Source organism: Nansenia antarctica (genome assembly GCF_963989245.1).
Source record: "Nansenia antarctica genome assembly, chromosome: 12".
Lineage (NCBI taxonomy): Eukaryota > Metazoa > Chordata > Actinopteri > Argentiniformes > Microstomatidae > Nansenia > Nansenia antarctica.
This window is the reverse complement of record NC_137682.1, coordinates 11,422,717-11,494,805: the sequence shown is the minus strand read 5'-3', so window position 1 is coordinate 11,494,805 and position 72,089 is coordinate 11,422,717. Positions and strand designations below refer to the sequence as shown.

General features: G+C 42.6%; 2 protein-coding genes across 3 annotated transcripts; both read left to right on the top strand.

Annotated features, from left to right (window-relative positions):
* The first annotated feature begins 33,140 nt into the window (after positions 1–33,140).
* pdcd6 (programmed cell death 6) lies at positions 33,141–44,621 on the top strand. Of its 2 annotated transcripts, none has more exons than XM_080542825.1 (6): positions 33,141–33,316; positions 35,697–35,758; positions 39,684–39,728; positions 41,224–41,382; positions 42,577–42,686; positions 43,911–44,621. In XM_080542825.1, exons 1-6 carry the CDS (start codon positions 33,204–33,206, stop codon positions 44,007–44,009), a joined length of 588 nt encoding a protein of 195 aa, XP_080398951.1. In that variant the 5' UTR covers positions 33,141–33,203; the 3' UTR covers positions 44,010–44,621. The 2 variants fall into 2 exon arrangements, with proteins under 2 accessions (XP_080398951.1, XP_080398950.1); XM_080542824.1 differs by having other exon boundaries at positions 41,224–41,394.
* A 1,812-nt stretch (positions 44,622–46,433) lies between these two features.
* Positions 46,434–70,983, top strand: LOC308168852 (enoyl-CoA hydratase EchA19; the record flags this gene model as incomplete). The annotated part of the gene is given in 12 exon segments (XM_080543496.1): positions 46,434–46,437; positions 47,937–48,043; positions 48,046–48,112; positions 59,397–59,538; positions 60,770–60,867; positions 63,725–63,738; positions 69,331–69,416; positions 69,418–69,440; positions 70,769–70,820; positions 70,822–70,906; positions 70,908–70,949; positions 70,951–70,983. Coding segments are annotated over 12 exon segments (753 nt in total).
* Positions 70,984–72,089: the final 1,106 nt, after the last annotated feature.

Here is a 72,089-nt window from a genome sequence, read left to right as displayed (position 1 = left end):
TTGGGACCCCAGGGGGGGTCCGTACTTTAGCCTTGTGAGAGGAAGGGGAATTAGCTCAAACACACAAAACGAGCGGCTCTTCAGATTTGCGATGACCCAACACTCGTTGTTGGTCAGTGGTCCACTGAACGAATACTACTGTGTATTTCCACCGTATTTCATATTTAGTAACATGTAAGTAAAAAACAAAGTTGTCAGAAGCAGGATTTGAACCCATGACTCCAGATGAGATTGCAACCTGAACCCAGTAACTAATATAGAGTTCTGTATATACCGTGGTAATATGATTAATTCGCGTATTATAATTATAATTTTTTACCGCGTAAAGGTTTGCCAAATTAACCGCGATCGTTAACGAATAAACTAATATTTCCCTTTTTAGCTTTGAGAACTTCTGAGAAGTACGGCTAAAACAAACCCTTTACTCTGAGTGTGTTGAGGGGAGACGATGGTAAATGCCTACTCTGGGGCAGGTGTGTGGGTGACATTGTGTATGTGTGTGTGTAAGCGTGCATGTATGATGTGTGTCCCCTGACCTGTCAGGCTCAGGCAAGTCGATGCTTATGTGTATCTTGGAGCGCAGCAGGCGCTCGATGGTCTGCTGAATCTCATCTGGAAAAGAGCAGGGAAGTTACTACAGTATATCATGAGGTCAAGGTACTGTGTGACATCACATTCATTTTACAGGCTGCACAGTTACCGTGGTGATTCTGCGTGGGTGACCTGGAAGATGATGTGATTCTGCATCTACAGTACCATCACAACTAACTTTGCTGAAGTGTTTATGGTTTATGCTGCATTCTGCGGTGGAGGAGGTCATAAATCTAACAGTTTGGCTGGTAACGAAAGATAAACTACTACTACGAATTAATTCTGCTAAATGGTAATAAAATAAAAGGTATTATTGTGTACCAGAGTGTTTTGAAGAGACGGTAAGCCTCATCCTTTAGTGAGTTGTATCTACCTCTAATGACAATGTGCTGCATGTGCTGTGTTTTATCAATGAGTGTGTATGGAGGTGAGTGCGTGTAGTAGTAGGTCCTGTGGCTTTGGTGGTTTGTATTTCAGATCAACCAGTGCCCTTCACTGTGCAGCTGTCAGACCTGATGTATTACTTTACCTTACTCTCATTTCTGTGTGTATCGACAGCAGTTCTTTCCACAATGACATTTGTTATGCCCTTCATTTCAGGGCATAAAATGCCCTGCCTTCCCCCAGCCCCACTCCCTCCCTCCCTCCCTCTCTCACCCAGAAGAAAAGCACACTGGCGGTGGTAGACGATGACTACGCCGTACTGGAGCTGGGAAGACAGGTAGAGGGAGAAGCGGGGCCGGGGGAGGCCTGGTTGGAGGGGAGGCACCCGCACCATCACATAGTCCATGATGTCATCACTAGGATCAACGTGACACATATCAGACACACACCCATCAAAGATTCTGATCTAAAGCACCAGTGTGTGACCTTCAGACCTGGGTCAAATACTATTTGAAATCCTTTCAAATACTTGAGCGTTTACTTGAGCCTGTCTGGAGTCCCTGAATGGCATGATTTGCACTTTTGGGGATTATTCAACAATGGTTCAATTGCTCCAGGCGCCATCAGCCAAGCACAGATATTTGAAATATAACATGTGTTATTTAAACCTATGTCTGGTGGCCTCATGCTGTACTGTAAAGTCTGACACACAATGTACATCATTAAGCATTTAGCAGATGCCTTTATCCAAAGCGACTTACACAAATACATTTGTCTGAAGTAAGTGAATCATCTATGCATCAGTCATTACAAGAAAGTAATCTATGCTATGACCAGGGGCCATTGGCAGTTACAATGCCTGACAGGTAAGATGTAGTCTGAAGAGATCAGAAAGGTCTGTACAAGAATTAGTACTGCTGTGACAGAAGTTTCAATAAAACCATAATGCTAAATCAATACCTCGTATTCCCTCAGACAGTGGAGGGGATGGGGGGGGGGGGGGTTTACATACCATGTTTTCCCAACATTGACCTTCAGAAGCTCCCTGCGTGTTATTCTGGTTCCTTTCGTGGCTGCCAACCTAAAACCACCCAGATCAGGCATGAAAATGGGTCGGGGTGAAAAAGGTGAGAAGGATACGAGACCCGGAACCTGCTAGGCGGTCCCGGCGGAAAGTTTTTTTTGTGGAATAATTAGCTTCCATGTGCTCATATCTGATTTCTTTTAGATTTACTCTAGTGGTGGTCACATGCAGAATTACAAGATAAAAAAAAAAAAAAATATGGATGTCTATTATGGATTCAAAACGGCGAATTTCGCCGAAAGGTGAGCGATTATCATGCCTGTATATTACATTACCTCAGAATACCACCAACAACATCACATTAACTATGTTACATTACCTCAGAATACACCAGGAACATCACATTAACTATATTACATTACCTCAGAATACACCAGGAACATCACATTAACTATGTTACATTACCTCAGAATACACTAGAAACATCACATTAACTATGTTACATTACCTCAGAATACCACCAACAACATCACATTAACTATGTTACATTACCTCAGAATACCACCAACAACATCACATTAACTATATTACATTACCTCAGAATACACCAACAACATCACATTAACTATGTTACATTACCTCAGAATACACCAGGAACATCACATTAACTATATTACATTACCTCAGAATACACCAGGAACATCACATTAACTATGTTACATTACCTCAGAATACACCAGGAACATCACATTAACTATGTTACATTACCTCAGAATACACCAGGAACATCACATTAACTATATTACATTACCTCAGAATACCACCAACAACATCACATTAACTATATTACATTACCTCAGAATACACCAACAACATCACATTAACTATGTTACATTACCTCAGAATACCACCAACAACATCACATTAACTATATTACATTACCTCAGAATACACCAACAACATCACATTAACTATATTACATTACCTCAGAATACACCAACAACCTCACATTAACTATGTTACATTACCTCAGAATACCACCAACAACATCACATTAACTATATTACATGACCTCAGAATACACCAGGAACATCACATTAACTATGTTACATTACCTCAGAATACACCAGGAACATCACATTAACTATGTTACATTACCTCAGAATACCACCAACAACAACATCACATTAACTATATTACATTACCTCAGAATACACCAAGAACATCACATTAACTATGTTACATTACCTCAGAATACACCAGGAACATCACATTAACTATGTTACATTACCTCAGAATACCACCAGGAACATCACATTAACTATATTACATTACCTCAGAATACCACCAACAACATCACATTAACTATGTTACATTACCTCAGAATACCACCAACAACATCACATTAACTATGTTACATTACCTCAGAATACACCAGGAACATCACATTAACTATATTACATTACCTCAGAATACACTAGAAACATCACATTAACTATGTTACATTACCTCAGAATACACCAACAACATCACATTAACTATATTACATTACCTCAGAATACACCAGGAACATCACATTAACTATGTTACATTACCTCAGAATACCACCAACAACCTCACATTAACTATGTTACATTACCTCAGAATACACCAGGAACATCACATTAACTATGTTACATTACCTCAGAATACACCAGGAACATCACATTAACTATGTTACATTACCTCAGAATACACTAGAAACATCACATTAACTATGTTACATTACCTCAGAATACACCAGGAACATCACATTAACTATGTTACATTACCTCCGAATACACCATGAACATCACATTAACTATGTTACATTACCTCAGAATACACTAGAAACATCACATTAACTATGTTACATTACCTCAGAATACACCAGGAACATCACATTAACTATGTTACATTACCTCCGAATACACCAACAACCTCACATTAACTATGTTACATTACCTCAGAATACACTAGAAACATCACATTAACTATGTTACATTACCTCAGAATACACCAGGAACATCACATTAACTAGATGGAACAGCCAACAGCATTGTAACATCAGGGTTCTTCCCAAAGAATGAAAGCGGTATTACATACAAATACATATCCAGCTATTCCTCACAGGTTGAACTGAAAAGGTGCAGGCTTTAGTTTCCAGTTGAGTTATATGAGCTAGATCCCTTTCAGTGAGGTTTTTATCAGAAGCTAGCTACAGAGGTAACTTGTTAGCATCAAGCTAAACTCTTAGCTAGCTACATGTTGTCATGGACTTACCAAATGGTGGAAAAGCAGCCACTGCGACGTCGAAGAACATTAGGATAATAAAACATTTCCTCACTCTCACAAAAGTGCCAACGTTGCAAAGGAAACGGGGTTGGTCGGTAGCTATCTCGGAATGAATTATTCGGGTTTCAAACTATGTGATGACTCTCCTAAATCCCCTCAGGAAAGTCCGCGAGTGAGGAGATTCCCGCTGGTGACAAAGACTGAATTACTACTGGTTATTACTGGTCCAATCAGCGATGAGATTACCTTCTGGTCCAATCAGATGTGGGATTACCTGTTTTGACCAATCGCCTTTCTCTACTTGCCTTAGATACAACAATCTGAATTACTACTGGTTATTACTGGTCCAATCAGCGATGAGATTACCTTCTGGTCCAATCAGATGTGAGATTACCTGTTTTGACCAATCGCCTTTCTCTACTTGCCTTAGATACAGCAATCTAAATATCTGTGACTGTAACCAAAGTGATAATAATATATACAACAGTTAGTTCCGACCAAGTGATTTGATTGGACAAGAGGCATTCCATGAGTTACGATATACAGTATAACAGCACTGGGACTTTTAACTATATGTTATGTAAAAAGGGTGACAACTGTGAAAGGGTGAAGAACTGTCCGTGTAGCTACAGTTCACAACATTTTTTTAAAGCATTCTTTAATTCATTATAATTATGCCACCTGTTCTAACAGCCACTGTGTGTGTGTGTGTGTGTGTGTGTGTGTGTGTGTGTGTGTGTGTGTGTGTGTGTGTGTGTGTGTGTGTGTGTGTGTGTGTGTGTGTGTGTGTGTGTGTGTGTGTGTGTGTGTGTGTGTGTGTGTGTGTGTGTGTGTGTGTGTGTGTGTGTGTGGGGGGGCACTTGATGCACTTAATCATTTTGAAAACGCGGCTGAAGAACCTCCGAACTCCTCCCTTCTTCTTCTTCGTCTTCAGTTTGGTGGCTTTATCCTCTGTGAAGGAAGGACAAGATACTTGAGTGTTCTTCCATTTATTAAATGATTAATGCAACTGTTACTTTAGACACAATGATTGGTGTGAGGGTTTTTGTTTTATGATGTTAACTCGTTGCGATTTTAGAAAATTAACAGTAAAAGTAACGTACCACTGGAATCAATAGCCATGAGCTCTGAGGGCTGTAAACAAACAGAGGAGAGCAGTCTAAGAGTAGGAACAGCAACACATTATTTCCTGTAGTGTCTTACACAGGAAAACATTAATGTTATTGTGATCGTGGCTCATTTGTAATACACTTAACTTTAATGCATCATCTCGTCACTGCAAAGGGCACTGATTTTATATTTTCATAACATAATTTTGTTGTCTTAATTATTTTGGGCCATGGCCTTGGTGATGGCAGAGAGAACATAATTTTTAGGCACTTCCTCTCCAGACTGGGAGAGAAAAGAGGCAGTTGCATTCTCCATCAGCCCACTGATGTCCCTGGCAGCAGCAGCCCATTTCTGTCTTCTCCATGGTGGAGGTCTTCAGTTTGGCCTCTGACCTGTTCTCTGTTAAGGATTTAGGGTTAGGGTTAGGGTTAGGTCACTTCTATAAAATAAAAATAAAATATCTATAATAAATAATATTTAATAATATAATATATGCCTGTATGTTGTTATCTAAAATCCTAACTGCAGTAATGTGATGCCTTGTTCTGTGATGCCATTCTTAAGTGAAATAAGATTTTACAGTATGGGGCGGCTGTGGCTCAGGAAGTAGAGCCGGCGTCTAATGATCGCAAAGTTGCCGGTTCAGAGATTCAATCTCTGATTGGCCACGTGTCGAGGTGTCCTTGGGCAAGACACTGAACCCCAAATCGCTCCCAGTGAGTGGGCCAGCGCCTTGCATGGTACCTTGCCGCCATTGGTGTGTGAATGTGTGTGTGAATGGGTGAATGAGAGGCCATTGTAAAGCGTTTTGGAATATGGCACTGTATAAGTGCAGTCCATTTACAGTAGGCATGATGCTTCTGTATTACCTAGCCAGGAGATGTTCAAAGGCCATCTCTACGATCTCTGGGGAGAGATCTCCAACCAATCGAAATACCCTGGAGAGAGTGACCTCCTTCAGGAGTGAGGCGAGGACAGGAAGGAGGATCTTCTTGACCGCCTCCTCCGCAGCCGGTCGGGTCTTGCACAGGAACAGGTCCATCCCCTCCATGGTTACCTTCATGTGACAGACAGAGAGTTGACTCAAGCAAGCACTTTGAGGTTTGTCTCCAGGAAATAGCAGTGTGTTGTGTTGTCATACCGTTCTGCCCATCAGCAGTGAGAGGCGGTGCTCATCCTGGATCTCCCTGCGGACTTCCTCCTCCATCTTCTCCATTCCGAGGAGCGGCTCTCCAGAGCTGTGCACAACATTCCACATTATTTCTTGCAGGAGAGTCAGGGCACTAATATGTTAATAAAATGAATTTACTGCCTGTTATTGCTGGGTATGTCAGTAAACATGTTCATGTGTTGTCCTAGTAGGCTACTTACAAGTTCAAGGAGATGGAGCTGTAAGTTGGGCTCTTTCTCTGCCATGTCATCATACCTTCATGTGAATAAAATAATGTATCAGACTGCTATCCATAGAATATATCAACCTATCTATACAGTTTGATAAAATCTCTCACTCATCTTTGATTATGCAGAGGTGGATCTTAGACTTCATAGACATAGCCAGCAGGTTTATGGGAATTTTATATTTGTACTTGAATTTTGTCATTGTATTTCTCTCCTGAGTTTAAGTTTTTGTTACCACTCCCTTGTATTATTCCCTGAAATAATAATAAAAAATGTATCACAAAAAAAGAAATCACTCACTCATCCAGCAGGAAGGGCCTCTCCGTTAACAGCCAGTTCCTCATGTCCTTAGCTGTTATATAGGAGGGGACCTCCACCGGATGTTTCAGCAACATGAACGCCTTCATGAGCTTTTTCTGCAAAAGAGGGAGACACACATTAAAGTTTTAACAGTTTATCTCCTGTGCATTTGTGCCTGACTATTGTTTCAACTTACCTCCCCGTGGAATAGGGCTTCATAATCATAACCACCCTCCATATTAACTGTGGCCATGGTAACATAAGGGAGGGAGAAACATGAAAAACCAACGAGTTAAAACAGCAAGTAACTATAAAATATAGACACACATCAAAAATATTATACTGAACATGTAATTTCTGATGCATTGGAGGAATAAATACCTAATGAAGAACAATCAATAATGGTTATTGATCGTGAATACTTGTGAATACTAATAAAACGCAGTGACAAACGGATTTCGCTAGAGAGTCGAGTATATTCTGGCAGGTCAAAACTTCTGTGAGTGAACTTGACTATGTGCGGAATGTTAAAACATTGTGACTACAAGATTATGTTACTACACCTCCATCTATGATACATTATTGCGTGGGTCGCTGAGAGATTTATTATCATTGTAGGGTGACAGCGCCACTCAGTTGTAGAAGAAGGTTACTACACCCTAACTGGACTGAGATGCCTGATCTGTTTGAGGGGGATAATAATGACCATGACTCTTGGTTCTTTTATTTCCTGTCAGGTTTTCTTCATTGAGTCGCATCTTGTGAGAAATGCGCTATACAAATAAAACTTGATTTGATAGCAGAGGGTCTGAATACTTACGTACATATCAGTATTTATGTATTTCAATTTTAATAAATCTACTGACATTTAAAAAACCGTCTTTCACGTGTGCATTGTTATCACGTGTTCCGTTGCGCAGAACTGTTGCGCAGAATTTCACTGCGTGAAATGTATTTTTGTTAGCCTTTCTGTCAGACTTTGCCTCCATTGTAGTCAGTATAGATAGCACCGTTTTATTAATGACCCCCCAGGTGCGCTGAACAATTCTGGCATTGAAAATAGCACTGATATTTCAGACATCACCCCCCAACGCCACCCCCAGCGCCTGCATTTGAGCCAAGATTGGTTTTTACGCTATTAAATTAAAGCCAGATGTGTCTTAACCCTGTCTTGACTGCTTGGCCTTGGTCAGGCCTGAAACTCTGGGTCTGATGGAAATTGTTGTTTTTGGTGACAAAATACATCATGACCTTGAGTGATGCCCAATTAGCTTCGGTGTGCAAGTGGTTGAAAGGCTGCTGATGCAAAAGGTCATAAAACTGTACAGTATGACTCATCTCTCCTCTGCTTTCTCTCCTATCCTCCTCTCCTCTCCACCTGTCTCCTCTCCTCTCATCTCTCCTGTCGTCCCCTCCTCTCCTCTTCCCTCCTCTCCTGTCGTCCCTCCTCTCCTCTCCTCTCCTCTCCTTCACCTCCCCTCTCCTGTCCAACTGTCATCTCGTGTTCTCAGAGACTGTGCTGTGTGTTCAAGAGCTGGCGGTGATGAGGACACCGCTCTGAAACTCTGGGCCCTCAGCTCCCATCTGCTGGGCATCCACTGGAGATGAACATACACACACACACACACACACACACACACAGGCACGCATGCACGCACACACGCGCGAGCGCACGCACGCACACACACACACACACACACACACACACACACACACACACACACACACACACACACACACACACACACACAGATGTGCATGGACAGATTCACACCAGTACTAAACTATACATATACCATGCTGCTTCCTTCTGTCTGTTGCAATACTATGAATACTTAAGATAATGATATAAAAGTACCTACATTTAAAAGTGTGCACGATCCAGACTATAGTTTATCATTTATGGTTATTTAACTTAAACCCACGATAATGACGCACCCCACCACCACCACCACCACCACCACCACCACCACCAAAACATGTTTATGACGTAATCCGTTGAACCCATTTGACCTCTACCACATTGTGCTTTTTTACTGGTTACACGTACATGCTACATCTATGCCACTGTGAGCAAAAACCTCTACTCTCTTTCCAGACCATAGCCGCTTTGTGGTCAGGTATACAACTTTTATTGACGACATAGAATCTACAGACTACACTGTAGTCAGTCATGTCAGTGAATGTTTTGTATTGTATGCCCTCTACTGGTGGATGTGAGAATGACAGGAATTCATTATGCTGCTGATGTGTTTGTTGAAAGGGAGGTATTTGTCTGACAAAACTATGAAAAAAACAGAACACAATACATTTTAATAACTTTTTTAATTGCACACAATATCTCAGATACACGCTCAAACTACAAAGGTCCTTGCCAAATCATGTCTGCATAGGCTACAGATAATCATAACACAACAATACAAAAAAAAAAAAATCATGTAACATGTAAAGTTGAGGAAGCTAAAGGAAACAGACAATCTAGTAAGTTAGACATCAATATTGTCAGGTTGTGCCAGCATGAAGTAAGTACTGTACAAGCCTGAAGTGATTTTAACGTCACTCAAGTGACTAAACAGCTGGGGGGTATTCCACGAAGCTCGATAAAGTTCTAAGCCTCGATAAAGTTCTAAGCCTCGAAAATGTTAGCTTGCGTTCGGTGCCATCAATGTGGTTCAAATAATTCGCTGCTTGGTTGAGCTCCTTCTGAGTCAGATATAATTAGCCTGGTCGCGACCAGGCTAAAACACAGGCTATGGTAAGACGCGCGTCAAAAAAGGCTCACAGGCGGAAACTACATCCCGAACGACAGTTCCTCTTTTAGGAAATTATTAGTTCCCACTTCACACGAGATAGATAGATGGATAGGTTGACTGTGTGAAAGATAGATAATTTGATATTTTGAAAGTGTGATCGATCGATAGATAGTTTGATTGTGTGATAGATAACTTGATATTTTGAAAGTGTGATAGATAGATCGATAGATCAATAAAGAAAAGAGTGTAAAAAAAAAGAAGTAATTGTCTCAACTTGCATTGCTGTCATCACAGCGGTCTGGCTGGCGTAGTGGTTAAATGTAAATAATAGAGCTAATGTATGTATGTATGTATGAATGTTATGGAAGTGTATTGTCTGTATTTAAGTGTTTAAGATGAACAATTGTTTGAAAGTATGGTATGAGGACCCCAGGAAGAATAGCTACTGCATATTTGCTGTATCTAATAGTGGATCCAAATAACCAAACCAAACCAAACCCCTCCTCCCCCTTACCTCCGATGGTGGTCTCCTGGAACTCGTCGAACTAGCCCTTGACGAAGCGCAGAACCAAGCTGGACTTGCCCACAGCCATGTCCCCCAGAAGCACGAGTTTGAACTGGCAGATCTTGGTCTGGGGCAGCGTGCCGTTGGGGCGACTGCTTCCTCTGGTGGTCATGATGGAGGAGGGCAGGTGGGGGGGGGGGGGGGGGGGGTGCCACCCGGGGAGGGGGGGGGAGCTCAGACAGACGGGACTCTGGGAACGGGTACTCTCTCTCTCTGCCTCTCTCTCCCTCTGGTCTCCTTTCGTCTCCTGTTCTAACTAGCTAGCTCAGAGGTGATTAGATGAGCTAGTCTGCTGCACACTTGCCAGCTAAAGAGCTAACTGGATGCACTTTATTATTTTACTTAAAGTAGATATACAATCTTTCTTATTCTGCTAGAATTGGGTTTCATGGTAATACCATAATGGCATATTTACAGTACATGGACAGTGGATTGAAGCATTGGAAATGTCTGTTTTTTATAGATGGACATACGATTTTTTTTCAGGTGAGAGTAAAGTCAAAATGACATTATCTGACTGCATTGCCCACAGCAATCCAATATTCAATTATAATAATGTTATAAATTGATATGGATCAAACCAAACCAATATGATATGATTGATATGATTGATATGGATCAATTTATACCTCTTATTAGATTATAAATACTCTGGTTCTTATGTTGGGGGCCACCCGCTGTGCCGATGGACCACGATGCCGACAGTTTATTAGCGGATTTCTGCGAGAGCTGACAAGACGGTACATGTGGGAAAACTAGGGTTAGGGTTAGGTGCAAGGGTGCTACGGTTAAGGTTAGGGTTAGGGTTAGGTGCTAGGGTGCTACGGTTAAGGTTAGGGTTGGGGTTGGGGTTAGGGTTAGGGGTAGGGTTGGGGTTACGGGTAGGGTTAGGGTTAGGGATAGGATTAGGGTTAGGGTTAGACATGCCAGCATGTACCAAGTCGACGTAGCACCTAACCCTAACCCTAGTTTTCCCACATGTACCGTAACAGAGAAGCGGAGAGCATTCACATGCAGGGAGGGCTGTCGGCACAACGGTCCGTCGGCATTGATTGATTGAATTGATTGAAAACCTTTATTGTCCCCAATGGGGAAATTTTGTTGTCAAACAGCTCAGTTAGGGCAGAAAACATTCAATACAGAAAACAGAAAACATTCAATAAAATACATAAAACAGTGCAGGCTCAATAAGTAAAAAGTTCCAAAAGTTCCAGCTCCAGGAAAGTGGACAGGTAGTCAAGACCACATAAGTAGCCTTGTGAACCGATGGTTCTCGAGCCTAATGGCCCATAGGGCAGGATTTTCCTGTTTCTGTAGCGTGAGGCGGCTTGATGTACAAGTACACCCCCTGGACATGACGCTGGTATGTCGCAGGGTCTTACCCCCAACCAACCCTTAATGCTGAGTTATCATCACCGAGGGGGGGGGTTCCATGCCACAGTCCATGCCACCCCCCCAGGGCAGCAAACCTAGGGGAAACACTGAGAGCAGATAGATGAACTGTTCAGTGTCAATCCTGTAGAGATGGAGATGGAGGTTAAATCTCCAGAATAATGTCCAGCTACAATCGCAACAACATTCACAACATTTCTGGAGCCTGGTAGACCCAGACAACTATAAGAATATTCACCAAGCAGCCCTGAAAGTATTTGCTTTATTTGTCTACATACGTTTGCGAATCAGCTTTTTCTGATATGAATGTAATGAAATCTACATTCTGAACAAGCCTGACAGATGACCATTTAAATGACTCTATAAGAGTGAACCTAAGTGGATACACTCCAGCATACACAACTGTAGTAGACTCCATGCAGTGACAGTCATCTCACTAAGGGTAGGAATGAGTCAACACACTTATTACACACATGCACAATATTTTTTGAAAGAGACAAAAAGACAAAATAATTCGTTATGTGAATGAATGTAAGTAATAAGATATGAGTAGCTCTCGGCCACTTACATTTTTTCAAAGTAGCTCTCAGATGAAAAAAGGTTGTAGACCCCTGCTTTATGCTGATACATGCCTGCCATCTAGTGGACATTTAAGGGTACGACCAGGTAGGGGGATATTGCTTGTAACACAATCCTCATTCCTTCTCTCTCTAGTCTAACCTAATCCCATAGTAACCTTCATAATTCAGTTCTAGATATGTATTTTCTTTATGTGGCTAACACAACTCCAATTAAACTGCTTCATAAAGTTAAAGTTAATACATGTATAGTAATAAACACTTTAATAGTAATTACTTTGTTGTTTAGTATCAGGGAGGGAGGGAGAATGGATGACCATCTTTCTTCAGTAGGCCTACCATTTCTAGCTCATGTATATTTCTAATGATTCATTATATGTCTTGTACATGATTCTTGTTATGATTCTTGTATATGATTCTTGTATATGATTCTTGTTATGATTACATTTCTATTGGGATATTGCCTCAAGCATAGCTGTAAACATGCTTAGCTACTATATTTGTTGCTGTAATCGCAGTTGCTTCTAGCTATGATATTTAAGATCACTTATCTAGTTACACAATCTTCAGCATAACAAGTTCATAAGATATGAAAAATGCACAAGCAAAAGGAATGCAATCCAAATTATTTTTTATTCACGGTGGGCAGCAGCTCCGGCCAAGGCTGTTTGCAGTTGTGAGCGTCCTCTGGAGGACGGGCGCTAGAGACAGGAGAGAGAGTTCATATGAGCTTCACCAGGCCTATAGCTACAGAATAGAATACTTTATTAGTTTAGTTAGTATGTCCTTGGTCTATGTGTTCTATGTGTTGACTTACCTCTGCTGTGTCCATCGTCGTGAAGACGGTTACTGGGGGGACGGAGGCCGTCTGCCTGGACCGCAGCTCAGCAGCCCAAGGCTCTTCACAGATGTGAGCATCCTCTGGAGGCGGGAACGCTTCTGTTTCTTTGAAGCTCCGCTCTCCTCACAAGGCGGCGTCTCAGCTGTCACTGGGCTGGCCGCTAGAGAGAGGAGAGAGAGTTCATATGAGCTTCACCAGGCCTATAGCTACAGAATAGAATACTTCATTCGTTTGGTTAGTATGTCCTAGGTCTATGTGTTCTACATGTTGACTTACTTCTGCTGTGTCCATCGTCGTGGGCAACCTCGATGCCCTCCTGTCCTGGGGCTGGAGGCTGGACACCATCATTGATGTCCTCCGGTCCTGGGGCTGGAGGCTGGACACCAACCTGGTTGGTCCTCTTGCACTATATCAGTTGTTACAGAAGAAGAATCAATGACAGAACATATCTCTTAAAACCCCATTATTCCTACAACAACAATGCATAGCTTGTCTGCTGTTTTATGATAAACTGGTAAGACTTTACCTTTACATTACACTTCCTTAATGTGAAATTATGTGGAATGTGGCGCATAGAGAAGCAAAGAGGCGGGTTTGTTATTATCAAACTAGTAACTAAATTAGAAACGTTATGCTAGTTATTAATTAACGTTAATTTCGCAATGTGTTTCGCAATGTGTTTTTTCTCCAGCTGACGTTATGTTAGACTCTAGAATCATGGGCATCATTTATTTTGTAAATTGTTTTTGTCAAACGTAGCTTATTATTGCCTATTAATTCTTGTACCTTACTCAATATCATTTTTGTTATATTTTTTAATTCTCACTGATTATTTTGGTGAAAGTTGTCAATTATTATGACAGAAATTGGCAGACCTCCTGCAGTACCTCTGCGGACCCCCGGTTGAAGACCACTGCTGTAGAGGATACAGGCCTGGAAGAGCTTTGAGGTTTGCTCTTCATCGATTTCGGAGGACTGCCGTCTATTTTCTTGGAGCCCTGAATGTTGAGAAAAGGTGCAAATGGAAATGCCATACCTGTTGCAGCTTATCAATCCCAATAAAGCAATGCAATTATACAAACTAAAATACTACACATATGAATATAAATGTGTAATTCTGTATCAATTAGTTAAAGACAAGGCAGTGTTATCAATTAACATTTTGAAAGATATAGATTCAGTATGTGTAATATACCTTCCAGCGAGAGAATAGTTTTCCCTTCTTTCCTTTCTTGGCTGCCTGTGCTGCACCACACGCACCAAGAAGCTCCGTCGTCAATGACGTCTCCAAAACATTGACAATTGCTGGATATTTGGACTCAGCCGCCATCTTGAGGCCTTCCTCACCACCGAACTGTTGCACAAGCTCCTTGTGAACATCCATGTAGATCTTGTAGATGTCCAGACCCCGAGGGTATTCCTGAGTCCGTGGGATGCGTGACGCTGCGCAGAAGTCTGAGAGGACCGACTCTGTGACGCGTATGCTCTTCTCATTCAGGTCTCTCGCAGATATGGCGGGAAATATATTCACCAGCAGTTTGGTGCAGATCCCTCGCACCAAGAGGCCATAATCCTCCTTGCCAAAGTTTGGCAAGACATGTGATACCCTCATATCTGGTGTCACATAGGCAAGGCGAGGTGAGTTTATTTGTAGCACATTTCATACAATAGAGGCAATTCAAAGTGCTTTACATACAGCATTGAACAATACCAAGAGGAGGATAGTAAGAAAATATATATATATGTGTTACGGTACATGTGGGAATACGGTACATGTGGGAAAACTAGGGTTAGGGTTAGGTGCTAGGGTGACTTGGTACATGCTGGCATGTCGAACCCTAATTCTAACCCTAACCCTACCCCTAACCCTAATCCTAACCTTAACCCTAGCACCCTAGCACCTAACCCTAACCCTAGTTTTCCCACATGTACCGTATTCCCACATGTACCGTAACATATGTTTTAAATTACAAGAATAGATATATATGGATAAACATTTAACAAGATAATTAATAAGATAATAGATAATGGATGAAAAGACATAGATCGAAGTGTTAGTGTTTAACCATTACTGTTGCAAAACATTTTTTTAGCTTAGATTTAAATATTTTTAGGGGCCTGTTTGATTTCTTCAGGGAGTTCCAGGAGCATGCGGCAGAGTGACTAAAAGCTGCTGCACCGTGTTTTGTTTTCACTCTTGGAATGATTAGCTGATTAGTCTACCAAGACCATTTTGTGATTTGTATACAATTGGGAGTACTTTGAATTCAATTCTCTGATAGGGCTTTCACACCGGCAAAGAACCGTGCCGGTTCGCGTTCGCATTCGGAAACCTCCGAACGTTGGCGCTGTCCGGCGAACGATACACTGGTATGAACGCGGGCTCGTTCGCCAGACAGCGCCAATGTTCGGCAATCTCAGGATTGGTGCAGTGTGTTCAAACTTCTTCGTTATATAGAGGGGTGAAACTAGATAGGGTTGGGCAATGCCTGTACCATTTGGGTCCTGCACTGAGTCCTCCTGAATAACCGTCCTTATAATAGGACATCCAGGATCAGGCGTCTGGTTAGTATGTCCTAGGTCTATGTGTTCTACATGTTGACTTACCTCTGCTTTGTCCATCGTCGTGGGCAACCTCGATGTCCTCCTGTCCTGGGGCTGGAGGCTGGACACCAGCCTGGTTGGTCCTCTTGCACTATATCAGTTGTTACAGAAGAAGAATCAATGACAGAACATATCTCTTAAAACCCCAGTATTCCTACAACAACAATGCATAGCTTGTCTGTTGTTTTACGATAAACTGGTAAGACTTTACCTTTACATTACATTTCCTTAATGTGAAATTATGTGGAATGTGGCTCTCTTATAAATTCACTGTATATTTCTGTTTTACCTTGCGCTTCACCATTGAACAGAATTTCCTGAATTTCCCTTTCTTCTTCTTCCCACTAGCATCCCTCTGAGGCTGTGTGACCGAGGCTGTGGAGGTGACCCCGGCCAGGCTCCCCTCAGTCTCTCGCTGGGCAGCGAGGGCCTGGCTCCTCTCCTTCTCCAGGTCGGAGTTGTCACAGACAAGACTCCTCTTCTCCTGCTCCATAACATGGACTTTTCTTTTGAGGTCTCTCTCTCTCTGTCTGCTTTCCTCCACCTCCCTGTCAAGCACCTGAGCCTTCTCAGCTGCCGCCAGCTTGTCCTCCAGGGCCTCTTTCTGCAGGGCCTTGATGTGGTCCTCTGCCTCCCTGGTGGCGTTGGCGGTCTCCAGGAGGGTCGCCTTGACCCCGGCCAGGCTCCCCGAAGTCTCTCGCTGGGCAGCGAGGGCCTGGCTCATCTCCTTCAAGACTCCTCTTCTGCTCAAGACAAGACTCCTATTCTCCTGCTCCATAACATGGACTTTTCTTTTGAGGTCTCTCCCTCTCTGTCTGCTTTTCTCCACCTCCCTGTCAAGCACCTGAGCCTTCTCAGCTGCCGCCAGCTTGTCCTCCAGGGCCTCTTTCTGCAGGGCCTTGATGTGGTCCTCTGCCTCCCTGGTGGCGTTGGCGGTCTCCAGGAGGGTCGCCTTGACCCCGGCCAGGCTCCCCGAAGTCTCTCGCTGGGCAGCGAGGGCCTGGCTCCTCTCCTTCTCCAGGTCGGAGTTGTCACAGACGAGGCTCCTCTTTTCTTGCTCCATATCGTGGAGCTTTTGGAGGAGGCCTTTCTCTCTCTGTCGGCCCTCCTCCACCTCCTCCCTCGCTCTCTCCAACTCCGCCTTTGCCAGAGCGCTGCTGGCCTTCTCCGCCTCCAGCTCAGAGTCCTTGGCCTCCAGCTCAGAGTCCTTGGCCTCCAGCTCAGAGTCCTTGGCCACGGCCCTCCACTTGGCCTCCACCACGGCCCTCCATTTCTCCCTCTTCTCCTCCAGCTTCCTCTGAGTGCTCCTGGCCTTCTCCGCCTCCAGCTCAGAGTCCTTGGCCTCCAGCTCAGAGTCCTCGGCCTCCAGCTCAGAGTCCTTGGCCACGGCCCTCCACTTGGTCTCCACCACGGCCCTCCATTTCTCCCTCTTCTCCTCCAGCTTCCTCTGAGTGCTCCTGCTCATGACTACGATATAAGAAACGGAAGGAAGAGAATATGAAATTACGTATTTTATATTTATATATTATTATTATAGAATGACTTGTCCCCTATGAGTTCATGGATGACTGTGAGGCTGTTTGAACTTCAAAAGTGACTGACGTATAGATATTGCGCGACATTGTGATCGAAGCATTAGTTGTAAGTAAGTAAGTAAGTAAGTAAGTAAGTAACGTGCCAACGTGCCAAAAATCTGTATCCTTTCCTTGTTGTATTTCTACCTTCCTAAATGATGGCTAGGACGTCGGGTTATAAAGCAAAAGCTTCTTTATATTAAAAAATCTGTTGGCATACACTTTCAGCACTTTCAAACAATAAACGAGTTATTGGATGTTCACTTTAATTCTGGACGTTACAATTTGCATTTCTCAAAAACCAACAAACTAAACTGTCAACTTCTATGACGTCTTGCCGCAAGGCCTTCTGGGACCAATTAAAGTGAATAATTTAACCTAAAAAGTTAAAACACTCTATTAATACAGGCGGGCCGTCAAGCCCATAGACTTTTACTTGTCAAGGCACATTTTTAAAGCGCAAATCTGTAATTCAAGACTCTCCGGTAATTTACACACAAGACTCACGTTGATTTCTACTCAGCGCGCGCACGCACACGCACACGCACACGCACACGCACACGCACACGCACACGCACACACACACACACACACACACACACACACACACACACACACACACACACACACACACACACACACACACACACACACACACACCTCTGGGTTCTGCTCTGTGGGCCAGAGATTCGGTTAAGGTGATGTCGTCATCGGGAAACTCCTTTTCAAGCTGCCAAGCAGACTGGACATTGAAGTCATCTCCCTGGTTCTTCTTCTTATTTGGCATTTCTATAACTTTCTACAAACATCTGAACAAGGAAGAGAATGTGAAATGACGTATTTTATATTTATATATAATTATTATAGAATGACTTGTCCCCTATGAGTTCATATATGACTGTGAGGCTGTTTGAACTTCCAAAGTGACTGACGTTGATATTGCGTGACATTGTGATTGAAGCATCAGTTGCAGGAGCAACGTGCCAAAAAGCCATTCTCCTTTTCGTATTTCTACCTTCAAAAAATATGGCTAGGACGTCGGGTTGTAAAGAAAAAGCTTCTTTATATAAGAATCTCTGTTGGCATTGACACTTTGGATCACTTTCAAACAATAAACGAGCTAGACTTTGACACTCAGCGGAGTCAGCGCTCGCGCGCACACACACCCGCGCAGCCACATCCAGACCCCCGCCCCACACACACACACACACACACACACACACACACACACACACACACACACACACGCACCCGCGCAGCCACACCCAGACTCCATTTTTTAACATCTTTAAATCCATGAGGTCTAGGGCCTATATACCCATCAATAGTTCACACTGCAGCAACAGCAGCATCACATCCGAGACACAGTGCCAACTAAGTTACAGTAATAAATTATTACTTCATAAATTATCACTTCATAGATGTTCTACTACCAGTAGATGTCGCTGTTTGAACACATTCCTGAGACTAACATTCACATTTTTAGCAGGAATTTCACCATCACCAAACTAGTTAGCCTATTTACAACCTGTTACATAATCATTATCCAAAGATATCGTACTCACGTAACCTCTTCAGTGTCTCTGTACCAACTGCTAAAACCATCTGTTGTTCTACTCTCACCTTCTAGAATATCACCTGGCAACCCCATTATTGGAACCCTCCAATGATGTCACTCTGACATGTAGCCTAATGTTACCATGACAACCCAGCAAAATGTAAACACAATTTATAATTTTCTGGGTTGTCAAAATGACATGGTTATTATTGCTAAAAGATGGAGGAAGTGTCATAACTGCAACAAGTTCCTCAAATTCATTGTAATAATAATAATAATAATAATAATAGTAATAATAATACATTAGACTTAAATAGCCCTTTTCTAGACACTCAAAGACGCTTATGTAGTACAACTACAGTAGGCTTTACATACATAAACATTTTCAGTGTTGAAAAAATACTATTAGAGGCCAACAAGAGTATTCAAGTAATCCACTCATGTGTAACCAAACAAGTATACAAACTTCTCCTTATCCTACCTAGTCAGCCCAAAGTAAAACTAAATGTTGCCAATGACACAGAGGTATTCTTTGCAGCATGACAGTGGGCTCAGAAATACATGAAGACTAATTTCCAAACAGTCTTGTTTACTGATGAGTGCCGTGCAATCCTGGATGGTCCAGATGGATGGAGTAGTGGATGGTTGGTGGATGGCCACCATGTCCCAACAAGGCTGCGACGTCAGCAAGGAGGTGGCGGAGTCATGTTTTGGGCTGGAATCATGGGGAGAGAGCTGGTAGGCCCTTTTAAGGTCCCTGAAGGTGTGAAAATGACCTCGGCAAAGTATGTAGAGTTTCTGACTGACCACTTTCTTCCGTGGTACAAAAAGAAGAACCGTGCCTTCCGTAGCAAAATCATCTTCATGCATGACAATGCACCATGTCATGCTGCAAAGAATACCTCTGTGTCATTGGCTGCTATAGGCATAAAAGGAGAGAAACTCATGGTGTGGCCCCCATCTTCCCCTGACCTCAACCCTATTGAGAACCTTTGGAGCATCCTCAAGCAAAATATATATGAGGGTGGGAGGCAGTTCACATCAAAACAGCAGCTCTGGGAGGCTATTCTGGCATCCTGCAAAGAAATTCAAGCAGAAACTGTCCAAAAACTTCAATGGATGCAAGAAGTGTGAAGGTGATATCAAAGAAGGGGTCCTAAGTTAACATGTAACTTGACCTGTTAAGATGTTTTTGTTTGAAATAGCTTTTGATTTCAGTAAATATGACCTCCTAATATGACCTCCTAACCCTAAATTCATCAAATTACCATTTTTAGTTCTTTACAACCTATACAATGTTTTGAAACTCTGTTGTGCATAATAATTTGGAACAGTGCATTTTGAGTTTTTTATTTAAAAAAAAATTACTGTTATCATTGGGAGGTTTGTTCAATAAAATTTGAATTATACTCTAACGGTTGATGACTTGAAAATTATACTGATTGTCATTTGCATCGACTATTTAGGAAAATCTGAGAAAAATATATTTTGCATAATAATTTGGAACGAGGTGTAGTAGAGCCGCCTTAGAATGTAAATCTGCTATTTACACACAACGATCATTAGAGGGCGCTTCTTTTTTAGCCTGCCTCCGACACAAAAAAACTGCAAAACAGCTTTACTATCTTATCCTGAAGTGATTTTGAAAATGTAAGGATACTGGGTGGTAAAACACAGATATCTAGTAAAAGTCATGAAAGGAGGGTCCTGAAATGTTATCGAGTGCAAAGATATTTAAAAAAAAAATACTCACAGGGGTCACCATGACCCCTCACTCTTCTAGTGTTAAGAAAATACTTCCCCCAATTCTACATCAACCTGTGACCCCATCTACTTCTTGAGATCTGAGCAGATTGGACAGGTGTACACAATTGTTGGACGGGCTGGCTGTAATGCATGGAAAGGTATGACACCATTTCCTGTTCCATCCCATACATGACAATGAGCCCGTTTTCTGATGTCTACCTCCTCCTGCCTCTCCTGGTGTAAAGCTGTGGTGAAGATCAAATACAAAAACATCCGTCTCATCCATAAAATTCTGCATAACAAAGCTCCTCCCCCGCAGCTTGATGTGCTTTAAAGCACGGATGTATGATAGGGTGCTGGAATTCTATAAAGAGGTGTTTAAAGCCTGGGGTAGTTTTTTGCCTGAGGTAGGATATCAGTGTGAGAAGAGAGGGGAGATACTAAATGTTCCAGTTTTATTGAACCCTGTAATAAGAAGAGAGGGGAAAATGTTAGAATCTAGGAGTTTCTGGAGGGCAGGACTGATTAGAGTAAGGGATTTTAGGTATGAGGTAGTGCCAGGGTTCCTATCAGAGCAGGCAATTATAGAAGTTGTTAGGGAAACAGATGAGGAGATGAGAAGGGGAGAAATAGTGAGCAAATAGTGAGCGGCACTTCTGTTTCAACTCTTACTCTTCACTGTTACTTATGCTGGTGTTAGAAATACATCACTAAAATGAAAACATGCGGTATATAAACTAGCTAGCTAGCTAGAGATTAACATTTGACTACAAATAGTTACACAACTAACTAGCTTGTTAATTGGGTTAAGAGTAAATGATAGGCTACAGACTAATATGAAGTCAATTAATAACTGACAATGGCATATATTCTCATGTGAAAAAGATCGTTCTGTACTTACCAAATGATCAGCTGATATGTTCTCTCTATAAATAGTGATTTGCAGGATTTGAGAGGAATTCAAACAACCCACGACCCTCTGACTCTGTAGCTTTGCTCCGTAGCTTGTAAACCAACACGTCCCACAGAATTGTTGAATTGAACGTAATAAAAGTCAAATGCTATGACATCATCATAATCTCCATAGACTTCCCATTTACAGACAACACAGAATTCAAGTCTTCCAAGACATTCATTATTGGCTCTTCACACATTGCCTTTCCTTGTGTCAGGCTCATCATGGGAAGAGCCCATAATTAGTCATGTTGTTTCCATGTAGGCCATCAAGTTCAAAAAGATGTCCTTTGGTACGGACAAGCTGATTGTCAGTCACATCCACCTTGAATAAAACACAATTTAGTCATGTCCTCATGACTAAATGGTGTATCGCGCATTTCTCACAAGATGTGACTCAATGCGCTTCACATGATGACAGAAAGGTAAAAAAACTGTACACTGTGCAGCCAGGAAAATTCCCTTGCAGCCCTCTACTCATAGAGCGACTACTACCAGTTTGCCTACCAGCACACACAGCGCCACCCAAACCAGCCGCCCCACACACCCGACCCGCCCTACCACCAGCACACCCGGCCCAACCAAGCACAGACCATAATAGCCCCACACCAGGCTAGCCAAGCAGGTGCCCCAGCGGCAGAACAGACCAGGCACCCGAGGCGGCTGGGGGCCCTCAGAGGAGATGCCCGAGGACCTCCGGCACATAGCAAGCAAGCAAGGGCGAAAAACCTGATGATCACATGATCAGCTGATATGTTCTCTCTATAAATAGTGATTTGCAGGATTTGAGAGGAATTCAAACAACCCACGACCCTCTGACTTTGTAGCTTTGCTCCGTAGCTTGTAAACCAACACATGTCCCACAGAATTGTTGAATTGAACGTAATAAAAGTCAAATGCTATGACATCATCATAATCTCCATAGACTTCCCATTTACAGACAACACAGAATTCAAGTCTTCCAAGACATTCATTATTGGCTCTTCACACATTGCTTTTCCTTGTCTCAGGCTCAGCATGGGAAGAGCCCATAATTAGTCAGAGTTGCATTCTGGTTGTAAAGACCACAATTCACATTTAATCTCAACAGGTTTGATTACATTTGTTGTTAATTAGGCTATTCAAGAATTCTTCAACCTCAGGCACAGAACAGTGAAATATCAGTTTCATTTTTTTTTTTAAAGAAGTTAATATCGGCAGATGTCTGTAATCTGAAAGTTTCCATTTTGTTGATTATCATTATTAAAAAATAATTGTCATAAATATTGCAATAGCCTATTTAACAATTGACAGCGCTAAGTACATTCATGGGTAGGCTTATCTTTACCTTCTGTATCATACAAACTATTCTGCCATCTATACACATGTTCTGAAAGGTTTGAGCTCAGCAGAGAAGCTGTGGTAACACCATGTTCCTACCTGATCCCTGGTGATTGGCCACATCTATACAGTGTTGAATACCTCTACCAGTTGAGAAGGTCAGTCCTGTGACGATTTGTCTTTTCCTCATCATTCAGCAAGCACATCTTAACCTCTGATCCTCCACCTAGAAATATATGGTAAAAATGCACCGCATAGTACATAAGCCATTCTGATGCAGGTCATTAAGGAATCATACCCCACGATTTAATTAAAATAATAATAATATAGCCTAATAATTACATTAAAACAGCTATTAGAGGTCGGTACTGAATACGGTATGCCGGTCTAATTCAAGTCACAGCCAAGTGAAATAATCATTTGAAGTACTGTAAATTCTAAATGTGACCAGTTAGTGGGAACCAATGTAGGGTTTATACTCTAGGCCACTTCTTGTTAACACTTTTGTTTACTATTGCAGTAAATCTATAGGCGGGATTGATTAGGGTTTGTGTCAAAGTCGATAAGGGTTTGAACTGGAAATGTAACACATTAAAAGTGAATTCCTGTTTTCCCATACTGAGAATACTAAATAAAATGTGTACAATTGTTACAAATTGTTGACCGAGATTCTCTCAGTGAGGAAAATACAATACATCCGCTATACTAGTAGGCCTACTGAATACGAACAATCAGCATTAGCGCAACAGTTTACATGATAAGTAGCCTATGTAGGCATGTTAAATTGAGTGGTCAAATGATCTGTTGCACCTGCTCATACCGAAAGATGAGTCCTGCTGGGATTTTTCCGACTTCATCTTCGTCCTCCGGTATCAAGAACATGTATATGGACTTCATAGTCATATTATACCGCACTTGCAATTCATTAAATTACCGGAAGACCCTGTTAGTGGTGCGTAAAAGTTTTGACCGACTATCACCGTTTCAAATCTCACTTGTTTTCCTTTAAATTAAAGCACAACAGATCAAAGTGGGCGGAGCTTAAGTCAAAGTGGGCGGAGCTTGTGACAAAGTGGGCGGAGCTTGTGACAAAGTGGGCGGAGATTAAGTCAAAGTGGGCGGAGCTTGTGCCAAAGTGGGCGGAGCTTGTTATGGAGTTCATTCTACCCTCCATAGCCTAACTACACCCTGGGAGTTCATTCTACCCTCCACAGTCTAATAGAACATACATATACTTACCACACTACACTATCATATATCACACTTTACCGTCCTTCCTCCTACTTTTTTTTTTAAGTGTTTTGGAGGGAAAACCAAATTCGGGGAAATTTTTTTTTTGATTTAATTTTTTGCACCCGTTGTGGTGCAATTAAAGTTTAATAATTGACCGTCTATGCAGCACCATTGTTAAGTGGATTTGTCGCACTTGCAAAATGCTGTGAAATGTTTGACGATAAAACATTTATAAACGTCATTGTCAATATCCGTCATAATGCCCTATTTCATCACCTGTTTCCATGGAGCGGCCGTGATTTTCTGTGCGCTCTGTTGGTGCATAATAATAATAATAATAATAATAATAATAATAATATTAATATTAATAACAACAATAATAACGTTTATTTGTATAGCACTTTTCTTGCAAACATAATAATAATAATGACCTGCTGTATGCAGAGTGTCGTTATAAAGTTGGTACCGTTATCTTGATGGCGTAGCTTATATATTTGCCTATGTAGATACCATAGACACATATACCATGGCTCGATACACAATATGTTTCTGAAATTCATAAATTAATTGGATATGCAGACAAATAAAAGGACATGGCAACTTCCCTCTGCCCAGTACTGTCTAGTAGAAAGCACCACATGTTATACATTTGTCTAACCATGTCCTTACCGTTACTACTGCACCATTGCTTGTCCCAGTTGAACTACCTTGCACAACAATACACAACAACACACATTAATCACACACACACACACACACATACACAATAATATTCTTGCTCCAATAAACATTTATGTTTAAACGTGCCTTCTTATTTTTAGCTGAAAGTAATGGCTTTCTTCTGGCCACTCTTCCATAAAGCCCAGCTCTATGGAGTGTACGGCTAATTGTGGTCCTATGGACAGATACTCCAGTCTCTGCTGTACTCTGCAGCTCCTCCAGGGTTACCTTTGGTCTCTGTGCTGCCTCTCTGATTAATGCCCCCCTTGCCCCGTCCGTGAGTTTTGGTGGGCGGCCCTCTCTTGGCAGGTTTGTTGTGGTGCCATGTTCTTTTCATTTGATTATGATGGATTTGATGGTGCTCCTGGGGATCATCAAAGATTTGGATATTTTTTAATAACCCAACCCTGACTTGTACTTCTCAACAACTTTGTCTCGGACTTGTTTGGAGAGTTCCTTGGTCTTCATGGCAGTGTTTGGTTGGTGGTGCCTCTTGCTTAGGTGTTGCAGCCTCTGGGGCCTTTCAGAAAAGGTGTATATAGTTGACAGATCATGTGACACTTAGATTGCATACAAGTGGACTTCATTTCACTAATTATGTGACTTCTGAAGGTAATTGGTTGCACCAGAAGTTTTTAGGGGCTTCATAACAAAGGGGATGAATACATATGCACATGCCAATTTTCAGTTCTTTATTTTTTTAAATTCTTTTTTTATATATATATTTCTCATTTCATTTAAAAACTAACACTATTTTGTGCAGATTCATCAAATACAATTCTGATTAAAAAATGTTTAAATTACAGGTTGTAATGTAATAAAATAGGTAAAAAGCCAAGGGGGGTGAATACATTTGCAAGGCACTGTACATACATCCAGACAGACACACCCATTCCCAAACTTTTACTTTTATTAAAAGTCATAAAAGAGGGCACAACATTTACAAACAAGCATGGGACAGTTCAGTAGCTCTTTGTGGTCTCGTATGCGTCTGGGAAGGGGAGGGACATGTGGCCAGAGCCCATGACCAGGGGCAGGATGCCAGCGTTGGGTACCACGTTCCATGACAGGGTCAAGGTGATGTTCTTGTTTGCCCTGGGAGGAAAGAATACTTAGTTTAAAAAAAAATCACACTCACTCAAGCCCACACGCACACTTCAGATCTAGAGTTTATAGAGGCTACATGTCAGGGTTTTTCCTGGCTCAAAATGTTTTGTTTACTAAATCTAAATCTAAGTCTCTTTGTAGGATACAGGTCTACTCTGTATACTGCAAGTATATCTAGATGTATGATATATAATATACATGATAACATGATAACATATAGCAGGGGTGCTCATTACGTCGATCGCGATCGACCGGTCGATCGCGAAGGTAGTGTGGGTAGATCACACGGCATTGAAAAAATAAAATAAAAAAAAATAAAAATTTAAATATATTTTTTAGAAAAGTAGCCGGGGACGCCTCCCGTCTGGACTACACAGGAGAGGGCATCACTCAGCCCCGCGCCGCCTCACAACACACACACACACACACACACACACACACACACACACACACACACACACACACACACACACACGCACACACACGCACACACACACACACACACACACACACACACACACACACACACACACACACAGACAGACAGACAGACACAAGCACACACACATGCACACACAGACAGACAGACAGACAGCCACACACACACACACACACACACACACACACACACACACACACAGACAGACAGACAGACAGACAGACAGACAGACACACACACACTCCGCCGCCCGGAGACGTCGATGGCACCTGGCTTGGCACTGGCCAGTCTGGTGTAAACCACTCAGAGCTCCTGAGTTAATGTTAATGTTAATGGACTACCAGTGTGAATATTTGTTATATAGTTTAATAAATCTCTTCTTTGATTTTGAAACAGTGTAGCGTGGCCTTAATTTGTTATTATTACAGTACATTTTTGTGTTCGCAGCAATGGCAATATGTTTTATTTGGTTGGTAGATCTTGTTGAGCTGGTAATTTGAAAAGTAGCTCACAAGCCTAAAAAGTATGAGCACCCCTGACATATAGGATAACATGATAACGTTACAACCGGTTTCATTTTCAAGTTTTTGTGCAGCGGAAGCCGGCAAAGATATGAGCAAGTGCTCATATGACGTAAAAGTCGCATTAAACGCGACTTGACAGTTCAGACTGGGGGCGGGGGCGCGTTGCTAAATATCAGATATGTGTCCTATTATGGCAAGCCGTTTTAACATTTATTAGCTAAATTTGACTAGTCGTAATTCGATTTTTACTAGTCTAAATTTGTATTCAAGATATCTATAACATCATTCTGACTAGTCAAAACGACAGTTAGAGATATCTGTAATTCAGTTTTGACTAGTCAAAATGTAATTATGAATGAATGAATGAATGAATGAATGAATGAATGGACAGATATCTGAATTACAGATATCAGCAGTGATGTCACCGAAAACGACACTCAACTCGTCACATATCCTTAAATGACATTGCAGATATCTGTAATTCAGTTTTGACTAGTCAAAATAATAGTTGCAGATATCTCAAACGTCATTATGACTAGTCCGAATTGTATTGCATGACGATGCTCATGATGCGAGGTATCTCATGATATTGGCGGGACCAGCAAAGCATTTGATGAGTGTTGGCAGAAGCAATGGCGGTTGCTGTGGTGGATAGGATAGCGCGAAAATGCCATGAAATAGAGAGAATATATCATCAAGGGATTTGTGGTGAACGTGAGATTCGTTCACTAGATGCTTGTACTAGAAATCTACAGCGCAGTAATTGAAGCTGCTCCAGCGTTTTCTGACAACAACAGACATATCTGAAACGTCATTTCGCCTAGTCTAAACTCTAATTTAAGATATCTGTAATAACATTTCGACTAGGCAGAATGAAAGTTAAAGATATCACCAATTTGAGATATCAATAATTAAAAATGAATTTCAAGATATCTATAACTTTATAATAGATATCTACAATTAAATTACGATTATTCCTAATTCCAGTTTGAGATATCTACAACTTCATTCAAGATATCTTCAACTTAATTTAAGATATCTTTAAGGACAATGTAGATATCTTGAATTAATGGGAATTAAAGATATCTTGAACTGGAAGTATGACTAGTCAGAATGAAACCGTAGATATCGGAAACTGTAATTACAACTAGTCATAATTCAGTTGCAGATATCGGCAATGTGAATAGCTGAGATCTACAACTGAATTGTAGATATCTGTAATGACAAACCCCATACACTTGAATGGCAAAATACATTTGAATCTTACTAGTCAAAATATAATTACAGATATCTAAAATGTGAGTTTTGATTAGTCAAAATATAATTAAAGATATCTTGAATTTGAGTTTTGACTAGGCAAAATGATGTTGCAGATATCAGTAATGAATATCCATTGTAGCTAATAAATGTTAAAACGGCTTGCCATAGTCCGATATAATACCACCTCTGAACGCGACCCAGGTCTGATTTTAAAAAGTCAGATTTCATGTGATTTGCGCTATTCACATGGTCATGCATAAATCAGACCTGAGTCACACAAAAATCGGATTTGGGTCGCATTTCACTGCCATGTGAACGAAGCCCTAGTGACGTAACCCTGCATCTCTTTTAACACCAGACAGTGAAAAGGCCAATTGAATTCATGTATGGTTTATCAGTGGGTACCCAGTTAAAAGCCATAACCATCAGACTGTATTCTGTGTGTGTATATGTATCTGTGTGTGTGTGTGTGTGTGTGTGTGTGTGTGTGTGTGTGTGTGTGTGTGTGTCTGTGTGCCTGTATAATATCTAAGCACATGGTGGATATCAGTATCACTGTGAGTGCCTGTGAGTGTACATTTGTGAAAGTTGTCAATCACGTGTATGTGTGTATCTTGTGTGAACCAGTTGTTGTGTATTTGTGATTGGGTGTGTGAACCCGCATGGTGTGCATTTGTGAAAGTGTGTGTGTGTGTGTGTGTGTGTGTGTGTGTGTGTGTGTGTCCAGGTCCCACTCTGTACCTCAGGCTGTCCGGGGGGAGTGGGAGGGGATGACAGTGATGGGGCCGTAGGGATGCCCCTGACACACACCCAGCTCTCTGCCAGTCACCCGCTCTGGACAAACACAGTGGCATACAGGTCAGAACACACCAGAACCAGAAGACCGATCCCATGTAGTCCTACAAGTGTCTAATGCCTGAGCTGAGCCCCAAACAGTGGTCCATCTTTGGTTGGACAACAAAGTTCTATTCTAAAATAAATAAGGGCAGCCCACTTTTCAGGGCCAAAAGTGAAGTGGAAAGTAAAGTCAGTCTTTCCATTTACATTTTTGGAATTTAGTGGACACCTTTTTTGGTAATATACAGTTGAGAAACTGAACAGGGGGATTCAGAGGTTTAAGGAGGGACAGTTAAGGTGTAGCCTGAAAAGATGAAGTCTATGGCAGAAGATTCAATTCAATTCAATTCAATGATACTTTATTTATCCCCGTGGGGAAATTCATTTTGCCACGCCACTCCACTAAAAACAACAAATAACAACACAACATAAAGGACAGACAACAACACTGGGCCAGCCATGTACAGTATATAAAAAAACAGTGAGATCATGATATAAAAGTGGATTAAAAAGATGGCTATAGTTATTATATTAAAATACTAAAAAGTGATGATGATGATTAAAATAAATAGGGAGAGATAGGGAGATACTCTGCAATCCTGACAGCAATGGGGAGCAATCTTCAGATTTAAATCCAATTTAACACGCCATATGGCACTCTATCATCAATTCAGTCATTCAACTCCTCACCTAACAGTTGGAAGAACATTTGAGCTGCAGTACTGCGGTCTGCATCAGGGGGCAGCAGAGAGTGGAAGTCCTCTTCCAATGACACCTTTCTGGAGAGGGAGATGAAGAAGAGGAGAGAGGAGTGTTTATTGTAGCATTGATAGTGGTTTGCCTGTGGTTCTCTGATGAAGGGTGCTCGGTAGGGACGGGTTAGGTTGATCCATGTATCTATCAGTCAATCACGGACTTCCGCATCGATACAAAGATATCTAATCGAAAAATCGAAAAAAAACATTACAAGTACTCAGTATTTGTGAGATTAAAAAATGCATGTGGCCGTGTTTTTTCATTCATTTAACAACCTCGCTGAGTTCATTCATCCCCTCTCAGTTGTTGCCATGGGCTATTGTCACTGCTCACGATAATGTTGTTAAATGTAAACTTTGCAATAGTAAATTCACATACCACCATTTGGCAACTGTAATGCTTCAATACTTCAAAACAAAACACCCAGCGATCTCCAGTGATGCTGAGACACAGGCAAACTGACATGACTAACTTCACAGTTCAAACACAGACCTATGAAATGGTTATTTATTTTACATCGTGGACATAGATACGAGTTTGAATAAACAAGATAATTTAAGTCAGCATAAATATAGCATGCACGATCGATAAATGACATTTAGCATCCATCAACTAACTGATTGTGAAAAATGCAGTCGGACCCATCGACATTTACCTCAGCAGGCTCAGGGGTGAGCTCTGGTTCTCTCTCAGGGAGGTCGACACACTCCTCCACTATGTCCTCCATAGCCACCACCACCTCCTCTTCTATGGGAGACCTGCCCCCCACACATAAACACACACACACACACACACACACACACACACACGCACACGCACACGCACACACACACACACACACACACACACACACACACACACACACACACACACACACACACACACACACACACACACACACACACACACACACACACACACACACATTGATTGATTGATTGAAAACTTTATTAGAATGTTTGCAGAAGTAGGTACATGAAAGTACATATTACATACAAGGTCAAACTAAGAGGATAAAAACCCAAGAAAGCCACTGGCTTATTTCAATTGGGGTCCTTGATTTTCAATTCATCGTTACATGTAAGACAGACATAAGAAAAGAACTAGTACTATCTACATGATAATACAGACAAATAACTATTACTATCTACAAGATAAACGTACATCCATCATGGGAAGAACAATACAACAAAACATAAGGTATGTACAGCGGGTAGGACAGGTGGGGACATACACCACAGGTGGGGGCGGGGGACAAAACACAAAGTATGTACAGTGGGTAGTTCAGGTCTTTTAATCTGATTTTTGTTTTAGAGGGTCCAGTTACGGATTGCAGCCTCCTGTAAATGTTTTTTGAGAGTGTCTTTGAAGGTGGGCAGTGTTTTGCACTCCTTTAAGATTATAGGAAGGGCGTTCCACATCTTTACTGCATAGTTTGCAAACGAGTTTAAACCCTTGTTTGTGGTGCAACGCGGTTGAACGTGGTTCGTGGAGCTTCCTCTGGTGTTGTAAGTGTGGACGTTGTTCACTTTTTGGAAGTATGTTGACAGGTACTTGGGTGTCTTTGTGGTGTAGCGTATCTTGAAGACTAGGCCCAGTGCAAGCTGCTGCACTCTGTCAACTACTCGTAGCCAATCAAGGCTCAAAAAATGAGCAGCGGTTAGATGTGTCCTAGGGTTGAGGCCTAGCAGAAGCCTAACCAGTTTATTTTGGGCTGTCTGGAGTCTTGTTTTATGGGCCTTTGTGGTTCTATAGTACCATGATGTTACGGCATAGTCGAAGTGACATTGAATGAGAGCTCCTGATAGGGTCCTCAGTGTGTTTTTACTGACAAGTGAGGATATCCTGTACAAGAATCTAGTTTTATGGTTCACTTTTTTGATTACTTTTGCTGCCATTTTATCTCCGGAAAGATTTGCCTCTAAGATGGAGCCCAGGTATGTAATATCCTCTTTTCTTGTGATATTAATGTTACCCACTTTTATTTTAAAATGTTCAGCCTTTCTGAGTTTAGATGGGGATCCGTATAGGATGGTTTCAGTTTTACCTAGGTGTATTGATAGTTTATTGTCAGCTAGCCAGATGCAGATTCTACTCAGTTCAGTGCTTAGCGCTTTTTCCACCTGCAATATGCCCCACACACACACACACACACACACACACACACACACACACACACACACACACACACACACACACACACACACACACACACACACACACACACACACACACACACACACACACACACACACCATTATTAGGTAGAGTATCTTCACCCATTAGCCATCAGTTACAATTCTAAGAATTTACTTTTGACATGAAAATGTTAGTACACGTTGCTACTTGCATTTTTCAGGTTTCAAACTATGCGATGATTCTCCTAAATCCCCTCAGGAAAGTCCGCGAGTGAGGAGATTCCCGCTGTTGACAAAGACTGAATTACTACTGGTTATTACTGGTCCAATCAGCGATGAGATTACCTTCTGGTCCAATCAGCGATGAGATTACATTCTGGTCCAATCAGATGTGAGATTACCTTTTGGGCAACCTGTTTTGACCAATCGCCTTTCTCTACTTGCCTTAGATACAACAATCTAAATATCTGTGACTGTAACCACAGTGATAATAATATATAGCATTCTGACTGTATAAAAACCTCTTTCGAAGTATTCTAATAATAGAGATATTATCATTCAGTATTTTGTTCAGTATTCAACAAACTCAGTAATGGTTTTTCTTGCCAGAGATGCTTATCACCGAAGGCCAGCGAACATTTCAATGGGAAAAAGGGTGACAACTGTGAAAGGGTGAAAAGCTGTCCGTGTAGCTACAGTTCACAACATTATGGAGAGAGACGAATATAAGTCGTCGCTGACATAAGTCGCTTCAGGGCCAAAATAATCACAGGGCCAACGGACGCGGGACAGGCGTCACTGAAGACCTCAACTTTTATATGATAATTCTTACATTTAATTGTTGGGTGGAGAGAACACCCAACAACGTGTTCAAGAGAACAAAACACAATGGGTAAATCAATCAAAATTATTGTACATTAATTAATAAATGTTTTATTAAAACAATCTAAATTATTGTAATGAGCAAGTGAGCGCCAACGAGAACGTGAACCGGTGGAGTATTTGAGGAAGTCCCCACACCGGGGGTGGCCCTAGGTGACGTCACCACATGTCTTCTGGCAGTGTTGAGTTGTATGCCACGCCTCTGCGCGGAGGATGTCAGTGTCAGATTGATAGGAGTGCAAAGGCAAGGCTGCTGTGTTCTTTGCTTTTCTTAGTACAAAATCTGCTTTAAAGGTTTTGAAATGGCTTATCACAGTCCGTACAGAGGAGCACCTCAACAGCAACAACAGCAACAGCCACAACAATTCAATAACGCGCCACCGGATCAAGGTTTTCTTTGGAATATATTTCAGAGGTGAGTGAAACGATCGACGTCTGGTGGTTTATTACTCCGCATTGGTGAGCTTCGTTTCCAGTGAACTGCTGCCAGTTTCATAAGAGCACATTGTGTCACGTTCGGTAATCGTCAAAGTCATACAAAGTAGTTCTTTTCACGGTTCATGTCTGATTTAGACTGGAATAATGAACTGAAACTGATTTTTGATCGTGCATTGGGCGGAGCAAAAAAACATAGGATAGGTTTAATTTTTCAGTTCGGAGCTCTATAGCAAACGCTATATTTATGTTTTATTTTTTATTTATTTTTACCGTTAATTAATTTCCCGTCCTTGAATATGACATTTGCCACATAGGCTCTACTCCTAAGGCCTCTCTGTGGTCAATGACTGGTGGTCTTGTGTGCAGTTACCAGTCACGACCAGTGGAGGCAGTTGATGTTAATCACATTCTTTTGGGTTTTATAACTCCAATCCACAGATTCAAATTCTGTTATCCTATGACAGAGTTTAAATTTCTTTTCTAGCTTGCGAGAGCTGCCAAGCTGGCATAATAACAGAACTTCTTATACGAACAGAGACGTGTGAGGAGGAGAGCTGGTATAATAAGGTTGTAGTAAGGGAACTTGCCTTTGCCTCCAGTGGTAGTATTGTGTTATGTAATACTGCAGAGGGTTCCTGCTACAAGCTTTCTCACAACACTGAAATGCTGTAGGCATGCACAAATGCATGAATCACTTTAATAATTGATGTGGTGGCAAAACCTAGAAAACTCTCACGCACGTATATCAATATTACACCCCCCCCCCCCCCACACACACACACACACACACACACACACACACACACACACACACACACACACACACACACACACACACACACACACACACACACACACACACACACACACACACACACACACACACACACACACACACACACACATCACTCTTAGAGGGCCCCTAGCTTGAGCTGAAGTAGCATGGTTAACAAACTGCCCCTGGAATTCTGTGGGTCATGTGATTCAGTGGTGATTCATATGGTCAAAGGGCTAAATGCATGAGTCACTCACTTACGTGGTATTTCCTGTGGTTTGAGTGATGAAATCCTCTCCCTTGCACTGTCGTCACTCTATTCATCTGAGTTTGAGTTTCCATGACAGACAAGTTAGGCCTAACTCTACAAAGCTCTGTCTGGCTGTTATTGTGGAACATTACACAGGCATGACAGAATGTCTATAACAAAGGTGGGTTTTGCCCAGTCTATACACGACAACATAGGACTAGGTTATGTCACCATGTTCAAACTTCCACAGATTCCACTGACGGATCACTGCAGCTGAAAACCTATCCAGATGACTTCCTGGTTTCTTCACTGCCAGCTAGCCAGCATGATATAAACCACGTAGCCAAAACATGACATAGCCTAAACAACCATTTGAAAATAAGTTATTCCACGCAAAGCCTGTCCCTACTTGTAAAACAATGGAAATTGTGAGACTGGGGAAACGTTAAGAGGCCTAGCTGTTGCTCCATGTTGAACTAACTTTTAGCATTGTGTTAAACAACATTCAGTAAATGGCCAGTTACCCAAGACAAAGACTGTTTGGTAAAGCTATAGCAACCCTCAGACACCAAGCACTCTCTCCAGAGTCACAAAGCTTTTTCCGTCATGGAGAGTTGGTGAGTGTTGTTCCGTGGGAGTTCCTCTCTTGGCTTGTTGCTACTCAAACGCTGCAGTTGGTGTTGGTAGGCTGGGCTGGGCTGGGGAGGTTGCTAAGGAACATGTGAGTCATTTGAGGATTGAGCTGCAGTACATTTTTACAGATGAGGTTACTTCAGCCAAAAGCTTGTTGTTTTGGTCGGTGTTCAACCCGCACGTTTCCACGTCTCATAGATTGAATTCTGTGTTGCTGTGCTGCTTTTTGAAAAACACACAAATTAGGCCTTGACACTAGCCTAATTGTTGTTCGGGATCTGCTCTTATTATGACACAAGCACCTAATTTTTTGTTTGACATCTTCTCCCTTGACTGAAAGATGAAGAGAAACATACATGATACTGTCCTCAAGAAATGATGTCCTTTTCAGTTTCCAAAATAGTGTTGAATGACAGAAAGCAATGTGCTGGTGAAGTCGTAGGCAGTCATCATCAGCCCTGTCATCACTGTAAGCAGAACTGGTTAGTTAGATTTGGTTTCAGTTTCACTTTTCACTCCTCTGTGTCTATGGTGGCACTTACCACCATTGTTAAAACACAGTGTCATAGAACATAGCCTCTATTCACCCTGAATTGGGTGTTGAAATGGTGACAACAGGCTTAGCGGAGATAGGGTTACAGCTGTTGATTGTGTATAGACTGATGCAGCCTGCCTATCTAATCTGTGTTTCCTCCCCAGAGTGGACAAGGACAGGAGCGCCGTGATATCGGACACAGAGCTCCAGCAGGCCTTATCCAACGGTACGCGTGTGTGTGTGTGTGTGTGTGTGTGTCTGTGTGTCTGTGTGTGTCTTTTTATTATTACTACTAGCCTAAACGTAGTAGTAGTAAAACGTCTTTGTGAGTGTCTAGAAAAGCACTATATACGGTAAGTCTAATGTATTATTATTATTACTATTATTATAAACATTCCACAACGTTTTAACTTCAGAACGCAGCCCTTTCGAAAACTCTGTGCTGTACGAACAGATGCTCGATGCCTGTTTTTGCCACTATGGCAGACCAACAGGTGAAAAGGTCATCTGTGGACACAGAGTAAATATAGAGAGCACAGGAATCTTACATACTTCCTGTATGAGGCAGGTTTATCTTGAGCCGGCACCTGATACTCACACAGGGATTAGGAGGAGCAGGACATGCCGTGTGCCTTTCCACTGGGTAGGATGGCAAAATGGGTACTGTTTTGTGTTACTGTTCAGTACATAATGAAGCCTCTATGCAGGTCTCATAATGCCTTTTAGAGTCGTCATTTGTGTGACAGAAGATTCTGGTTCGTATGGATACTAGGCTAGTTACATTTGGTGTGTTTGGAATCGGAAATGTTGACTGAGTGAATTGTAGACTGGATTTCCAATGGTTTTTGGCTTGAAAAAAATGCTTGTGGAATTTCACAAATGTGTCCATATGTAAAAGACTATTCTATTTGTTTATTTAAAAGGGACAATGGACAGTCATTGACTCTCCCTGAATTAGCTGGGTAGCTAAATGACATCAGCAGTCCCTGGGCAGGTAAATCCACATGGGAAATACGGCCTCAGATGTTATAAGACTGCTGACGATATAGTGCGTCAACAAATGTCATTTTGTTATTTGGGTGAACCATCCATGTTCACACATTGACGCTGTGGACCAATGAGATTGTGGCCAGGCTCAATACAAGCTGTGCCTCGTCCTGTCGATGCGCTTCACTGACCCTGCCTATGGCGCTGTCGCGGCCAGCAACACCGACACGCAGCACAACCTGTTCCCGACTCCCGTACGTTTCCCTTCTTCCTTGAAGCGCTCCTCTCTTCTACCTTCTAGTCTTCTTTTTCCCCTTCTACTCTACCCCTACTATCGTCTCCGCCTCAACCCTACTATCGTCCTCCCTCTTCTCTTCCTTGCTCCTTATATCCTGTTCCCCTCCCCCATCACACACACACATCATCTTCTCACCTCTGAGCCTCTTCTCCTCTACTTTCCTTCCCATCTCAGCTTATCCTCAGTCTGCTATATATATATATATATATATATATATATATACAGTATATATATATACTGTACATATTCAAGGACGGAAAATTAATTAACGGTAAAAAAATAAATAATTATATATGTTACGGTACATGTGGGAATACGGTACATGTGGGAAAACTAGGGTGCTACGTCGACTTGGTACATGATGGCATTCCTAACCCTAACCCTAACCGTAGCACCCTAGCACCTAACCCTAACCCTAGTTTTCCCACATGTACCGTAACATATATTTTTTTGCGTTAATTAATTTTCCGTCCTTGAATATGACATTTGCCACATAGGCTACTCCTAAGGCCTCTCTGTGGTCAATGACTGGTGGTCTTGTGTGCAGTTACCAGTCACAACCAGTGGAGGCAGTTGATGTTATCACATTCTTTTGGTTTTTAACTCCAATCCACAGATTCAAATTCTGTTGTCCTATGACAGAGTTAAATATCTGTGGCCCCTATCCTTAACCCTCCTCCTGTTCCTCACCTCTCCCCTGCTCCTTACACCCCTTCTCCCATCTCCTCATCCCTGCTCCATCTCTTCTAACCCCCCCCCCCCCCCCGTTCTTCTGTTCTCTTCTCACCCCTGCCCCTCCTGTCCTCCCTCCTCATCCCCTTTCCTCAGGCAGACTGTTGTGTGCGTGTGCGTGTGCACGCACGTGTGTGTGCTCGAGTACTGGCATGTCCTCTCGCCGTGTCCTCTCTATCAGACGGTGACAGTCACACCCCCCCGATGAGAAACTGATAACCGCGGCCCGCCCTTTCATGGCAGGGACTCTTTTACAAGGTCCCAGAGTTTTTGCAGTAATCTCCATATTTATGGCCTTTTGTTAACCTTTTAAGCCCACTATGTGCTCTACGAGACAGAGATTTATGCTTTTGTATTTGTTTAATATTTATTGCTGTTGTTGTTGTTGTTTAGGATCAGTAATGTCATCTATCTACTGTTGGAGGGGGGAAACTATGGGCTGTGGGGTTGGAAACATAGCCCGCTTCACATACGTAGTCTAGTGTACTTAGCAAGAATGCATTCCTCATACCCGATTCCAAACACACACACATGCCAAAAACACATTATTTGGTCGTTCTGAGCCATAGGCAATGCCTCCCTAATGATGAACATCCTTCAAAACACGGAAACGTCATGTATGTGGGGTATTTATGAGCTTACTGTGTTAGCTGACTGAGTATTTGGCTACGGGGCACATTAGCAGGCTCCTGTGGAGAATCATGTGATGAAGTGGTTCTGGGCTCTGGTCTTCGCTACTGCGTGTTAGAGGAGGGGGAGTGGGCAGCTTTATCATCTCAAGGTCGAGCTTAACTTTGCCGTTCTAGTCTACACCGAGGGTGTGGGGGTGTGTGTGTGTGTGTGTGTGTGGGTGTGTATCTGTGTGTGTATCTGTGTGTGTGTGTGTGTGTGTTGTTTTAGTCTACTCGGAGTGTGTGGTGTTGTTGGTGTATAAAGCCATGTGTGACAGCCTTATAAGAGGTGACTGTGTGTTACAGAGTAGAGAGGTCTCACTGAGCCTCGACTGGGAGGTGCAGTTTTGTGGCCATCCCGGTTTTTCCATCCCCTACCCCCCCCCTTCTCCCCCCCCCTTCTCTTGGGTGCGCACCGGGCAATGCAGTGAGAGGTCCTAGTGTGTTGCACAGAGGGAGCTTTGTCCCACTGGCTGGGTGTGGACAGCCTTAACACACGCACACACACACACACACACATATACACCATCATCATCCTCCTAGCCCACACCTACACACACACACACACACACACACACACACACACACACACACACACATACATACATACACCATCATCATCCTCCTAGCCCACACACACACACACACACACACACACAGAGACAGGGACTCATGGCTGGTCAGTGTGGATGATCTCCCGGCTGCTGGACCAGGAGGACTGGGGCTGGTGACCAGACCTCTCTCCCTCTGCTCCTCCTGGTTGTGATGGAGGAGCTGTGCATATGTCTGCTCTGCTCCCTCACTTACCCCAGGCCTGCCCAGCCCCCCCCAGCCCCCAGCCAGTCCCACCCAGCTAGAGAACTTGGCTGGGATAGGAGTGGGAAATCGCCTTGGCCTGGCATGCCTCTTGTGCGCTATTGCAGCTAGAGGGAGATCAGAAATTCTCTCTCTCTCACTCTCTCTCTCTCTCTCTCTCTGAATATTATAATAATACTAATAATTAGCATTTCATTGGCTTCTTCACCCTAACCATAGCCTTTTTTCAGACCAGGAAGTAATGTACAATGAACAATGAACTCCTACAACGTCCATAGTCCGTATAGCTCCGTAGTTTTCAAAAACCACGTGATCACCCCCAAACATGTCCGAAAAGTCATGTTAGCGATACCTAGCTTTTGATCTCCATAATGCATTTGGAGGCTGTTTTCATACGCCCACACATTCATAAGTTGATCTGGACAAAAACAATGGTGACGTGTCCCTTTAACAGCAAGCAATTAAAAAAGAAAAACTTAACATCCAGGGGGAACTGACTGTAGCGAACAAAGGAAAATATATGTGTGTGTGTGTGTGTGTGTGTGTGTGTTACAATATTATAATATATATATATTATATGAACTTGACTCAGTCATCAGACATAGAATATCATCATTAATGTTTTTCTACCTATTTATTCATCACAGGCACATGGACTCCTTTCAATCCGGTGACTGTCCGATCGATCATATGTAAGTAGCCTGATCATTCCTCTAGTCTTCTTCTCTTGTTTTTCCACACTCCCCTTTCATGCTTCATAGAAAGAAGGATTGAGAGAGGGAGAGGTTTCACAACATTAAAAACAAGTCAGGTCGAACCCCAGGTTGCTAGGCTAAGAAGTGTTACAGCGGTACGTGTCTCATTACCGCTTCGCCACGCTCAGCCACGGTCCCCCTTGTCTGGCGCCCTTGAAACATAAATGGTAAATGGACTGACTTATATAGTCGCCTTATTCCAAAGCACTTTACAATGGCCTCTCATTCACCCATTCACACACATTCACACACCAATGGCGACAAGCTACCATGCAAGGCCCCGGCCCGCTCATTGGGAGCAATTTGGGGTTCAGTGTCTTGCCCAAGGACACTTCGACATGTGTCCAGCCGGGGCTCGAACCGCCGATCTGCCGACCTTGTGATCATTAGATGCCGGCTCTACCTCCTGAGCCACAGCCGCCCCAAACATATACTTGCACAACAAGCCTGTTTGCACAAGTTTCCACAAGTATGTCCTGATTCCTAGATATCCTAGACTGATTGTTTGTTTCTTTGTTTCTTTGTCTGTATGTGTTCCCTATGGTTACTGGTCCATTTCATGAACTCGCTAGTTGTCTGCCAGTGACACATTTTCACAACATTTTCTTCCATTTAAGTGGAGAAACGTTGCTGTCCATTACGAGGAGAAAGGAGTCATTTTTCTCAGGAGGAGTTTGTCTCCCGAATGGCATCTGTTGATTACCATCGACTGGCAACATCGATTTGTTGACACACTTCAGCCAAGCAGAACATTACTTGACTGTGTAGCAGAATGTGTACGAGAAAAAAGAAAACCGCATTTCTATTCTATTGTCTTGTGTGTTCTTTTGAAGCTTATTACCCTCCCGATGCTTCCCGTTGTTACTGTAGACTGCACAGTAGGTCCATTGTATTCAAATGGCCATCACTAAGCATACGACGAGATAAAACCGTCCTTTGTTGCCATGTAATTGGATTGAAAAGCCAGGGAGATTTCAGAATGGGCATGGGTTTTTCATTTGTCAGATTCTATGAGAGTCTCTCTCCCAGTGTGTGACCATTTCCTCCGCTGGACTACACAACTCTATCCTTAAATCGCCTTAACAGTTATGCTGTGTTCAAGTGCTTGTTGGAAACCTCCCATTTCGATATTACATACTGTAGGACTGGTTGAATCAGAGATTCTCAGACCGGGAAATTCTATTCCTGTCCTGCATGCATTCAATATTTACCCTTTCTTTTTTTGTATACTTTATTTTTCTTTTCTTTTTTTACATGAATAACAAAGAACAAAAAAACAGACAGGTCATTGTGGGTATCGCACTCTTACATATGTCCTCAATAGTTTGCAATATTTACCCTTTCAATGACTTTCCCTACCCCCTCCGATTGATGATGGACTTATTCTTTACCTTCTTTTTATTTCCCCTGATCCCTCTCTCTCTTTGCACAGCCATGTTTGACAGAGAGAACAAAGGAGGGGTGAACTTCAATGAGTTTGCGGGCGTGTGGAAGTACATCACCGACTGGCAGAACATCTTCCGCACCTACGACCGGGACAACTCGGGCTTCATCGACAAGAACGAGCTCAAGCAGGCGCTGACTGGGTTCGGTGAGCAGCAACGTATGCCTTCTCTATTCAGATGGTACTGGTGGTGGTCTGGTGGTCTGGTGGTCCATTGACTATCCCTGATGACTGTGGTGAAGTGTAAAACTGTGGAACACCTAGCTCTAGTGATGTTCTCGTCTGAGAACTGAAAGACTTTCGTAAGCTCCTCAAGCTAATTCCGAGGCTTCGGCTCGATGAATTAACAGTCTTATGGAGAGCAATGGTTCAAAAGGTCGAACCCAGATCAATTGATGCCCTTCAGTTCTGCTGGATTCCATCAACGTGCGTGGGCCTGGATAAACGTCTTTAAAACCTCTTGAAAAACAACAACAACAACAACAACAACTATAGTAACATTTCATAATGGGTCAGAATTTTCTTTTTTATAGTCCGTAATTTTGGAAATGCCCAAGATGTTTTTCACTCAGCACTCACTAGCCCGACGTCTCTAGCTATTGTAACTATTTCGGCTAAGATTTCACACTGTAAAACATCTACCCAGAATATCAGATAAACCATTGCAATATTTAGCCAATACGGGTATTGTCATTTTAAGACATTTATCTTAATGAGGAACAAACACAAGGCTGCAACAATTATTATTATTATTAATTTTTTCCGTATGTCTTTGCGTATGTGTATGTCCTGTCCCGTCTTTTCCAGCTCAATCCCCCCACTGTAAATGTCCGCCTCCACGTTGTTTTTTGGCCTCACTTGTGTTTTTCCGACTGGCGCCCATCTCCATCAACTTTTGCGATATCTTCTTGAGACGTCCTCGATGTGTTCAAGCCTGCCATCGGAACCGGCTACTTTCTTTTGCTACACATTTTCAGTGAATTATAAAGTTTGGCTTTTAGAAAGTTTCTCTGACACATTGATAGTACAACACTATTTCACTACTGTATGTTGTTTTGTATTTTGGAATACATGTTAAGCCTACATGTTTATGTGAGTTTTGAACAGTTTTTAACCTCACTTGTCAATCAGAACGATTTATAATGGCTCTTCAAGCTTGTCAGACTGGGACACCTGTTTTAGGAGCTAGAAATCTGAAGCAAGTCGCTGCTGCCCTGAGGCTATTACTAAACCTTGATTTCTAGGGCAAATCTACTGATATGTGATGCGTCCCTACTGTGTCTATGGTTGGATGGTGATGAGTGTGTGTGATGTTGAAGGCTCTCCTGTGCTTGTTCTCAGGGTACCGCCTCTCAGACCAGTTCTACAGCACACTCATCGAGAAGTTTGACCGACAGAGGAAGGGGCAGGTGGCCTTCGATGACTTCATTCAGTGCTGTATCGTACTACAGGTAACAGTCTTACTGGTCTTGTTGCACGTGATACTGTTGTTCAGTACATTGTGATTAGTCAGTATTCGGTTGTTAAGTCTGACGTCAAACGTGACGTTTAGCAATTTCCGGGTCCAAACCCGAAATTCCCTGCACCATAGTACCAGTGTACTACAGCGGTAGAATGACAGTTCAATCGGTTTTTAGACTCTGATCTATTCATACAACAAGGGACACAGCACTTTCCCGTTTTTCCCATATTTGTCAGCGTCTTTGAGCCTCGGAAAAGCGCTATATAAATATAATGAATGATTATTATTACTGAGGCATTTCGAAGACAGCGCCTCAGCCAACTTTGGACCCGGAAACACGTCACAACAACCGAATACACACTGGTACATATAGGATGGTGTTGGCATCTCTTTGTTAACATTGAGCTGCAAATCTGAGAGTTAATTCTGCTCACATATCTGGAAATATTACTTGGGTAGCTCCACCAAATTTTTAAAGACAAATGGTGACATAGAAGACAAACAAGATCGACATAATGAACAGGTACAGACAATAAAAAAGAAGTTACAGTGATGGATGTGTTGATATAAAAGTCAGTGAAAAAAGAAAAGAGTGGGGATCTTAGGTTGGTGTGTGAAGAGAGGGGTGTGGCACATGTGGTGGAGAAGTAGATAATAATAATAATAATTAATATTATTATTATTATTATAATAATAAACTTGAAAATAAAAACACCAAACTTAGACAAACACAATATATTCCTTTTTAAAGACTGTGTTTGTGTAGATATGACAAGCAGCAATATATTACATTATATATAATAACTAATAAAATGGCATGAGATTAGATAATATTTCTGTCAAAATACTATATAATATAACACAATAGTATATAATAAAACAATACAATAACAAGCCAAATGTGTCCAATGTGGCTAACAAAAAAGGGTTTACCCTATCGAAAGCTTCTTCTGCATCTAGGGTGGCTATGATGGTTCCTGTTTGTTGTAGTGACTGACAACAGACCTGTTTGTCTGCGTGTGTTGCTGGATGTGCGTGTCTACCTTTTAATAAAACCTGTTTGATCTGGATGGATTATGGATGCTGTGACTTTTTCTATTCAAACAACTATTCTATTCTATTTCTAACCAACTTCATTATGTTGTTTTGTTGTTGTTTTTTTCTCTGAATATATCTTTGAATTTGACATTTGTATTTGTTTTTTGTTTTACAGAGGTTGACTGACGTGTTCAGGCGGTATGACACAGACCAGGACGGCTGGATCCAGGTGTCCTACGAACAGTATTTATCCATGGTTTTCAACGTGGTATAGTAGAACCAGAGCACAACTTGACACACCTGTGCCAAAGCCAAAACCTCCTCCCACCATGTCTTCCTGGTTAAGACGACCATTCAAAACCCAGCCTGGCTTGGACTCTGGGACGGGATATACGGACATTACCTTCTGTCTGTCTGTCTGTTTGTCTGTCTGTCTTTGTTCATAAAGTTTGTTTCATGTTATAATCTTAAATAATTGGTAAAAGACCTGAATATCTGTGTTTTAAGGTAAATCTGCATTGTATATATCATTTAGGATGAAACGCATGCTTTCAGGGGGACTTCTGCCGTCGTCAAAGCATGCACTCTTTCTCTTCAGATATATTTTGCTGAAGCCATGTTTACAGATACTGTGAAAGCAGGTTATGGTCCGATGTAAAACCTGCTTTTGTTTCCATGTTTGTATAGACTTATTTTTAACCAGCAGCAAATGTATAAAACAAAGTTAAAACATTTTAGTTTAGGTTCGAGGAAGCATACGCTTTTTGTATGGCTTATTTTTTTGTGCATGATGCCTTAATCAGTATAAACGCAAGAAGAACCTCTTTTATTAAAAAAAGAAACTTGAAAACAAGCTGAATGTGCTTTTAATTAAATACGAATTGCCTTTAATTAAATAATGAAATGTGTATGTTACTGTTATTTTCCAAAGTGGCATTGTGGAGTGGCCTTTCTGGAGCTAGATTTTGCTACACATTTTAACAGAAAAATCACATGTACAATACATGAGAAAGTCACAGTGCAAGGAACCAGAAGCCTCAACTGTGCCCTCTCCTGTTTGCTGTGTGCACTACACAACTTTTAAAATATTTTTTGCAGAAACTTACTCACAAGCCTTGTTTCAGGGGGGCTTTTGAAGTGTTACACATTTTCACTAAACATTGAAGTTTGTCTTTGAAACTTTCTATAACATATATTCTTAGTAAACACGTTAGTTAGCTCTGTCGTTTTGTTTGTTTAGATTTGTGTATATTTTTTATTAGACCTATTAAAGTAGGATACATGTTTCTGTGAGTTTTGAGGAGTTTCAAATCTCACTTGTCAATCAGAAGAAATTATAATGGCTCTTCGAGCTTGTCAGGCTGGGACACGTGTTTTAGAAGCAAACCGCTGCTATCCTAAAGTTGTTCTGCTAAAAATAGCCATTACAGCAGTGCAAGCAGCGGAGAGGAACCAGAGAAAGGTATGTGAAATTAATCCTGTCATGTGCAATAGCGTGTTACTAGCAGTAGAGGGCAGCATACTCTCGCTTTCTAGACCACCGGACTGAAAGTGACTCAACTAGTTTCACGATGATTAACTTAGAACTTCAGAGGTAGTCAAAATCATACCTATCCTCAGTTTTCATGAACTTTAAAGCCACAATCCTCAAATCCCCAATGTTTTTGGTTACTGTACACAATTCAATTACATTCAACAAACACTATGTAGGGCAGTTCTGTGTAAAAGGAGGATCAAAAATATGAAATTCATCAGGGCGTATCAAATTGGGTGTGAAATGAAGTCATACATGTCTCAACCATCTTCCATCATAAATATATGGATAAGCAAACACTTGATTTGACTTCTGGTTGAACATATGGAAAAGCTTTTAAGCGAATAATAATAATAAAACATTTCAAGTAGGCTATAGACCCCGGTCAACTAATATCAACACTTAGGCTATTTTTAATTTTTAGGAAATGGGTTAACTGTAACATTATTCTCATTGGCCAGTCCCTGGGTCATTCTGTCAAAAACCTACATACGTACAACATTTTCAAATGTCTCTGCCTCATGAGGTGTGAGGATTATTAAAGTTTTAAATATATATATATTTTTTATTGGCGAACAAAGGCATACAAGTCAGGGACAAGAATATACAAATGCAAAGTATACAAATGACTTAATAAAAACTAAATGACAGTTTTCTTTTCTTTATCCCCCATTTGGTGTTCGAACAGAGAACTAGAACACCTTTCTTTTCTTCTTTTTTTACCCCCTAAACACCCACCCAGCCCAAACTCTCAAGTGAGAGACAAAACAAGACAAAAATTCAAAGTAAATAAATAATACATTTAAAATAAAAAAAACAGCAAAAACTAAATGTGTAAATTAAGTAAAATAAATATTGTAATAAATAAAGTTAAAAAAACACATAGTAAATGAAATTAAATTAAACAGGGAGAAAGGTACAAAAGAACAGATACACTGGGTGCTCACCTCAAACAATAAACAATTTAATCAATTAGGATCCAGAGAGGAAAGAGTATTTATATAAGAAATGATAGGTTGCCATCTTTTATAGAAATTTGCTATCGAGCCTCTTAATGAATATTTCACCTTTTCTAGTGACAAAAATTAGATCAAGTCGTTTAGCCAGGTCGTAGTAGAAGGTGGAGTTGGACTTTTCCACTGCAACAGAATACGTCTACGGGCTATGAGTGAGGAAAAGGCAACAACATCAGAATTTTTTTGGGTGAGACTGGCTGGTATACGGGGTACTCCAAAGATGGCTATCAAAGGGCAGGGTTCTACTGTAACCTTGAGGGCATCGCTTAGTGTCTTAGAGAAACCAGACCAGAAATCTGCTAATTTTGGACAAGAAAAAAACATATGAGTGTGATCGGCCGGTGACGAGCCACACCTATCACAGGTATCACCTGTACCCGGAAACAACTTACTGAGCCTGGCTTTTGTAAAAATGGATCCTATGTAGGACCTTAAATTGAATCAAGCTTAGACGGGCACACAAAGTTGTTGAGTTGACCCTGATTAGGGCCTCCTCCCACCAATCGTCCGTTATCTCGAGTCCAAGTTCCTCTTCCCATTTACCCCTAACCCTCGCAAGAGAGGCCACACGTGAGGATGATATAATGTCATATTAAACTGAGATCATACCACATGCCACAGGGAGAGAGAAGAGAGCACCTCAGAGACAAGAGAGCCCATTGGAAGTTGAGGGAAGGATGTGAAATGGGTGCGAGCATAATTACGGGCCTGAAAATATCGGAACAGATGAGAGTGGGGCAAATTATATTTAACACGGAGATCAGTGAAGGTGGCCAATGAGCCCTCTAAATATAAATCGTTGAAACAAACCAGGCCTCTCTCCTTCCACAAATTGAAAGCGGTATCTAACCTAGAGGGCAGAAACAAGTGGTTATTACTAATGGGGGCTGCATGGGGTTGGGGCAGAAAGTTTGAAATGTTGCCTGAATTGTTTCCAAATTTTCAAGGAAGAGAGTAGAATTGGGTTACTAATGTATTTGGGACAACAGGAACGCAGAGGGGCACAAACCAACGCTGCCAGGGAGGATGGGCGGGAAGAACTGTCTTCCATTATGCACCAATCAAGGTTGGGCGAGTTACACCACGCATGAATTTTCTGAAGATTAGCCGCCCACTAATAAAACAAAAGGTTAGGCAACGCAAGGCCTCCTTACCGTTTACTTTTCTGCAGTATTTCAGTTCCTGCAGGATTATTAAAGTTAACAAAAGTAAGAGGTATAGGTAGACCTACCAAAGTTGTTAGTGTTTTAACTGATCTCCGAGCTGAACTCACTTACAGGTTATGCAGAACCTAAAAGTGTTCTTCGGCTGTCCCTGCTTTTGGGTTCCATGTAGAGCACATGTAGTTTTTCACATTATGTAGGCACTGGTATGGTGCTAGAGATAATGAATATGAGGTTGAACAATTGTGAAGTCACCCTTTTAACTGAGGTATGAAAATGTCTGGAAATGTCAAAGTGTTACTCTTCCACAAGCCACAGCTAGGATCTTCACCTCAGCACAACTCTGTCCCAGCCCACTATCTCCTCTGACCCGTCTGAGGACAATTTACATTCCAGTCTTTTTCAAATGAAAGTACCTCGTAGCCTACTGTTTTTTTCGGGATTGTTTCTTTCTAAGCGCCGTGGTCTCTCTCTCTCCCATTGTTCAGCAGCGACTGAGCGGACAGTGGTGTCGACGAGGAGGGGCTTGGTGGTAACTGTGGCGATAAACCGGCCTGAGGCGCGGAACGCGGTGAACCAGGAGACAAGCCGGGGTGGTTGCTGGATAAGCTCACAGCCTTCGAGAAGGACCCAGACATGAATGTAGGAGTTCTCCATGGCAACGGTGAGAGAGAGAGAGAGAGAGAGAGAGAGAGAGAGAGATGACCCCGGGACCCATGAGTGGACAAAATAAAAGCATCTTATTATACAAACTACTTTACAAACTACTGTGCCGATCCAAACCACACAGTGCAGGCTCAGATATCTTCTTTTCACGTTGTCCTTTCCAGCACTATTACTGCAACTATGGTTGATGTGTGTCTCCCCTGGCCAGCACAGTACAGCTCAGTTCAGCTCTGTGGTGTGGTTAGACTGTGAATGTGTTACCAGGCTATAGCATCAACTACAGCTCAGTGCAGTTGTGGTGGTTAAAGGGTGTAACTGAAGTGTATCAGCTGACCTAAACCCTGCGAATGCTCTCAAATCTAATTCATATAGATTCGAACTGAGCTCAGCAGTACTGCATTGGCCTGGTTACGCATCCACCGTACTGTAGTTACTGTACAGTGCTGGAAAGGAGAACAAAAATAGAAACAAAAATATCAGAGCCAACACAGTTCTCTGCTAGGGTAAAATCTGGGACATTATTCAGGAGGATACAGCTAGTATTCAGAATATAGCAGATATGAGTACAAAACGCGTTATTTCTTATTCTACCTGAATTGACAATTGACATCTCTCAGAATATTATGTGACGTTGAGCCCTCCTTCAAAACACACCTATTCAGACTTGCCAAGACCAGATCATTCACTCTGATGTCTTGTTGTCTCCTCTCAGTGGTGTAACTACCATATATGCAGGTAATGCAGCTGGTGTAACTTCCATGCTGGTAATGCAGCTGCATTAGGGCCTAGAATCATGTGGGGCCCACAGCTCTCAAACTATTGTATAGTACAATATAAACTCATACTAATATATACTAATACCTCAATGTTAAATTTCTAAATGACATTTAAATAAGGATTAATGGCAGGTGATTTGATGTTAAAAAATGTACAAAGCGTGCAGAGGAATTTTGGGTTATGTTTGACACTGTGTCAATGACACCTGACTTGCGTAACGTTACTGCGCGTCCACATTCCGCACAGAAGAAGAAGACATCTAGCTAGAGAGCAATCACTGAGAGAGAAACAATGATGCCCAAGCACCAAAGTGGATTTCAGAAAAGACAAGCAAGAGAAAGAATTTCAGGAAAATGTTTCAAAACTCCCTAAGATAGCGAGTTTCTTTAGCAAGAAAAACACAGCTGAGGAAAAGACGACACCGCTGGCTACAGCGTTAGTGCGCTCCCGTCTTGAAGGTCTATTATCTGTAATATTTTTTTAATCCCTTGTCTTTATGTAAGGCAACCTTGAGCGCCTTGAAAGGCACTTAACAAATACATTATTTGATTGTATTATTATGATTATGATGATGATGATGATTATTATCATTATTGTTATAAAAAATAACCTGATCATGTCATGCAATGCACAGTAATCCCTATTTCTCTGTGATGATTATGTCTTGAGCATCATAGCCTTTTACATTTTCCTAGACAGTAATTTCACAGGGGTGGGCTGCTATGCATGTTGAACAACAGCAGCCCAATCTTCTCTTTGAAATGTTTCGCTGCTGCCCTATCAACCGAGAATGGGACACATCTTCCTCCACCTCCTCCTCTTCACCCTTCATCTTCTTCCTTGCCCGCCCCATTTTCACATAGAACATTTTAATTAAATTGTAAACATTTCTAAAAGATAATTGTCACTGACATTATGGGGTATTTTGTGACAAACACATCTCAATTAAATTGAGATTTTAAGCTTGATTTTTTTTATTTATTTTTTTTGTTGATTTTATCCCTTTTTCACCCAATTTGGTATCCAATTGAACCCAACCTAGCATCCAATTATCCCCTGCCTATTGCGTGGGATCCGCCGCACGACCCCGTGGCCGGCAGCCCCAGAGGAGATCGCCAGGCAGACTAGCTGACTGGCTCCTCGAGCCCAGCACCGTTATTCCGGCACCCCGGGGGCGCTGTTGCGCGACGGATCCTTGTCCGGAAAATAGTCCTATACCGCCCTCTGGAGTGGCCGCTCAATATGCCGCTCCCTGTGTGCCTCGGCCATATCCGGGTCTGGCGAGACCGGAATTCGATCCCAGTCCCCGGTAGATTTTTTATTTGTAACACCAAATAATCCAGGGGGGTGAATACTTACCGAAGGCACTGTATCATTTCTGCGTGTATTCACCACAATGTAACATGTACACACACACACACACACACACACACACACACACACCTGCCAGCCAGGGCTCAGTCTGCACTATGTCAACCACAGGAGCCAGAATTATACCAACCCCTTACTACCTATCAAAATAATCATCTGACTTGCAGTCCAAAAGTAAAGGAACTCGCTCCATGGAAATAATGTGTTCAACCTGGACCAATCAACCAGACCCCCTCTCTCTTTAAATAGTAGTGGTATCCCTTGAGGTTGAAACTCCATGCTTTATTTTAGTGCCTCGACACTTCAGTGCTGGACCATAGCCAAACGACGGCTGCTAAATGCTTCTGGCCTCAGCGCCGAACTTAAAAACAGTGTCAATAGTGTGTCAGTAATTGGCTTGTGTTAATGGGTTAACTTTGTTAAGTTGTTCGAAGTCTAACGGCCTGTTCTGGAAAAGTGCTGTTCAGGGATCTCTTGCTCTACCCCGATTATGTGATGTTAATTGGAGTGCATGGCCAAATGTAGATTCATTTAGAAATGTGTTGTGCGCCACTTGAAAAGAAACTACCACTTGGTGCCAATACTGAACCGTTTAGAATGCTTCACAAAAGCATAGATATTCTTACTATATAAAGGATCCAAGAGGCTCTTACATCTGGCGCTTTGCCATGTGGCATGCGTCTTTTGCCGCCCTTTATTTTATGGCATTTGCTTATGAATGATTTACGAGACATCTATGTAGGTATTATAATGGTTCATAAAGCCTTAAAAGTAGTAATTATTTTTAAGTGGGACCGAATTTCCACTACCAAGGTAAGATGGCTTACCACAATGATAATTATCATTGCTTCCACTTCTGTGGATGACAGGTAGACATGTCCAGTTTTGAATACTGACTCTAGTACCATAAGGAAACCATTGCACCCAAATTAGTCCAAACATGATAATTTTCATCTCCATTTTAGGAGAATTGTTTCAATGCTTCTCACTTAAATTATAAGTAATTACCTCCTCCCATACTTAGTTCTTTTGAATCATATTTCCACACTTTTGTGGTTAGGTGAAATTTGGAAGTCTGCTAACTGTTTTAATAGATGTTCAAGGTCACTGTGGTAGCACTTTCCAATAAGACCATTTCTGCCTTGTAGAAGGCTATTTTAGAGGAGAGGACACCATACGGACCACTGGTGGACTCAGGGGGGGGGCAGGGGGGGCGACCGCCCCCCCTGGTGTGCCCACGGATGAAAACATCGCGCTAAAGTGCCCTTTTGAGTGGAGAAATTCGCGCTAAAGTGCCCTTTTGAGTGGAGAAATTGAGAGGACGTGCCCTATTGGCTGCCCTTCCAATGGTCTAAACTTGACCATGTGCCCCCATAGTTGAAAACGGCACGCTAAAGTGCCCTTTTCAGTGGAGAAATTGAGAGGACGTGCCCTATTGGCTGCCCTTCACATGGTCTAAACTTGACCATGTGCCCCCATAGTTGAAAACGTCGCGCTAAAGTGTCCTTTTGAGTAGAGAAATTGAGAGGACGTGCCCTTTGGCTGCCCTTCCAATGGTCTAAACTTGACCATGTGCCCCCATAGTTGAAAACGGCGCGCTAAAGTGCCCTTTTGAGTGGAGAAATTGAGAGGACGTGCCCTATTGGCTGCCCTTCCAATGGTCTAAACTTGACCATGTGCCCCCATAGTTGAAAACGGTGCGCTTAAGTGCCCTTTTGAGTGGAGAAATTGAGAGGACGTGCCCTATTGGCTGCCCTTCCAATGGGAAAACATAGCAAGAAAATTAATAATAATTAATGCTTTTAATGCAGTCTGCTCTAACCTGGAAAAAGGACACCCTTTGTAATCCCCACTGCTACCTAGTTAACTAACACTACTTTACATTGTTAGCAGGCTCACAAAACAAGCTGTGGGTTGACTAGCGATGTGTCATTGATTTTCAACGTTTAGCTCGCGCTTTTATTTTGAAGTTGCGAAAACGAAAACAGAAGACTATAATGTCATAATGTGCCTCTTGTTGTCTTTCAGAGAACAGAAATGCTAAACTGCCGACATGTTTGCTGTAATTATATGACTTGGCAGTAGGCAGTCATCACTCAACGGTCGTCTCATTCACAAAACAGCATGGGTTGCAATGATACTAAATACAGTGTTTCCTCTAGGATTTTTCACATTAGTGGCGGAGCGGTTGTCTTTCGCGCGCAGGTCAAAAAAAAATTGTGCGAATTTTTTTTCGCGTGTTGGGGTCCCATGTCGTGCAGTAGGTGCCCTTTTTTTCTTTTCGCCTCTGCCCTTCAAACAGCCTGAGTCCGCCACTGATACGGACAATACAGTTTTGCTAGTTGAGCGATTTTGGGTATGGTCTCAGCGGCAACCAACAGAGGAAGGGAATAACATATCCGAAGACGGAAAACGTTCACTGCACATATTCTGATAACTAACATACATACTGCTGAGACGGACCGCGCTAGCTATCACAAACACAATGGCTGAGGCTAAAACTAATTACCCGACGATTCCAGTGCCGGAACGGATGGACATGAAAGGAGATGTATATACCAACTGGATTTTCTTTAAGCATAATGGGAAAACTACGAGATTGCAACTGGGCTGGATAAAAAAGATGACAAGATCCACATAGCTACCCTACTAACGGTAATGGGTAAGGAATGCCACATGCTGCAACGGCACCTTCACATGACAGAAGCAGACATACTCAAACCTAACAACATTCTAGATGCACTTGAACAGCATTTCGAACCATCCAGGAATGTGATTTATGAACGTTATATATTCAATACCACCCAACAGAGCCAGAGTGAGTCAGTAGACCAATACGTTGCAAACTTCAGGAAGCTAGCACATACATGTGACTTTGGCACGCCGAATGAAGAAATGATACGTGACAGGCTTGTCATAGGGACAAAATATGTTGGCGCGCGCACACGCATGCTGACGGGAAGCTAAACTCACCCTAGCGGCAGCCGTGCAAGCACGGATCCAAAACAAGAGAATGAGCGGAGGGGAGCAGGAGCCTGGGAGAGACACAGTGATGGGGCCAGTGGGCCAGACAACAACTTGATAGTTGTTTTGTGTTGGTTTTGTTATCATGCAGCTGTAGTTTTGTATTGTGTAGGTTGTGTTTGTTACTCTTATATTGGTTGCAGTTTAGTCTTATTTGTAGTTGTATCCGTTAGTTGTTTACCACTTGGTCAGTTAATTACTTTACCTTACTATCCCTCATTTATACATTATTCAGTCGCTCTTCTTTTTATAGAGTAGTTTTGAGTTCCAGAGTTTCACGGAAACCTGTTTTTGTTCATTCTACAATAAATCTTGTTTATTTTACATTGCCGTTTCTCCTCTTATTCTTGCCCCCCCGGTTTTATTTAATTGTTACCCCCCCTATTCCCTAGACCATCTAGGGGGTCGTAACAACAGACATGCAGTTCATCATCTAGATACTCCAGAAACGGTCACTAAAGTGCATACAGCACACACGACAGAGGAGATACTATCCAAATATGAAGATGTATTTGGGCGGCTTGGCTGCCTACCTGGTGAGCTACACCTGAAAGTCGACACTGACATACGGCCAGTACAACAACTGCCACAGCGGGTTCCAATTCCACTAAAGAAAAAAGTCACAGAAGCAATACAGTCAATGGAAGAGCAAGGAATTATCGTTAAAGTCACTGAGCCCACGCAATGCATCAGCAACATGGTTGTTATCAAGAAGCCAGGGAAACTGCGCACCTGCATTGACCTGAGCGCGCTCAACAAGGCTCTGCTGAGGTTGTACTATCAGATGCCTACTACAGAGGAGATACTACTAGACATTGCGAATGCCAAGCTATTTTCGACTCTAGATGCAAAAGATGGATACTGGCAGGTGAAACTAGATGAAGAAAGCAGCTATCTGCTATATTCTGGACACCTCTGGGAAGATACAGATGGTGTTAAGAATGCCATTTGGTATCAAACCAGCAGCTGAAGAATACCAGCGCAGACAACATGATGGGACTACAGGGACTGACTGGTGTGAGTGTCATAGCTGATGACATCCTTCTCTATGGCTGTGGAGACACACAAGAGACAGCATTGGCTGACCACGACAAAAAACGTGTAGCCTTATTGCAAAGGGTGAGAGAGGTCAACTTGAAGTTGAACAAGAACAAATTCAAGCTGAAGCAGCCCAGTGTTCCATACATGGGTCATCTTCTCACCACAGAAGGCCTACTCCCGGACCCAGAGAAGGTAACGGCTGTGCAAAACATGCAGACACCGACTGATGTCAAAGCACTACAGAGGTTTCTGGGGTTTGTGAATTACCTAGCAAAAATTCCTCCCCCACCTATCTTATGTGTGTGAACCACCATTGACACTGTGAAGGCTTTAGTCACTCATCACCCAGTACTCAAGTACTATGACATGAGGGAGGAGGTGACAATTCAATGTGATGCCAGTGAAACGGGCCTCAGCGCAGCTCTCATGCAAAATGGACAACCTGTTGCATACGCCTCCAGAACTCTAACTCCCACAGAACAGAGACACAGACAAAAAAGAATGCCTTGCTATTGTCTTTGCATGTGACAAATTTGGCCAATACATTCATGGCAGGGAGAGCATTATGGTGCACAGTGACCACAAACCACTTGATCTTCAAAAAGTCCCTTTTCACAGCTACAGAGGATGCTACTGCGGCTCCAACGCTATCAGCTGCAGGTACAATATAAACAGGGCAAACTGCTGCATGTAGCAGATTTTCTATCTAGAGCTGCTCAACCAAATACAACACACACACAAATGCAAACACCAGCCACGGTCTACGCCATGGGCCTGTCCACTGAAGCCCTCGAACACGTGGATCACAGCAGCTGTACCAACATCTCCACAAAAACGCAAGACTCCATCAGAGGCGCCACGCTCATAGATCCTTTATGTCAGGCTCTGCGTGCCCGAATCTCTGGAGGCTGGCCCATCTCTAACCCCATCTCTAACACTGAGACCGTTCTGGACATTCAAAGAGGAGCTGGCAACTGATAATGGCCTGGTATTCAAGGGTGACAGGGTGTTCATCCCAGAGCTACTACGAAATGACTTCCTACCGAAGATACATTCAGGGACATAAGATGCAAGATCTGTTGTCCTTGAACTAAGAGTAAAGACTATGTTTATAACCATATCTGCATGATCCTTTTAACAGTATGCAGAAACACAACAGCTAATGTTTGACACTGCAAGTCTATTTTGGGGGTTATATTATTATTGGGCCGATGTTGTTGTTTGGAAGGGAACTCACATAGACCCTTCTTCTTGCCCCAAGTCTCTACTATTCTTCTCACCAGAGTGTACACGTGTTTGCTCCCCCCTTAAGGATTTTAAAGCGCTGTTATATAAGAAATATGGTGGCTCATGCTTCGACCAGTCAAGAGCGACTCATGCTTCCACCAGTCGCAGCGAGAGCACGCTCCAGCAGATTCCTCCTTTACGACATCAGAAGGAAACGACCATTCCTCACCAGAGAAGCACCGCAACTCTTGACGCAGTCACTGGTCATCTCCCGCCTTGACTACTGCAACGGACTCCTGGCCGGGCTCCCCACCTCCGCCATCAGACCTCTGCAGCTCATCCAGAATACTGCTGCCCGCCTGGTGTTCAACTTCCCCAAATGTTCTCATGTTACCCCCCTCCTTTGCACCCTGCACTGGCTCCCGATAGCAGCTCGCATCAGATTCAAGATCCCTGGTGCTTGGGTGTTTGTGATTCCTGAGCTCACCAAAAATATGGTCTGATCTTCATCTAAGTTACAATAATGAACAAACACAATCTGTTTTAACTAATAACACACAAATTATAGTATTGTTCTTGTCCATATTGAATACATCATTCAAACATTCACAGTGTAGGTTGGAAAAAGTATGTGAACTCCTAGGCCCTAACGACTTATACAAAAGCTATTTGGAGGCAGGAGTTAGCAAACCTGGAGTCCAATCAATGAAACGAGATGGGATGTGTAGGTTAGAGATACTTTGACTTATAAAAAAGACTCAAACACTTTCAGTTTGCTATTCATAAGAAGCATCTGCTGATGTGAGCCATGCCTTGCAAAAAAGACATCTCAGAAGAGCTACGATCAAGCATTGTATATTTGCATAAAGCTGGAAAGGGTTACAAAGTAATCTCAGTTTAGATATTCATCAGTCCACAGTTAGACAAACTGTCTATAAATGTTTAAAATAAAAAAACTCTCCTTAGAAGTCGGCGCCCAGCCAAGATGACTCCAAAGGCACAATGCAGAATGCTTAATGAGGTAAAAAAAGAACCCTAGAGTAAGCTGCTAAAGGTTTGAAGGAATCATTGGAACTGGCTAACATCTCTGTTCACGAGTAAATGTTCAATGTAAAACATTGAACCAGCATGGCATCCATGGCAGGACACCACAGAGGAAGCCGCTGCTCTCCAAAAAACCCATTGCTGTGTGCCTGAAGTTTGCCAAAGAGCACCTTGACACTCCACAACACTACTGGGAAAATGTTTTGTGGACTGATGAAACTAAGGTTGAATTATTCAGGAAGAACACGCAGCACTACGTATGACGTGAAAAGGGCACCGCATACCAACATGAAAACATCATCGCAACAGTGAGGTACGGTGGAGGGAGCATCATGATTTGGGGTTGCTTTGCTGTCTCAGGCCTGGACAGCTTGCCATCATCAGAAAATAAATTCCCAAGTTTATCAAGCTATCCTACAGGACAACGTCAGGGTGGCTGTCCGCTGAAGCTCAGTAGAAGTTGGGTGATGCAGCAGAACAATGACCCTAAACATTAAAGTAAATCTACTACAGAATGGCTTCAAAAAAAGAAAATCTGCCTTTTGGAGTGGCCTTGTCCAGAGTCTCGACCTGGCTTAACCCAATATAGTCCACTGGAAATTTCTTGAGCCCAGAAATGGGGATTCTTATGAACTTTTATGATTTAAATGTTATCTATAGGCCTAGTAGATGAAATGGAAATGGCAATAATTGTGCTTCTAGTTAACTAGTTAAAAAGGTGATCTAAGAGTCTAAGTCCATATTTGTGTTATCCAGAAAGTCATCTAACTCATTCGAATGTCACTCAACAACCGTAGGATGACAGCAAGTGACCTGCAATAAGAATGGCATGGCAGCTGGGGTGAAGTGCACGACGAGGACTATTCGAAACTGGCTCCTAGGGTCAGGCCTGAAGTCATGCAAAGCTCGAAAAAAGCCCTTCGTCAATGATAAGCAAAGAAGGGCCAGGCTGAGATTTGGACCATCTGACAATGCTCCATGCCACACAGCCAGGTCAATCAAGGTGTGAATGGAGGACCACCAGATCAAGACCCTGCCATGGCCAGCCCAATCTCCAGACTTGAACCCCATTGAAAACCTCTGAACCCATTGAAAACCCTGAACACAGCAAAGACCTAGGTTCTAGGCCCTGGACAATCTAGACAAATTGATGGCAGCTACTAGATTGAAATCAAGTGTAATACTGAAACACAAATGTGTACATTTCAAACCTGCAAACTGTGACACTTTAAATAAATGTGCAATAACACTATGTGCAATATGACAACCCTAGGGTACATAAGGTTCAGAGAATAGGAAATGTTAGAATAGGTATAGCATAGCATAGAGTACAGCACAGTGTTTTATTTGTATAGTATAGTATAGTGGATAGTGTACATAGCCTTTATTTATGTAAACCAGCTCCTTTCCCTTCTTGTTTTTAGTTTTTTTTCCTAGCACCAGGGGAGCCCCCCCTCCCAAATTTCGTTGTTTGGTACCTGTACTATATCAATGACAATAAAGACCATTCATTCGAAATGTGATCAAGAGGAAGATGGAATCGAATTTTTGCGCCAGGAGTGGGACAAAGTCACCCAACAGCAATGTGAATGACTGGTGGAGAGCATGGCAAGACGCATGAAAGCTGTGATTGAAAATCAGGGTTATGCCACCAAATATTGATTTCTGAACTCTTCCTAAGTTAAAACATTAATGTTGTTAAATCATTAATTGTGTCGTTTAAAAAATTAATATGACGTTTTTTTCTTTGCATTATTCGAGGTCCGAAAACATTTGTTGTAATATGTTTTTATCTGACCTCTGTTATAAGGGCCAGTTTTCAGGAGTATAATTTGTCTATTGTGCTCGTCGTGTTCACTGTTATTGCCATTTCTTGTTGTTCTGTGTCTTCATGTTGTAATCAATGAAACAAAAAAAAATGTGCTTAAACTTTGAATCACAAAAAGAAACAGAAACAAGTGGGAGAGAGTCCACAAGTAAACACGTCAGGAAGAAGCATAGAAGAGAACTGGGACACAAACACAACCACACTATTATTTTTGTATGATTACCTTCCTCATATCCGTATCCCATATAACTATAATCCAGATTCTCAGTAAAGGGGTGTGTTGTTAGCATTTCTCATCGCGATTTCGCATAATTTGTCACCACAGTCAAAAAAGAGCGGCCACATCATTCTCCAGCCATCTGCTTCAGTGCCTGTGACATACGGTTTTGTGAGCCTCATGGGTAATGTTGTAACTACCACATGAATTCAGCGGAAGGGCCTTTGGTTTAGGGTGCGTTATACTACCATTAATAAGAGCATTGTGCAGTCGGAGAAAGAAAGAGAGAGTGTGTGTGTGTGTGTGTGTGTGTGTGTGTGTGTGCGTGTGTGTGTGTGTGTGTGAGTGTGTGTGTGTGTGTGTGTGTGTGTGTGTGTGAGTGTGTGTGTGTGTGTGTGTTTGTGTGTTTGTGTGTGTGTGTGTGTGTGTGTGTGTGTGTGTGTGTGTGAGTGTGTGTGTGTGTGTGTGTGTGTGAGTGTGTGTGTGTGTGTGTGTGTGTGTGTGTGTGTGTGTGTGTGTGTGTGTGAGAGAGACCGGCTCCTACAGAAGAAAGCCATTTGTATACCAGTCAGGCCTGAGTTCCTCCTCATACATGCCGATTTCTAAATTGCAACCCTGACTCACAAAAAGTTTCTTTTTTCTCTCTCTCTCTCTCTCTCTCTTTTTTTTTTTTTTACATCCTCGTCATTTTCCCTTCCTCCTTTGGGTTTCCAGCTGCCATACTTTGTAATTTTGTGGTTTCTCTCTTACCAGGAGGGAATTTCTGCGCTGGTTACGATCTGAAAGAGCTGGCCAATCACACAGCCTCCCTCAAATTGGAGCAAGATGTCACCAAAGGTCCTGGTCCTATGGTGAGCGCATCTGCACTAATCCTTCACAGTGCCCTCACACACTAGTCGTGCACTGTAGAATAATCTGTTTGTTTCAATGTGTTGTAGGCTTTTTGTTGCTTTTGTTGCTTAAGTGGGCCTCTGCAAAGTAATCATTTATTTGTCTGTATATGTATACATGTTTTTGGAGGCTAGTTAGAGTCTCAACTTATATGACCTCTAAAATATGGCCCTACTCTACCCCTAGTCTTGAGGCTGTGTTGTGTACTCTCTTATGAGGCCAAGGTCCTTCCTTTTCGTGGGAGTGTTATTCGACGGGAAGTCTAGTCGCAGTCTTGTTTGGGGAGTGTATTCCTTTCATGCCTGATCCAGGGAGTGCGTGAGTGAGTGAGTGAGTGTGTGTGTGTGTGTGTGTGTGTGTGTGATACCTTTACATTGCCAGGCATGACCTAATTGCTAGTGAAGTTAGACAGGCATCACCATCAACAGTTAAAATTCACCAGCATTCCTATGTTATGGCAAGTTGGTTCAGTACGAATGATGACATGGTCTTTTCTAATGTGTCAAATACACCTGACATTGTTGTTGTTGATGAAAACCAAGGACCATGGGGGTATTCCTAGAAGGGCGATTCAATCAAATCATGGCTAGTTTTTCTAATTCGCGATAATTTCAGCTCGAGTTCCGTTCCATGAATGTGGCTCAAATAATTCGCTGCTTGGTTGCTATGCAACCAATCCTTCAGGACAAACCTGGTAGCGACCAGGTTTACAGTCTGGTTTAAGTAAGACGTGTGTCAAAAATGTCTCACAGTTCTGTCAAGTGTCTTTTAGGAATTAATTATTAGTTCCCTCTTTTTACGAGATAGATAGATAGATAGTTTGATTGTGTGATAGATAGATAATTTGATATTTTGAAAATGTGATAGATAGATAGATAGATAGTTTGATTGTGTGATAGATAGATAATTTGATATTTTGAAAATGTGATAGATAGATAGATAGATAGATAGTTTGATTGTGTGATAGATAGATAGATAGATAGTTTGATAGTTTGATAGATAGATAGATAAATAAAAATGTGTACAAAAATAGGTATATCTATCAACTTGCATCAGCAACGTCACAATGGTGTGTTTGGTGCAGGGGTTAAGGCAGCCAGCTAGAAGTCTGAAGGTTGCCGGTTCGATACTTGATTTAATTTAATGTTTCTTTTTTTTACATTTTACCGAAGCCTTCATGCAAATCGATTTACTATATATATATATATATATATATATATATATATATCGGTCAGTGGCTATGCAGTAACTGGAGGCCTGGAGCTGGCCCTGCTGGCTGACCTGAGGGGGGTGGAGGAGAGCACCGTCATCGGGCTCTTCTGCTGCAGATTCGGTATGTGTGTGTGTGTGTGTATTTGTGTGTATCCCCCTCTCCTCATGAGATGATCCTAGTAGTAGTTACTATTTTAGTTACTATAACCGATTTTAGTTACTATAACCAGTAGTTACTATTCCCTATACTCTGCTTGCACTGTGTGTGTGTGTGTGTGTGTGTTTGTGTGTGTGTGTGTTTGTGTACGTGTGTGTGTGTGTGTATACATAATACACTCCATGCTCTAGACCACAAAAAGTCACAAAATGCTAAATGTTTTCAACTGGGAATGTACTGTAACATTTTGCATCGCTATCATGCTAGCTGGTTGGCTGCCACGAAAATAGATGGCCATGGCATTTCACGGCCAAAGACTACATGTACTGCTGTGTGACCCTGATAACCTGAGGAGGAAACGAATGTAGCGCGTAGTAGCATCTTCCCATCTCACTGCCAGTGTGCCTCTGAGGCTAAAAATATCACATCAGTGTTTATAAATACCACGGTGCTGTACTATAATTTACTGGCAGCAGGCGGTAGATTCTGAGGCCTTCTCTCTATAAACAGGAGCTTATCGTTGCAGGTCTGTAATTTTAGTCCCAGGCACACTGGCATTGCCTCATCTGACTCTGCCCAGCCTCCTCCTAGACTGTCTGGTGACATGGTTTGGTCCACAAAGCCCACCATGTCTCGCCATCTTCACCCCGTCTCTGTGTATATCACGCAGCCGCCATTATGTGTGCATCCCAAATAGTCTGAAGTGGCTTTAGCCACTGGTGACTTTATTCACCAAAAATGGATCACAATATGAAGCTTCATTTTGTAGCCAATCAAATCAAAGCATTGTTGCTAGACAAATACTACATTACAACACAAGTGAGTGTTCTGGAATTCTTTGGCAGTTAGTTTTCTAGATCCAGGTCTCTGCCTTCCTAGCCTTTCCTGTTGAGAGAGGATTGGATAGGTATGAGGAACATGGCAGTTGCGCTTGCCATCTTATGGGGAAGTAAGAATTGTCACCTTATTGTATATATCCATCCAATCCAAGTGGCCAGGAGGTAGCGGCTGATGGGTCATCCATTTTTTAATCCATCTTAGAGTACAGTATTTCCTTCCAGCCTGAAGCCATTTATTGTGCGGTATGTTTTTAATGGCTATCATTACCGAGAATGTCAGTTAGGTTCAGACTCTGGCCGAGCTCCAGTCAAGCCGGGCTTACATTCTCAAGTCTGATAAAAGCTCTTATTCAGCAGTTGCCTCAGACTGTATCCAGGCTGTCCCTCACTCCCATGGTGCCTTTTGAGATGTAATCATCCTCGCGTTTTGTTTATTTATATTTGTGGAATGTTGAATGCCTATTGATAATGAATAACCCTCCGCTGAAATATTGAGACAGTATTCCAGAGTCGAGCATTGGTGGTCGTCCCCATGGGGATTTTGGGGCCGTTGGAGTTTTTTAGGCAGTGACACATTTCTTTCGGGTTCGCTAATTGTAAGACACTGCACCGCCATCGCAGCTATCCCACAAACCCCTCTGGATTGTTTGTCAACACATCTGAAAGTCGTTTCCTGGAGCTTTAGTTTGGGCACTGTGGCTCCTTTATGGGTTGTGAGTTTAGGACCATAATTGTTATTTTGACTGGTTCTTTTCAGCACTGGCGGCTTTCACACCCTGACCATACGTAACTAGTTATCTGCTGTGGACGTCATGTTCCTTCTAGCTGGTAATTAACTTGAAAATATAAAGTAATGAAGTAATGCACTACTATTCCATCAAAAGCATCACTGACTACTCTTTTGGAGGGTTAGGGTTAGGTTAGTAAAGATGTACTTTTAGGGTTTCTTGTGCTGAATTCCTCATTCATTGTCCTCAAATGAATGACATTTTTGGTGGGGAGGTGCACGTGGAAACAGCCCAAGGGGATCCCTTGTGGTTTGATAAAAAAGAATCCTACCGTGGTCTTTGTTGATGTGGGCAAGAAAGAACCACGCCGCGTGAGTCGCAGCTTCCTGTCACGTGACTCCTTCTGAGGCTTCCCATCTGAGCCCCTTCCTCACGAGCAAGGAAAGATGATCCCCCCAAAAATAGAAAAAAAAACTTTGATGGGCGTAGCTGCATATCTCAATACTCTGCACTGTGTCATAGGCACAAAGAGTAGAAGTGGACAGTTGAACCAAACCACAACAAGGGGAAAGCCCACCTCAGACCACCTGAGTGACTGCTGCTGTAGGACCACATGGAACGGAGAATTCAACATTTGGGGGGGGGGGGCGGGTGTTGGCTCTGCTTCCGTCCACCGTGCTGGAGGACCTAATTAGGGAGACGGATGGGGTGGCGGAGAGAGATGAGGCTGCCAGAGGGTTGTGTTGAAACGGGCTGCTTTTACTGTCGAGAGAGAGACCACACCACACCCAAGAGCTCAGCCTGGGTGATCTGGATAGAGACACACCTGCAGCACTGTGCTTGTGCTTGTGCACGTGTGTGTGTGTGTGCGTGTGTGTGTGTGTGTGTGTATGTGTGTGTGTGTGTGTGTGTGTATGTGTGTGTGTGTGTGCGTGTGTGTGTGTGTGTGTGCTTGTGCACGTGTGTGTGTGTGTGTGTGTGTGTGTGTATGTGTGTGCGTGCATACTTGCGTGAGTGTGAAGTGGTCCACTATATATGCCATGCATCCTAGAAATAAACCATGTGAACGTACGGGTTTGACATTAACCGTGCGCTATCATGGCACTCCTGATCCAAAGTTTGAGAGGATTTTTAAGCGAACCTCCGTTTTTGTAGATTAGTTCTCATCTTTGTATCCGTTTTTGGCCGGTTCAATCTCTAATCCGCATCAGACGTAATCGCATTACCCTCATTGTGGATGTCTTTTCTTTGAAGTGGTGTGGATGCCAGTAAAGCCACAACCGAGCAGGGAACATTGGGCTATCCAAGCTGTTTCAGAGAGGTCAATAACCCACTGTATGTGTGTGTGTGTGTGTGTGTGTGTGTGTGTGTGTGTGTGTGTGTTTGTGAATCTGTGTAATGGAGGTGGTTTGAAACCACATATCAGTAACCTTGCCTGAAGTCCTGAAGACACTTGCGGGATTTCCCCAAGCTATTGCCTTGGCTTAAGCTCAATGTGCTGTTACAGTCTTGTGCCGCAGGAGACCCCCGGTTGGAACAATGTCTGTCACAGTTCCCTTTGAGGAAGAGTACTCATACTCAGGAATTGCAGAAACTGGATAAAAACACACCTCATGGGTGTTACAGACTTGTGTGTTTTGTGTTTCTGTCCTGTGTCTGTTTTTGTTTTGCTTCTGTCTGTCTCCCCCTAGTTGAAGTGGTGTGCATGTGGTTCCTCCCCTGTTGGTCGTTGGGTTCTGTCCATCATCGTTGTCCCGTCAGCCCTCACCTGTGTTCAATCATCTACCAGCCCCTGTCGTCCAACCCCAGAAGATCTGTCTCCTACTTAATGTGTGTTGTTGTCATGCGTAGTAAGAGAGGGAAGGGGTGGTGTTTTGTTTGATTCACTTTTGTTTAGTGTCTGTTCCCAGAAGTCGTTTCTTTTGTTCCTAGTTGTTGGTTTAGTGTGTGATGGTGGTGGACACGTTTTCTTTTTTTCTCGCCATGGGAGAAGGGCTAGGTGAGATACCCTGGGGTATACATTTGCATCACACGGATAACCACTGTCTAAAAACACTAGGTTAGAAGGGAGCGGGTGTCACCCCCCGAAGTTTCTGTAGCAGGTAGTTTAGGTTCCGGGTAGGTTAGATAGTTATGTGGTATAGGTAGGTCAGAGGTGTAGGGAAGAATAGGGCTGTGTAAAATACATTTAAAAGGTACCCTTTTGGTCTGGTTGTCGATTAGTTGATTCTATTACATCCATGGTTACTATTGTTTTTACATCTACTGCTAGTTGGTATAGGCAGGAGGTTGCACTCTCCCTCCCTAGTGGCCAACATCTCAGGGAGAGTGTAACAATGGGACAGTAGAGGGATTGCAGAGGGATATGAATGAATGAATGAATGAATGAATGGTCTTTATTGTCATTGCTATAGTACAGGTACCAAACAACGAAATTTAGGAGGGGTGGCTCCCCCGGTGCTCTTTCTCTTCAGAAAGAGAACCACCTCCTACAGTATATCTGTTATTGGATGATAGGCTTGGCTGACCCACACAAAATCCAGCTAAAATGTCATTGGCTGTAGATAATGGATTGAGGTATGCGCTTTGGATTTGATTCATTCAAACCCTATTTAACCAGGTGAGTTGACTGAGAACATCTGCCAGGGAGAAAAGTTGCACGGGAGAGGAAATGGGACGAATGGTGATTTGGGGGCAGTACAGTAGTATGTGGGCCAGATTAGGAATTTAGCCAGGCCACCAACGTTATCAGTCCTACTCTGGCTATAGGTGCCATGGAACCTTCTGTAACTGCAAAGGTCTAACATCTAACAGTCTAACATCTCCTCCTTCGGACGACGGCGCCTTTTCACCCTGTCTCAGATCTTCCAAGTCAATCCCGTCAAAGGGTCCTTTCTTTTCTTCCATTTCCCACTGTTTCGAGGAGACATTACCCAATACACTGGCCTCCATTTGTGTGGAACAACGGATGGCTCGGTGTGTCAATGCAAACAGGACACGTTTGAGACGGGGGTATCAGCAGGCTGGAGACGAGTGCAAGATAAGAGGAAGGTTCCGGCAGCTGATAGCACGGTGCCAACAGCACTAAAGACAATCTAGCCCAAACTGGCTCTCTCTTTCTAATCTGAGGTGATAGCGTTAGACACGGGCTAGAGGCTCTCTGCAACGCAATCTTATCTAGCCTCCTTCCCTGATGGAAGCCAAGGGTGTGTGTGTGTGTGTGTGTGTGTGTGTGTGTGTGTGTGTGTGTGTGTGAGAGAGTGTGTGTGTGAGAGTGTGTGTGAGAGAGTGTGTGTGTGAGAGTGAGAGAGTGAGAGACAGACAAAATCAGTTACAGAGAGAGTATAAATGGGGTGGGGTTGTTCCATGGATTCTAGACCAACATGAATCTCTCAAACTCAACAGTATTAAAGGCCCAGTATGTAACATTCAAGCTTTCTAAAAGCGTCCTAATGGTTGTAATGACTATGTTTAATCTGTAGGGATCAGGGAATGAGATTGAAAGAAATATTGAATGTACAAACACTGTTCCAGAAAACGTGGTTTGTAAACATTACTGCGAGTGGTGTTCTTGGGGAGTGGACTCACCGATTTTTGCCTTTCTGTCTCCAGTGGCTGTCTCTACGAATCATGTGTGCATGCAGAAACACAAACACTGCAAGTCCATTTTGGGGGGGTTTATATTATTATTAGGGAGGACGTTGTTGTTTGTAACTTAGAACTGTGATAACCAGAGATGGCAGATCTTTGACAAACGTAAGCCCTGCTCAAGCGTCAGTATTTTGGTTTCATTGCGGTGTTACTTTTGTAAAAGAAATATTGAAATTCAAATTGCATTTATATCACATTTCGTCGGCTCAGTGTATGTAATGTAATTGTAATTTACAACAGAACTACCCGGCTGATGGAGAGAATCTGAGACAGGGAGAGACATGTTCACTGACCAAGAACCCCTCCCCCTCCCTCCCGAAAAGCTGTCTTGTGTCAGGTTGCCATACAGTATGCTGAATGTCAGGCCTAGGCCTCTGATTGGTTACAGATGTATTAACACTGGTATTCAATGTATTCAAATGTGATTTATTTGAAGGACTTTCTAAGAATGTAACTGGGAGTAGGAATAGAATTGCAATGCCACAAGTCAGCCCTGAGGGAATCCCCCCACAGAAACCCAAAGAGATTATTTCAGGTTATGAAAATATGTTCTACTCATATGCTCTTAATAATGGGTGGTCAAGGAAAATCTGTGACAGGGAGGAAGGAGGAATTATGGAGTCAAGCCCAGTGTAGTTTTGGGACCAATAAAAGGTAGAAGCTGTTTAAACAAGAGGTTTACCCCCATCTACTCCTTATGGCCATAAGGGCTTATGCAGCTGTAGTAGGGTATACAGTGCCCTGTGTAATTATTGGGAAAGTTAAGCATTGTTTCTCATAATTACTATGAGGTTAAAGTAATTATTGTCAGTTATTTTTTTATTTTATTTTTTTACATATTGGTTTCACCATTTAGAAATGACAACACTTGTATTGGGACAATTGGCTTGACTGGTGTCTCTGGTTCGTTAGGTGTGTTCCTTCGCCCATCATCATTGGTGCAGGCATAAGACAGCTGTCAATGTCTAGAATTGGTTCTAGGCTTTGCGTGTGCCTTTGCGTGTGCCTTTGTGTCTGTCAACATGAGGACCAAAGAGGTGTCAATGAAAGTTGAGGAAGCTGTTACGAGGCTTTACCACTTTACCCATGTATTGCAGTGTGTAGTGCAGCTACCTACTGAGAAGAGTAGAGAGAGAGAGAGTGAGAGAGAGACGCTGGAAAACTCACCTTAGTTACAATCAACAACCTGCTTTTATAGAATACCATATTTATTTCCAGGAATTAGCCAGATGTTGCTGCTGTTGTCTGTTCCAATTCTTTCTGAGGTCAGAAAAGCAAACAAAAATTCAATGTTTGGAATCCTGAGCATTTTCGGATGTGGAATCACCTGCTACAAGGCCCCCCCCCCCCAACTGAAAAGTTCCACTGTTGCACAATTTAGCCGACCGAGAGTCTACTGACTGACCAATCGACTAGGCGCTAGTTGGGAGCAGCTCAACAAAGAATGCTCACCATAATTAAGAAAGAACCCAAAAGAACTGTCATGAACACTCTGTACACTACCATCCCGTGAGCTTAGAATTATAAGGTTCTATCTCCGTTTAGAATTATAAGGTTCTATCTCCGTTTAGGGCAGTTCAGAGATATTGAGCGTCAAAGTTTTTACATTCCATTATGTTTTGTGAGATGGAACCTTTGTGTTTTATGAATTACTAACTCAAAAATGTCAACATTTTAAAAATAACACCACACAGGCGTTAATAAACACCTAATGGATCAGATTATGTAAAAAACCTCAATTTTGACAAAAATGGAGATAGAACCTTATAATTCATTTTTTTATTTTTTTATTTGTTTTTCAGATTTTATCCCTTTTTCACCCAATTTGGTAGCCAATTGAACCCAACCTAGCATCCAATTATCCCCTGCCTATTGCATAGGATCCGCCGCACGACCCCGTGGCCGGCAGTCCCAGAAGAGGCCGCCAGGCAGACTAGCTGACTGGCTCCTCGAGCCCAGCACCGTTATTCCGGCACCCAGGGGGCGGTGTTGCGCGACGGATCCTTGTCCAGAAATACTCCTATACCGCCCTCGGAAGCGGCCGCCCAATATGCCGCTTCCCGTGTGCCTCGGCCATATCTGGATCTGGCGAGCCGGGATACGAACCCCGGCCCCGGTGGGCAGCATGCACTAGTGGCCAGTGCGTAGACCGCTACACCACCGCGGGGCACGGTAGAACCTTATAATTCTAACGTCACGATTTGCAGAACATGCCACCAGCAGGACTACAGAGGCTTCACTGCAAGGAGCAAACCATTAGTTGGCCTCAAAAACAGGATGGCCAGGTTACAGTTTGCTAAAAAGTACATAAAAGAGCCAGCTGAGTTCTGGAAAAATGTATTGTGGACAGATAAGATTAACATGTACCCGAGTGATGTCAAGGGTAAAGTGTGGAGAAAAAAAAAAGGAACTGCCAAAGATACAGCATACCACTGTGAAATATGGTGAAGGGGGGGGGGGGGGGGGGGGGGGGGGGGTGTTATGGCTTGGGCATTTATGGCTGCCGCTGGAACTGGCTCACTTGTCTTTGTTGATGATGTCACTGCTGACAGCAGCAGCAGGATGAATTATGAAGTGTACAGAAACATGTTGTCTGCTCAAGTACAAGCAAATGCCTCCAAACTCATTGGGACAGTGTTTCATAATACAGAAAGTCAAGACAATGACCCTAAACATACTGCCATAGTAGCAACGAGGGAGTTTTTCAGGGCCAAAAAGTGGAAAGTTGTTGACTGTCAAGTCAATCTCCAGATTTAAATCGAATTGAACATGCATTGTATTTGCTGAAGTAGAGATGACTGCAGTACAGGCCTGGCAGAGCATCACCATAGAAGATACCCAGAATCTGGTGGGGGCAATGGGTCACTGGTGTGACCAGTAAAAAAGCACATTGCATCTGATATTCTCAGGCCTCAATCTCATACGGGCCTCAATCAGATATGTGTCATTTTGACTGCGGTCTAAGCAGGCAGGTGGCATATAACTCTCAATTCCGATTTGCGATTTTACAATTTTACGAAACGCATTTTGATTACTTTTGACGTTTGACTGTTTACTTTCGTTTTCGAGGTACGCATGCAGGTGGTTTCAAGTGTTAGGAGTGTAAGCACAGGTATCGGATATGGGTAATTTAAAAAGGTAGATTCAAAGTAGAAGCAGGCGTTCAAATAAATCGGATATAGGCACTAAATCAGAACTAGGCATTACAGACTCTCATTGGTCTATCCAGAGCCCTGGACTTCATTCTGACTGGACGGCCTATCCATGCACAGGAAGTTCTGGCCTTCGGATTGGCCAAGAGTGGTTCCGGATGGCCAGGGTATATTTATGTTTTTGTCAATATTTAGCGGATAGTTGTCAGTAGTGATGTCACCCACTGGAACCCTTTTGGAAAACATATATATTTGTAAAAAAAATGTATTTCATTGAAGAAAGGAAGTGAGAGAGCGGTAGGAAAGAGAGGGAGAAATAACACACTAGGCGTTGGGTTGTCGGTAACAAATGTAACCACAAGCTATTTCTATGTAACCATAGAAATACAGCGCAGGATCATTGTGTAGCACATTTGAACCTGTAAGACGGCGATGCGCATAGCTCCAATGACCAGTGTGTACTTTTGGTGCCTTGAAATAGGGGGACTATGTATAAAAAGTTGTCATTTCTAAATGGTGAAACCAATTATGTAAACAAATACCGTCAAATAAAAGCTGAGCATCTATACTGTAACCTCATATTAATTGTTTGATTTCAAATCCGAACCTTTGGAGTATAGAGCCAAAAGAAGAATTTGCAAGTCTGCATCTCACACACACACACACACAAACACACACACACACACACACACACACACACACACACACACACCTTCATGCCTTCATGTCTACTCCAATGCAATGTATGTAACATAACCGACCTTCAGGTCAGATAGGGGAAGGTGTTTCTGCTGAGATCAGTCCCAGAGGATGTTTGTAAACAAAGCAGCACAGACAAAGAGGGCATGTGTGCCTCTGAAACCACAAACCTCAATTAACAATTTAGCTGTAAGACAACATTTCTGAGGGAGGCTGTGCAGCTGGACTGTCTATCTGATTAGTTTTGTTTTTAAAGTGAGACTCAATATTGTGCCATCAAAGAATCATTTGTGGGATTGTATTTATGGATGAATTTCAAATTGGCATTTCCTATACGACTGCATGAAAACTCTAAGCCTTTCCATGTGTTCTCTTATAGTTAAATTCCTCACAAGACATTTCAGAAGATTATGTTAATTCTTTTCGGAAGTCCTTCCCACAACCACAGCCAAGTCCAGCTAATTGGTCTCCTAGGCTTATGATCACTTCTTTGCTTCAGAGATATAGTAGATTTCAAGGGGGGGGGGGGGGGGGCGGCACTTGGGCATCAAAGTCTAGCAGATCAGCCTAGTTTCCATAGGAGGTTTGGATGTGGTCCAGTGCTTTCATGTGGGCCGGGGACCAAAGTGTCTTGGCTTAAGCACAGAGCAGTAGAGCCAGTGCAGGAGGAAGGAAGACTGCACCACCACTAGGCTAGCGACAAGAGCTAATAGCTTCCAAATGGTCTATGCTAATGTAATTATGAAAAGGCTCTATGTATACAAGATGTGTATGTGTGTGTGTGTGTGTACCACAGCCCTGCAGGTGTCCCTGGAGCTGGCTGAGCAGCTCAGTTCCTTCCCCCAGCAGTGACCGTTCCTCCGCCCTCCACAGTGTCTTCAATGCCCTATCCTTCACCCAGGCCATGCAGTATGAGTTCCACCAAGGATCGCCAAATCATCCAAGTCGATGCCGTCGCCGGGGCGACTAGGTCCACCTTCCGGGACAGGAAGAGGCGGGACATTCTCCTAAGAGTGTCACCTTCGGTTACTCTTAGATCTTTGTATGAACTGCTTATGGGCATTAACTCAAGTTGATGATGAATACATGATATACAATGGCTGTTTTCAACACACTATTTGGTTTAGAGATGGTTTTCGAATGTGACATATATGAGTGGGCTTTGGTGTGTGCGCAAACACACACACACACACACACACACACACACACACATACACACACACACTGACACATCATAATTAACACGTCACCCAGACATGCACACACAGAAGAAACCTCACCTGCTGCTTAGATTATCTCCATTATTATCCCACCATATGAGAAAACCCAAAAGGAGGCAGGCAGGGGTATAGTGGGGATAAGGAAGTTGATCTGGAAAAACGACAAAAGACTACAAAAACACAAAGACTAGAAAGCAATGGCATCAAAAGCACCAGCAGCACACCGGCATTGTGGAAGTGGGAGTTGCACGCCTACAACGGAAGAGTGTACTATGTGATGTGTGAGGTGTGGGGTTTGGCACTCGACAACGCTGATGGATGCTGTGAATGAATGGGGTGTGTGTGTTAGTGTGTGTGTGTGTGTGTGTGTGTGTGTGTGTGTGTGTGTGTGTGTGTGTGTGTGTGTGTGTGTGTGTGTGGTGAGCGTGAATTGCATTCTACCCTCCCAGCATGAGGGAGATTTAGTGTAAGTGTATTTATGTTTGTGTGTGTGCCCAAATGTTTATGACTGTATAATTAGTATGGATGATTCTGCAGTTCAAGTAAACTTGGTGGTATGAGTGAACATTCCTTTGGTGTATAGAGAGAGAATCTAAGAGAAAGAGAGATAAGGAGCATGTGTGTGTGTGTGTGTGTGTGTGTGTGTGTGTGTGTTAATTAGGGTGAGGAGATGCTGTCTAGACGCTATGATGACAGGACACACAGCCCGTGTTTAGTGTGTCCTCCTGCTTCCTCCTACCTCCTCACCCATGGGCCAGTGCACTCATCCTTGCATCACCTGCTCTTCCTCTGGGAGTCACACACACACACACACACACACACACACACACACACACATTATCTCCTCTTTTGCACCTTATTGAAGTTTTATGTTTGTATAGTCGATTCAATACAATG

Excerpts from the sequence above, each read along its gene's own strand:
- pdcd6 (XM_080542824.1), top strand. The coding sequence starts at position 33,204 with ATGGCTTATCACAGTCCGTACAGAGGAGCACCTCAACAGCAACAACAG. Across the intron at positions 35,759-39,683 it reads CCAGCAGGCCTTATCCAACG|GCACATGGACTCCTTTCAAT; the intron begins GTACGCGTGTGT and ends TATTCATCACAG. Across the intron at positions 39,729-41,223 it reads GACTGTCCGATCGATCATAT|CCATGTTTGACAGAGAGAAC; the intron begins GTAAGTAGCCTG and ends CTCTTTGCACAG.